The sequence below is a fragment of the Triticum urartu genome, chromosome 2 (genome assembly GCF_003073215.2).
Source record: "Triticum urartu cultivar G1812 chromosome 2, Tu2.1, whole genome shotgun sequence".
NCBI lineage: Eukaryota > Viridiplantae > Streptophyta > Magnoliopsida > Poales > Poaceae > Triticum > Triticum urartu.
The window spans coordinates 45,533,738-45,605,602 of NC_053023.1; the positions used below are offsets into that span (position 1 = coordinate 45,533,738).

A 71,865-nucleotide genomic window follows, 5' to 3' on the forward strand; every position below is an offset into this window, starting at 1 on the left:
GACCTTAATTAAAATATATCAACCGCATGTGTTACCGTGATGGTCTCTTCTCGGCGGAGTCCGGGAAGTGAACACGGTGTTGGATTTATGTTTGACGTAGGTTGCTCTAGGATCACTTCTTGATCATAGTTTCTCGATCGTGCTTTGCCTTCTCTTCTCGCTCTCTTTTGCGTATATGTTAGCCACCACATATGCTAGTCGCTTGCTACAGCTCCACCTCATACCTTTACCTTACCCATAAGCTTAAATAGTTTTGATCGCGAGGGTGTGAGATTGCTGAGTCCCCGTGACTCACAGATACTTCCAAAACCAGCTTGCAGGTGCCGTTGAACCGTGCAGATGACGCAACCAAGCTCAAGGAGGAGCTCGATGAAGATCTTGCCCTTTGTGTTGTTTCGTTCTAGTTGATCAGTAGTGGAGCCCAGTCGGGACGATCGGGGATCTGTGTAGCATTTGGGGTAGTCTTCTTTTATTTTGGTTCCGTAGTCGGACCTTGATTGTATCTGGATGATGTAATGCTTTATTCATGTATTTGTGTGAAGTGGAGATGGTAAGCCAACTATGTATCTCTTTCCCTTATGTATTACATGGGTTGTGTGAAGATTACCTCACTTGCGACATTGCTTTCAATGCGGTTATGCCTCTAAGTCGTGCTTCGACACGTGGGAGATATAGCCGCATCGAGGGCGTTACATCATGGATCCATTGTGGTGTATTAATATGGTGAATTTGTGGACTCCGGTGCCACTTCAAAAGAGTTACTTGCAGTCGTAGTACAGGTTAGCCACTGAGTCAAAGCTGGCTTGCTGCAGTTAAACTCCACCACCCCCTTTGTTGATACCGATGCATATGTAGTTAGTTCTGATGTAAGTCTTGCTGGGTACATTTGTACTCAAGTTTTCTTAATTTATGTTTTTGCAGAGAGACTCCAGTCTCGCTAGTAGTTCCACATGGACTTCGACGTTTAGCTTGATACCTCAGCTACGATCTTGTGCCCTCGGCAGGATCAGGTAGATGGTCGGGCTTCTCAGCCTTTTTCATTTGTAGAAGTCTGTACTCAGACATGTTAAGCTTCCGCATGTGCTTTGACTTGTATGCTCTAAATGTTGGGTCATGAGACCCATGTTTGTTTTATCTATCTCTTCGGAGCCTAATGAATAAATACTCTGAGTCGTAGAGTCTTGTTGTGATGCCATGTTGTGTTGCACATATTGAGCATATTGTGTGTATGATTGAAATGCTTGGTATGTGTGGGATCCGACAACCTAGTTGTTTATCCTTGGTAGCCTCTCTTATGGGGAAATGTAGTCTTGTGCTTCCATGAGCCATAGTAGTCCGCTACAGCCCGGTTCACCGGAGTCCTGCTAGCCCAGCACTACTGCTCCGGAACACTTGACCGGCCGGCATGTGATTCACTTCATTCCTGTGTCTGTCCCTTCGGGGAAATGTCACGCGGTGACATCCGGAGTCCTGCCTAGCCTGCTACAGCCCGGTTCACCGGAGTCCTGTTAGCCCAGTGCTACAGCCCGAATTCGCACGCTGCTGACCGACATGCTCGATGTTGATTCATGTATGCATGTCGCCGTAAGTTAGTGCAACTTTGGGTTCACGACTAGTCATGTCGGCCCGGGTTCTCTGTCATATGGATGCTAGCGACACTATCATATACGTGAGCCAAAAGGCGCAAACAGTCCCGGCGATGGTAAGGCGACATCCGTGAGAATACCGTGCGTGAGGCCGCAAAGTGATATGAGGTGTTACAGGCTAGATCGGTGTGACTTAGAATCGGGGTCCTGACACCGGGACGCCATCTCCGCCTTCATCGCCGACCTCTGATCGATGGTCGTCTGTCTGTCGCCGCCGCCCCCGCCGCCTCCTCCCGAGTCAGATTAGACGCCTAGCTTGCTCTCCGGCTTCAGCCTTTCTCTGTTTTGTTGTTTTTTTGGGCTTGTTGAGTTGTGCCCTCAGCAGAACCTTTGTGCCTCTTATTGTGTGACTTAGGCGTGTGTGTCCTGGACTAGTCCGTGTATGTGTGCTCTTGGCGGTTTACTTTATTTAAAAAGCAGGGCAAAAGCCTTTTTTGATAAAACAACTCCAGAGTATTGCAAGTATCCATCTGTCTCTGTTTTCGTCTTCTAAACAAAATGTTCAGTGGGGTTTCAGGGGCAGATGTGGCGGCATGAAGCAGCATGGCGCAGACTACGAAATATTACAGAAATTTATCAACCATTGATCTCTGAAATTTTACACCAGTAAATCATAATGAGACGTACAAAATTCATGCACCATTGTCACTGTTTATTTATGTTGACGCAACATTAACAATACCAAACAGGACGTGAACATGGACAATGGAAACATCCATCCATCTCACGGCACAGACATCGTTCATGGTGATGGCGCTGGAGCAGTATCACCTCCTCTCACGACAGCGACAATGGGGCTCCTCACCACATGCTTCTTCGATACTCAGCTCAAACTTCCCTCCACATGCACTTCTTCTTTGCCCAAGCCATGGTCGCTCACAGACATGCCCAAGGTTTTCTTCTCTTTGCCCAGGCCGTGGCCGCTCACCGACAGACTGAAGGTCTTCTTCTCTCCGGTTTTGGAGAACGACAATGTCTTCGGGACGACACACACCATCAGAGACCTCGGCACGTCCACTGTGGCCTTGAACGTCGAATCTGTTGGCCCGACGTTCGTCACGGTTCGATTCACTGTGAACTGTGTCGATGTCAATGGCACGGTTATCGTCGGGTAGTTAAGTTGCACGTCCTGGACCTTGGTGAGCTTCGGCGCAGGTTAAGCTTGACTTGTGCACCAGTGCACGATGGTTGCTAGGGCGCTGTCACCAAGGAGCCAGCAGATGTAGCCGGTGTAGTCAATGACATCGAGGTCATACACCATGCCATGGTCGGCGGCTCTCCGGGTTCACGTGGCTGGTGCCTGTGCCGTACACGTCGGCCTTTCTATGCTGCTCGTCCAAAATTGAGCCGCCGGTACTGTTAACGATGTCCGACATTGTCAGGATGGCAAACTTGATGGCAGCCGGCGACCAGTCGGGATGGATGCCTTTGATGTGCTTGATACGATGTTGAAAGGGCCCTATCCAGAGTCCGTGCTTGGTGGCCAAGCAGCGAGGATGTTGAGGCCCGGTGCCAGATATGTCCGGCTTTAGGATGCCGGGGGCAAGTGAGCTTGGACCCCGCGAAGAGAACCATGCTACGACGGGGGCTGGGCGGACGCCAAACTGTGTGCTGTTGTACGCAAGAAATGCCATGGAGTTTCTCTCCATCGACGCGGTGTAAGCTATGAGAGCCTCACTGTCAGCCGTAGTCACTTGTACAACACTGGAGTTGTAATCCTCAAACAATGGTGTTGTAGTCGCAGAGTCGGTTATTGAACAACACCACGCCTACCACACCAGCCCCCATTATGTTGCGGATTTTGGACTGTTGAGCCTTCGAACTCCTGTCCTGCAAACCAGGATCTTACCAGCGATGCTACTATCACCCTCGTAATTGCAGTACCATCGTTCCTCCAAGTAGAGGAGAGGGTGTAACTTTGAGCTTGGACTCAATTTCTGGGTAAGTGCTTCCCCGTGGATGCTCTTGCCGTTGACGAGATGGATGCTGACGCCGAAGCTCCGGTTCATGGAGCCGGCGGCGACCGTGAGCAACCACGACACTTCGTTGCTGATGAGGCCCTGAAATGGACCGTCGTTGCCGGCGGTGCACACCACAAGGATGCCCTTGGCCACGGCACTGAACGCGTCAATAGAGATCGGGTCCTGATCGACGCTGATGCTGGTGGTTCCGCCAAGTGAGAGCGAGAGCACGTCCACCCCATCCTTGATAGCTTCTTCTAGGCTAGCCAGTATGGCCGACTGCATGCAGCCATGACCATTGCATACCTTGTACATGGCGATGTGAGCTCCCAGAGCAATTCCGGCCGTGGTGCCCGCACCCATGCCATGGTATGACGCATCGGTTACGAAGTTCCTGACGACTGTGGATCGATGAGGTGTGCGTTCCATGCACCTCTCTATCACCAGAGTCATCGCCCGCAATGAGTGGCTTGGCACCGATGAGCTTGTTGTTGCACCGGGCCGCCTCGCACGATCCCTTCCACCTTGATGGAGGTGGGAGAACTCCATGGTCATTGAAGGAAGGATGCATCGCATAGATGCCGCTGTCGAGCAATCCAATGATGACTCCCTTTCCGTAGCCAGCCTGGCTCCAAAACCCGGTGACGTTCCTTAGCCCAAGGAACTCTGGCGTGTGGGTGGTCATTAGTTGCAGCGTCCGGCCGGGGAATGCATGCACGAACCTTGGCTTCTTGACCACCGTCTCGAGCTCGGCGTCGGTGAGCCTCACGGCAAAGGCACTGAACACCTGGGTGTAGGAATGGAGAAGGCGTGACTCCCTGGACTCACCAGTCAATGAACTCGGGAAGAAAGACTCGTGCCATTGGCGGTGGGTGTCTTCGCCGACATTCGAGCGTGGTGGCTCGACGAGCACGATGTAAGCACGATAAGCAGAGGGTTTTGTGACATTTTGGTGTACACTTGTGGCAGCGGGATTGATATAGCATAGTGCAAGCGTAGGAAAGAGGATGGCGAGCAAAGAAGTGGTAGTGAGATATTTGTAAACGATGCCATTTTTCAAGACACACAACTACACGATGAAGATGATGGCAATGCCGGAATAGGATCAATCACCGAGTAATATTTATACAACGCGAATGATTAATGTGTTGTGTCTTATTTTTGACATATGTTAATCGGTCGATAAATCCGACGCATCTGGTAACACATAAATGACTTTAATTTCTGCTAAATCTGGAAGATATGATAATGTTACGTGGGATGGTAGTAAAGTGGGTGATGTACCTACCCGGGTTTATGGTGCGGGATATCGGTGAAAACACATATAGGATCTCTTTCGATTTTCTGGATGATCTTGAATACATATACTGCATTTCAAAATAAGAATACCTATATTGCTTTGTAGGTAAAACTGGAGGATAATTAATGATTCAAAATTAACAGCTGTGGTACATATATGATGTGTTATCATCTCATGAAGGTGTAGTATCAAGTATCAACAGATTCTTGGACAAAAATATTGGGGTAAATGACAATATCGAACTCATTAAATCAGGTGAGGTTGAACATGTTATTTTCCTTTGTGCTCAAATCCGAGTTCTATCAATAGACTCCTGAACGAAAGTTAGCAGGATCTGCATTAAGAAATGGCAGGGACGTGGCTAATGTATCTAGCAGGTTTTAGAGCCTCTGTGATTCAAAGGAAAAATATAGGAGTAAGATTTTTTTATGGTAATACTATTCATATATTTGGTTCAAAAGAATGCGATAAAAGAAAAATGGACAAAACTATCATATGATTGTAGTTTCCAAGGAAAGCCAAATGAACTCTAACATCATGGACCTCCTTTTCAAATTTCTTGCACGGAGAACGAGACTGATATCCTTAGTGACATACTAACATTCTAACTAGGCAAATTTTAACATGGTCCCTCTTACCTCCTTTTTTTACATGTGAGGTAAGAAGGTAAGAGTCAATCAAGCCATTCATTGATGAGATCAACGGCTAAGATCTATTTTATACTCTTACCTCTCATGTGAAAAGAGGGGGTAAGAGAGACCATGTTAAAACTGCTCAACTAGCTATGGCAAATTTTCATGTGTTTTGGCTTTAATTTGACCACGTTTGTTAGGATTTCTATATTTATTTTTCAAATTCCAGTGAACCAAACAACCAAGTTGATAAAATTCATGTGTTTACCATTCATATGTTTTGCGCATGCATTCATATCCTAGTCTCGCATTTTAAGATCTTGCGAACCGAAGGAGCCATGGTGCAGGGTGTGAGGAGAAATATATAGGATTTTTTTCCTTTTTTGGACTATCTTGAATACATATACTAAAATATTAGTAAAATGGAGGATAATTAAAGATTCAAAATTAACAGTTGGTGGTACAAAAAATGATATATATATATATATATATATATATATATATATATATATTAGAAAAGGAGGAAGACCCCCGGCCTCTGCATCTGGGCGATGCATGCAACCACTTTATTAATTATTCTCAAAAAACCTTACAAAGAAATACAGTAGTAAGTCTGAAGCCACCGTCTAGCCAATATCTGTCGCTACTCCTATCCATTTGATGAAGAGATGCTGATAGTCCGGGCCTAATACCAAACATACCTCGCAGCCAAGCCTAACATCTAAGACCTGAGGCCCCAACCAAGCCACTTGCCGGGTATGGGGCACACACCGGTCCGACGCGCTCTCAGAGGCTGCCGCCGCCAACTGCCATATATGAAAGACTTGAATTAAACATGATATAGATCAGTGCCCATGTCATAAATGTCAATGTAGTAGTAGTGATAAAAATGAGATCAGGTGAGATCGAACTGATCACCAAATGAGCAGTTTTAACATGCTCCCTCTTACCCCCTATTTTCACATGAGAGGTAAGAGTATATAATAGATCTTAGCCGTTGATCTCACTAATTAGTGGTCTGATTAACTCTTACCTTCTTATCTCACGTGTAAAAAGAGGGGGTAAGAGGGAGCATGTTAAAATTTGCCTCACCAAATTGAAACGGCTATTTTCAGCGCCTCTTCTTGGTGTGACAGTGCTAAAGACTTAATCTGTTTACCTAATGATCGAGTGGCATTTTACTGGCCTATTAGAGTATTAGTTGTAAAGTGGTTGGATGTTCAATTTCTACTACTTGCTGTCTTCTTAACACAAATGTTATTTGTGCAGTCCTGTTGTGTGTGGTTCAGAAATGTAGATGTGTCATCTACGTCGAAGGCCCTTCAGTCAATCCATCAATCATCATAATGAAGTAACGCAATCTGTGTTTTTTTGGCATTCAACCCAGTTACTGTGAAATCTTTAAGATTCAATCAGCTCCTCTTTTTTTAGGGCTAATGGCAGGTGCTCTGCCTTTTCAATATAGATTAGGAATTTACAAGGGAGAGGTCTGAAGCCCTAAGGCAGCGAAAAAGAAAGAGAAACAACAGATTTACAAAGCTAAGGCCTCACATTGGCCAAGTATGCTAAGTTAGACCTGGCTAAGCAAGCCACCATATCAGCAGTTTTTTTTTTGAACCGGGCTAATCCACTTTCCATTATAGAAATAACGAAAATAACACCATATCAGCAGTTGAAGATAGGTTTTGGAAGATTTTTCGGTTTCACTCATTCCAAATATTCCAGGCACAGTATAGCGCAGCTGCTGCCCGTAGGCAAAACTTCTCCATCAGCTCCTCTTTCTTTGAATCTAATAACCACTACGCAGGACTTGTCCTGAACCCTATTTGTGTCCAAAATACAAGAGCAAAAACTTGTCCTGGCCAATAGCTTTAGTCCATTCTATCTGCACAAACATTCAAGCCGTCCGAATACTGGTTTTGCTGACATGGATCCAAATCAGAATGTCGTTTTGCCATGTGACAAGCCACTGAGCAGATTTTGCCACATTAGCCCATCTCTCTCCCCGTCAAATGTTTGGGCTGAAGCACAATTTCAGAAAATCAGTCGAAAGTTGACTTAAAATTTTAAATCAAATCCGAAAGTCGGAAAGGTGTCAAATCGGAAGTTTTTGTTTCAGTTTGAAAATTCAAGAACCTATAGGGTGATGGTTGTGCCTTAGTCCCCCTTCACATCTCTTTTCTTGAACAATTACAAGGAGCTCTGCATTCAAGAGGAAGTTGAGAGTTTAACAACAGATTGCCTGTGCTCTGACACAACTGAGTCTACATATCACTTGTTTGCACTGTTCCTTATTCTGACAAGAGGTCATAAGGATTAAACAACAACAAAATGTCACAAGTTTCTGCAGTTCTTAATAAAACTCTTATAAGAAAAACAAACTCAGACGACACAATCACACAAATCTTATTCCATTGCCATGTTTGATCTGACAAAAAAAAACACTAAGCCTGAAATCTCAGGGCATGGACATCGTTCATGGTGATGGAGCGGAAGCATGACCTCCCACTCCGTGGATGGCGACAATGGGACTACGCACAACATGCTTCTTCGACACCCAGCTCAAGCTTCCCTCCACAAAGATTTCCGATGCACCCACGCCTTGGCAGCTCACCGTCACGCTGAACGTCTTCTTTTCTCCAGCCTTGGAGAACACCAGTGTCTTTGGGGAGACATGCAATGTCATAGAGCTTGGCGAGTTTACCTTAGCAGCGTATGTAGAATCTGCCGGCCCAACGTTCGTCACCGTCCGGGTCACGGTGAACGGCGTTGATGCTAGCGGCACAGTTAGAGTAGGGTAGTTGAGCTGAACGTCCTTGACCTTGGGCAGCTTCGCGCAGGTCAGGCTCGAGTTGCGTACGATGGTCACCAAGCCTTCCTCGCCAAGGAGCCAGCAGATGTAACCTGCATAGTCGGTTACACCGAGGTCATACACCAAACCTGGGTCAGCAGCCCTCGCCGGGTTCACATGGCCGGCGCCTCTATCGTACGCACTGGCTTTATCATGCCTCTCGTTCAAGATCGAGCCGCCGATGTTGTTGGTGGTGTCCGACGTTGTCAGGATGGCCGACTTGATGGCAGCCGGTGACCATTCAGGATGCAAGCTTTTGATAAGCGCCGCAACACCACTGACATGTGGCGTTGCCATGGACGTGCCCGATATGATTTTGAAAGGGGGACTTGGCCACGCCGCAAGGATGTTGAGCCCGGGCGCAAGAATGTCTGGCTTGAGCACACCTGGAGCGACTGAGCTTGGACCCCGGGAAGAGAACGATGCCACGACCGGGTTCGGACGAACACCCAACACTGTGTTGTTGTATGTGAAAGTGGCAACGGCGTCGTTCGATGCTGACTTCGTGTAAGCTGCGAGGGCGATGCCGTCGGCGAAGGTCACCTGCACCACTCTCGCTTCGTCGAAATCCTGAAGAATAATGGTGTAGCCAGTGGCTTTGTCATTGAAAAGAACCACGCCAGCCGCACCATGACCCATTAACCTCGAAATGTCAGAATAGCGAGCCATGGGTGTTGTGGACTGACAAACAATTATTTTCCCGGCAACTGAACCGTAATACGCATTCTGGCAGAAACGATGTTCCTCGGAGTAGAAGAGAGGGTATGGCTTTGAGGTTGGCTTTATCGCTGGGGTAAATGCTTCTCCGTCCATGCGCTTGCCGTTGCCGAGATGCACGCCAGCGTCGAATCTCCGGTCCACTGAGCCAGCGGCAACCGTGAGCAACCACGGTGCACTGTTGGAGACCGACCGTGGAGTGGGACCTTTGTTGCCAGCCGCACACACCACAATGATGCCCTTGGATATAGCACTGAACGCACCGATGGCGATGGGGTCCTTATTGAAGCTGACACCGGCGAGACTACTGAGAGATAGCGAGAGCACGTCCACCCCATCCTTGATGGCCGCATCCAGGCCGGCCAGTACGGCGGATTCTTGGCAGCCCTCGGCGGTGCACACCTTGTACATGGCGATGTGGGCACCTGGAGCAATTCCGGAAGCAGTGCCCGTGCCCACGCCATGGTCTGACGCATCGGTGACGAAGTTGCCGGCGGCAGTGGACGAGGTGTGTGTTCCGTGCCCCACGTAATCGTACGAGTCGTCATCTCCAGTAAATGAGTTGGCACCGATGAGCTTGTTGTTGCACCTGACCGCCTTGCACGAGCTCCTCCACCTTGTCGGGGGTGATTGGACACCATGATCGTCGAACGAAGGATGTGTTGCATAGATCCCGGTGTCGAGCAGCCCGATGACCACTCCCTTCCCGTAGCCTGCGTCGCTCCAAAATCCGGTGCCGTTCCTCAGCCCGAGGAACTCCGGCGTGTGCGTGGTCATGAGCTGCAGCGTCCGGTCTGGGAACGCGCGCACGAACCCTGGCTTCTTGGTGACCGCGTCGAGCTCAGCCTCTGTGAGCCTCGCCGCGAAGCCGCTGAACACCTCGATGTAGGAGTGGAGGAGACGCGGCTCCCCAGATTCGCCGATGTGTGAGCTCGGCAAGAAAGTCTCGTACCACCGACGATGCCCCTCTTCGTTGGTACCTGAGGGAGGTGGCTTGACGAGCACAATGTAAGTGCGGTAGGCAGATGCTTGTGTAGCACCCTCATGTACCCTTGCAACAGATGGACCGACATAGCACAGGGATGGTGTAGGAGAGAAGGTGGCGAGCAAGAGAAGTGGTAGTAGTATGATGAGATTTGTCAAGGACGCCATTGCTGGAAGCTAGGCACACCTACACAACTGAGGAAGACGATGGCGATGGAGTGTCTGTCCGGCCAGCACCCGGTGTTCCTCATTTATACATCACGAATGATCAATGTGCTGCAACTTTCATGATGCAGATGTTAATCCCTTGAATATCTTGCAGTAGTAAAGCATACAGTAGCTTTAATATGTGCATGCTGATACACAAATATACGAAATCAATGCACTACTATCATTTTTCTATCTCCTGCATGAATTATATATATATTACAATATGAGCAGAAATTTCAGAAAATCAATGACTCAAATTTAATATCGTATAATAGATTACCACATGTTTATGATCAGTACTAGTAGTGTATCTACAGAGTTTATGTTGTGGGATATGTGGGGAGAAATGCATGATCTTTTTCGATTTTCGGCATGATCTTGAAGATTATTTCGTGTGGACGCATTTGGACTATTGGTTTAAATTGGAAGATAATTCAGGATTCGAAACCAACAGCTGGTGCTTTATCATGATGTGTTATATATCACCTCACAAATGACAATATCAAAGTGGTGAGAGATCGGGCGATATGTTATATATCGCCTCATAAATGATAATATCGCTACAGATTTAATCTGCTTAACTAGTATGATCAAGCGGCATTGTTCACTCGGTATTAAGGACCCTTCACTCAATCCATCATAATAACGATCCATAATCTTTTTATGTTTTGGGATTCAAATTGTTTACCCTCTAATGAGATGACTGTGTTACTACTCAGGGTGGACGACACGGTCCGGTCCAGCGGTCCGGCTCATGGCCCGCTCGGCTCGGGCCGGCTCGGTCCTGGCCCGCTGAAAAAATCGGCCGGTCCAAGCTCAGCAAACCAGCCCGACAAAGCTTCGGTCCGGTCCGGGCTTTAACCGAGCCAACCGAGCGGACCGATGAACACGAGCTGTGGCATGGCGAGAGCATGACGGGGGCATGTCAGGACGAGGCAGGGGCGTGGCGGGGGCGTGCCCAGGGCGTTGCAGGGGCGTGGCGGGGGCGTGTCGAGGTCGTGGCGAGCGTGTGGCCAGAGCTGCGTGGCGGGCGCATGGTGGGCGCGTCGGCCGTGCGCTGGTCTGCGCCGCCGTCGTTCATCCGCGCGGCCACCGGCCTCTCTGGCGCTAGAAAGCATGTCTAGTGGATGCACCATGCTCGGATCTATCATCTGGAAGGTAGAACTTGAAGCGGGAGGCCCTACACCGTCATTGTACACCGGCCGTCGTGCACCGGCCGTCGTGTCAGATTCGTCGTCGCTGTCGCTGCCCGAGCTCTGCCTGGCCGCCGTGCCGTCCACCGTGAGTCACAGAAGACGCTGGACATCTCCATGACGAGCCCCGCTACCTCCAGCGCCCTCCCTGCGTCGCCATGCTCCGGTGCGTGCTCTGTGGTGAACTCCGGCCGGTCCAAACGAGCCGCTCGGTCCGGCTCGGGCTTCGTCCCTGCCGGTCCGGTCCCTGAAAACAGGACCATGACCCTGCTCGGTCCGGTCTGGTCCGGACCGCCGACGGCCGGTCCAAAGGACGGCTCGGTCAGGGACCGGACCGGCCCGGACCGTGTCCACCCTGAGTTACTACTGTGAATTGTTTAAGATTCAATCAGCTCCTCTTCTTTCGAGGAGCATAGCTGATCCTGAACTCTTTATTCATGTCGAAAATGCAGAAACATAAACTTGTCCTTGCTAATGGCCTTGGGCATGAGGCCAGGAAGATCAGCTTAACAATTACCATAACGTGGTTCCTGACAAAAACAGCCACTACCAGACATTCAACATCTCCGTCTGATCGAAGTAAGCCGTCACCGAAAGATGCTTGTGGAGATTCATAGTACACATTCAGAGTTGGAGCCGTCACCATAAGATACGGCACCGGCTGGTTGGGCACTGAACTCTTGATGGGGTTAGCCCACTATATATAAGCTCTTCTTCTTTACAGATTACTTAACAATGGCGTCAGTATATGGCGTCGTGGTGGCGTCGGTATCTGCTCTGAAGGTGGATCGGTGGAAGACGGCGGCGGTGTCCTCTGAGAGTGAGCCGGACTAGTGTGTGCCCCAGACCAGGTATATGGCTTGGCTGGGCCTCCGGTTTTAGATGTTAGTCTTAGGTGCGAGGTCTATTTGGTATTAGGCTCGGACTATCTGCACCCCTTCATCAAGTGGATAGAAGTAGCAACAGATGTTGCCAAGATGGTGGCTTCAGACTTACTGATGTACTACTTTGTAAGGTCTTTGTGAATAATTAATAAAGTGGTTATATACATCGTCCAGATGCAGAGGTTGGTGGTCTTCCTCCTTTTCAAAAAAAAAGAGATTGATACTGCAGCAGGAGTATATAGCAAATTAACGTCCCAATCAGCCAGTTTTGTTTGCATTGTTCCTTATTCGACAAAAGGTCACACGAAGGGGCCAACTACTATAGAATCTGAGCTTGCTGTGAAAACATAGAAAAAGAAATCTGGACCATCGGATGCAGCATGATTGGTACAGATGGAGGCAGAGGGTTCTCAATGCACATTTTAAGAAAACCCCCTACTATTAGGTACATATACAGGATGACTTTTGCAATAACCACCCTCAGATATCAATAATTATGCCTGTCATAAATAAGACATTGTACAAAACTATACAAGTATCCGTCTCTTAGGTTTTAAAAAAATTGCACATATGTACGGCATGAAACTTCTTGTAGATTTGATTTAATTGGTAGCTTCTGCTACATCAGTAAATATGCAAGAAATCCAGACATATTGGTGACTAGAAAGTACATGACAAATTTAACCACCCACTTCAAGCATACCTAAGCATACATTTCAAACCTGACGATCTCATATAAGACACAAACAGAAGAGATACATACATATCAAATGCTACATAGCATGAGAGGATTACTTTTGTTACAACACGGGCAAGACTAAGTAGACTAAAATAATCACAACCCAACAAGCATGGCCATTAAAAGCTGCATTACTATCTTGGTGGTACATCACATAAAAGCTACAGCCTTTGCATCTTGTGCTTCATGCTCACCGAGTGCTTCTTGCTCATTGAGCTTCTTGTGCTGCTAATCCCAATTTGTATCTGCTAATGAACTGCATTGCTATCTTCATGGTACACAACACAAACACAGCATGACAAATCAGAGGGAGGAAATGAACTAATCTCAGTGTATCTGCTAAGAAAATAAGCAATGCGCCTAAAGCCTTCATGGCAACATTATCGATTAGAGAATAAACTTACATCGTCCGATAGTATGGCATGAATGAAATCAGAAATTAGGGTACCTTCCGCATTAGAAACAAGGGCACGAACCATATTACTTTCCCTAGGAGAAAGAACAAACGAAATAGAAGTAAAGCTACAAGATATATGCGCCTTTTCTTTTTAATTGCACTTCAGTACAGAGAAAATCTATCTTGGCATCCAGCACTGTCATTATTTAAATTGGTTAAAAACTGATGGTATGACTTGCATTTATCACCTAAAGAAATTGCAATTACAGATGCTTACTAGCAAGTCCTGAAATGGTGCGCATTGCAGTATTCCAGCATTGAAATTTCTTTATTGTCTTACTAAAGTCTTGATTTTAATTTCTGCAGAGGAACTGGAACACTTTCTAGCTAGAATTGTTCAACGTATATGGAAGGTTGTTCTTCTGGTACGTCCAGCAAGTTATACAACAAGCTTTGCATCAATGATTACTGCCAGCAAATTTCACCCATCAGTGCCTGGTGTTCATGAACTCCAGAAGAATGGACAATATGTAGGGTTCCACCAAGGTTTCTATGAAAAGGGTCTACTGCTGGAGATTGGTTTTGCACTTTTGATACATAAAAAATCAGGGCCTATGCTACATCTGCCGATTTCTATAGTACTTTTTCTAATGGAAGCATTGTTGTGATTGTACATGATGTTCCATACATCTAACTTTTTCTCGCAAAGTACAACAAAGGTTACAGTGGTGTCGCTGTCGCCTATTTACAGGAGCGCATACTTTGCATTTGTGAGTTTAAGTACACTGACTATTCTCTTGAAAAGTTTGCTACCGAAGCATGCAAATGTTAAGCTTATGTGTTCCTCTTGATTCTAGCCATATCACCACAAGATTGCATTTATAAAAAATCAAATTTAGAGACGGAAGGGTGTGCCTAGAACTGGAAAATTTTAATACAATCCATCTATTATATGAACTGGTAAAATCTATCTTCATCTTCAAAATAAAAATGAGCTTACTGTCCCATCAAGTTTTCAACCAATGGCTGCATATTGCGACAACAAACTTAGCAACCGCAGGTAGTAATTATGTTTTTTATTGAGTTGTCCTAAAATCGAGGATTTATCTACCCATCTGCAACCTTCCAACTTGGTTATCTAAGTAATTACCGGTGAAACAGAACTTTCAAAATAGACTACCAAACCACTAAGAACAGTAGCAATACATCATCAAATTGAAGTTATAAAATGGCATCTTCCCATATGAGCAGTGGCATGGAAAAGTACAGGAAAACAGAACTGGAGATGGCATCACCTGCTTGCAGCCGACGAGGTGAAGGAGGAAGCGACGAACCCACCGCTCCTGGAACCTCGGATGGGGAGGCAGTGACCAGTGACGAGCACAAAGTAGGGCGGAGCTTAGTAGCCGGCGAGCTCGGATCTGCTCTGCATAACCGGGTGGGCGGCGACACAACAGCCAGGAGTCATCCGATCTGCTCCTCTCCGATCTGATCAGCTCTGAGGTGCTTCCTCACTGGAACACGCCTCCATTGGTCGTACTCGCCCAGCTCTTGGTTGAGGGATCTGGGCCGCCGCCGCCGCCGCAGGAGGAGGAATTTTAGATCGTGCGTGTGTCGGTGCATCGGGGAATCGGGTTTGGGTCTGAATGATTAGGACGATGGGAGCAAATTAACTCTCAGGCAGGGACCTATTTGCAAACTTGTAGTCAGAGATTGCTCCACCCGAATCTGAGCGATCAATATGCCATCCAATGGTCCAAACTCATTTTTTCTATTCTTTCACAGTAGGCTCAGATTCTATAGTAGTTGCCCCCCGACAATGAGACTGCGCACAACACGCTTCTTCAACGCCCAGCTCAAGCTTCCCTCCACAAAGATTCCTGGTGCACCCACGCCTTGGCAGTTCGCTGACACCTTGAACGTCTTCTTTTCTCCAGCCTTGGCGAGGCAGACCGGCGGTGGCGTCAATGAAGGCAGGGGAACCCTAATCGCCTGTGCGCGGGAGTCGTGCAAGAGGCGCTTAAGATTGTCCTCTCTGCTAATACTCATGTGGGAGACCAGACATGTGCATGCTGATACACAATGATCTCGCTTGGAACGATAAGGAAATACCAATCCACTGAGATCGCTTTTCTATGAAAGACTCAAATTTAACATGATATAGATCAATGCCCGTGATATATAGTATAGGTATTGTCGGATGAATGGCAACTGACTTTACTGAGGGCCAAAGGCCAATACATATACATGTGTGGTAAAGTGCAGTAAACCCCTTATACAATGGGGATATACCGAAAAGAGACTATACACATCTAACACCCCCCCCCCCTCAAACTCATGGTGGATCAACAACACTGAGTTTGGGGAGGAAAAAGGTATGCTGCGCTCGAGTCTGTGCCTTCGTGAAGAAGTCAGCCAACTGTAACTCAGAGGGCACGTAGTGAAGAGCGAGAGTCTGATCCTGGACAGCAGCACGCACAAAGTGGGCATCCACACCGATGTGCTTGGTGAGCTCGTGCTTCACCGGGTCACGCGCAATACTGATAGCACCAGTACTGTCTGACAGTAAGGGAGTCGAGGTAGTAGCAGACACACCAAAATCCTCAAGTAACCATCATAACCAGATCACCTCAGCTGTCAACATAGCCATGGCACGCAGCTCAGCCTCTGTACTCGAGCGGAAAACTGCAGTCTGTTTCTTGGTCTTCCAGGCAATAAGAGAGCCATCAAGAAAGACACAGTAAGCAGACAGTGAGCGTCGATCAGAGGGATCACTAGCCCAGGTAGCATCAGAGTAAGCCTGGAACTCAAGAGAACTGGAGCAGGGAAAGAAAAGACGTTGAGAGATCGTGCCACGAAGATATCGTAGAACACGGAGAAGGTGACTATAATGGACAGAGGTGGGGGCTGAAACAAACTGACTCAGGATGTGAACGAGATAGGAGATGTCAGGACGTGTAATAGCAAGATAGACAAGGCTACCAACAAGGTGACGATAGCGAGTGGGATTAGGAAGAGGGTCACCATCAGAGGCACGAAGCTGAACGTTGAGCTCCATAGGAGTCACAACAGTGCGGTCATCACTGAGAGCAGCTCGAGCAAGAAGATCCTGAATATATTTCTCTTGAGAGATGTAGAAGCCATTAGAGGTCGAGGAGATCTCAATCCCAAGAAAAAAGCAAAGAGGACCAAGATCAGTCATGAGGAACTGGTCATGAAGGCGAGCCTTAACAAAGGCAATGTAGTCAGAGTCGTCACCAGTGATGATCATGTCATCAACATAAAGAAGAAGAAGGGTACGACCACGAGGAGACGTGTGAACAAACAACGCGGGATCATGATCACTTGGCAAGAAACCAGCGACAGTCACCACAGAGGAAAAACGCTCAAACCAAGCACGAGGGTCCTGTTTAAGACCATAGAGGGAGCGCCGAAGTCGACAGACCATACCGTCAGGAGCATAATACCCCGGTGGGGGCTGCATGTAAACCTCCTCACGCAGCTCGCCATTGAGAAAAGCGTTCTGGACATCAAGTTGAGAGATAGACCACTGACGAACAGAAGCCACAGCAGGGAGAGTGCGGACAGTGGTCATGTGAGCCACAGGAGTGAATGTCTCATCATAGTCGCGTCCCTATTCCTGCTGAAAACCACGAGCCACAAGACGAGCTTTGTAGCGCTCAAGAGAACCATCGGAGCGAGTCTTAACCTTGTAGACCCACTTGCAGGTGATGGGACGAACACCAGAAGGGAGGGAAACCTGCTCCCATGTGCCAGAGCGCTCAAGGGCAGCAAGTTCTTCGGCCATCGCAAGCTGCCATTCAGGTTGAGTCATGGCAGTCCGATAGGAAGTGGGCTCAGCAATGACAGAGAGACCATACCGATCAGGAGAGTAGCGATCAGGCGGGGGGCGAGGCCGAGCCCGGAGATTGTGAACCGGGGGAGGCGTGAGAAGAGGTGCACCAGAGGTGGAAGACACGTCAGAGGAGGCATCTTCAGGACGAGGGCGACGAGTATAGTGGAGAGGGGACGATGAGAGAGGGCGACAAACTGGGGATGATGGCGAGAAGGTGGATGAGAAGGATGGAGAAGGTGGGGTCGGTGGTGAAGGAGAAGGAATGAGGAATGGTGGAGGAAGAGATGACACAGAAGGCACATAGCAAGGTGTATCGGGAAGGAGAAGGAAAGAGAGATCATCCACAGAGAAACTCGAGGAAGAAGGACGTGGGTAGTAGGAACAAGACTCGTCAAAAGTCACATCACGCGAGATGCGCAGGCGACGACCCACAGGATCCCAACATCGATAGCCCTTGTACTCATCACTGTAACCAAGAAAAATACACTCAACCGACTGAGCAGACAGTTTGGTGCGTTCTCGGGGGGCAAGAAGAACATAGCATACGCAGCCAAACATACGGAGAGCGGAGTAGTCAGGAAAGCAACCAGTGAGGCATTCCAGAGGAATACCACCCTGCAAGGCAGTCGATGGCTGAATGTTGATGAGATAGGTGGATGCAGAAACAGTCTCAGCCCAAAAATGGGGTGGAAGAGAAGCAGCAATCATCATCGCACAAGCGGTCTCAAGCAAATGACGATGCTTACGTTCAGCAACACCATTCTGAGCATGAGCACCAGGACAAGAGAACTGGGCAAGAGTACCCTGTTCCGCGAGAAAACCATGCAACAGCTGGGAGATAAACTCTCCAGCGGAGTCAGCACGAAAAGTACGAATGGGCATGAAAAACTGGGTGTGAATCATGGCAGCAAATCGTTTGTATATAGAGAGAACCTCACCACGAGATTTCATGAAGTAGAGCCAAGTGTAGCGAGAGAAATCATCAATAAACAGGACATAGTAGCGATGACCACCTTTCGAATCAAAGGGAGCAGGACCCCAAACATCAAAATGAACTAAGTCAAAATGACGCCGAGATACCGACTCACTGGTGGGATAAGGTAACTGCGTCTGTTTGCCCAGTTTGCAACCATTACAATGTAAAGAAACATCTCCAGATACAGACCCTAAGAGGCCCTGACGGACTAAAGAAGACAAGCGAGAGCCACAGAGGTGACCAAGGCGATGATGCCACTGTTGGAAGGATGCAGACGAAGAGGCAGCAAGAGCATGGGAGCTGGCAGAAGTGGTGGCAACGGAAGGAGCACAAAGCCAGTCGGCCTCCCAAAGACCCTCTGACTCACGGCGCCGAGGGCCAGCACCAACCAAAGCCTTGGTGCGACGATCCTGAATAGAGCAAGAGTCGGTATCAAGAATGACACGACAACCAGAATCAGTAAGTTGGGCAGCAAAAAAAAATTCATGATAAGACGAGGAACATGTGAAACACTCGGAACCGAAAAGGAAGGAGTGGAAAGAATACCACGACTAGCAACAGGGAGAGGTGTGTCATCGGCGGTAAGAACATTAACAGGCTCATCAAGAGGTCGAAGAGAAGACAGCGCGGAAGAATCAGGAGACATATGAAAAGAAGCTCCAGAATCAAGAACCCACGAGGATGTACATGACTGTATAGGTGGCCGCGATGGTGATGAAGGGGATGCAGTCACTGCAGCAACAGAACCAGTCGACGAGGAGCTGGATGAACCAAGTAGACGCTTGAGGCGTACAATGTCCTGATCAGTGAGGGACGGAGTCGAGGAAGACACAAGAGTCCCACTAGAAGGGGAGCGCCTCTGGTCTCGCTTCTTCTGGCGACAATCAGACTCTGGGTGACCTGACCGGGAGCAGTAACCACAGAAGGTGTCACGGCACGACGTGCCCTTCTCAGCATAAGGAGGACGGTTGACCCCCCCCCTGGAGGAGTAGGCAGGAGCGGCGGAGCAGTGAGGCGAGCAGACGTCACAGGAGCTCGGGCGGCCAGCACTGACGGAATCAGAAGCAACCCAGCAGAGCGAAGGCGAGTCTCCTCAGCACGAAGCTCGGCAAGTACCTCCGAGATAGGAACACGACCACGAGCAAGCAAGTGAGCACGTCGAGGCTCAAACTTAGACCGGAGACGAGATAAGAACTCATGAACCCGCTGAAACTCCAGATCAGACTGAGTAGTCTGACAGCAATGACAGGTTCCACAAACAACTGTCCGAAGAGAGTCAAGCTGGCGCCAGATGGCAGAGCACTGTGAATAGAACTCATCAACAGAAGAATCACCTTGCTGAAGTGCATGCTCCTGACGCACCACAGATAGGTAGAGAGCATCACCAGAGGGCTGATAGCGCTGACACAGATAAGACCACATCGCTGCAACTGTGCCAAGTCCCATGAACTCCGAAGCAAACTGAGGGAGAACACTCGCAGTGAGAACAGCAGCTGCTCGAGCATCATCATTGCACCACTAAGTGTAAGCAGACAGATCATCCCGGTAGACAGAAAGAGCATCAGAATAGGCAGATACCTGCTGATCATAAGTATCAACTGCAACATCATCAAGAGTCTTGGCTGCATCCCGATCAGCCTGAGAAGCACCAGCAGCAATCACCGGCGGTACTGGCGGAACAGGCGCCACCGGAGCAACAGGGCACGGCGGACAGGGTACCTCGTCAGAGAGAACACCCCACAACAGAAGACCGCGCATATGAATACGCATGAAACCGGCGAACTCATCATAGTTGGTGCCATCAAAGATCACCGAGCAGCGAGGAACAGCCACATAGCCCGAAGATGACATACTGAGGTATCCCTTTATGCTGTTTCTGCCTTCTCTCTCTCTCTTTTGAAGTCAACGTGTACAGGAAAACCCAATCGGGATCGGGATCGAGAGAAACACGAGCGCTCGGCGCTCACTCACGCCCTCGCTCGGGCAATCGAGGCGAGCGGGGTCAGCGGCTCGAGCTCGAGCAGAGCGGGCAGGTTGGGGACCCCCGCGCGAAGCAGAGCAGGCGGGTTGGGGACCCCCCGCTCGAAGCAGAGCAGCAGCCCCGCTCGAAGCAGAACTCGAGCTGAGCAGGCCCGATGGAACAGCCCCCGCGCGGAGAACTCGAGCGGCGGCCAGCCTCGAGCGAAGCCGAAACGGAGCAGGGGAGCAACAGCGGCCCGGCGGCAGGAGTTCCGGGGCGGACGGATTCGTCGAGAGGAGGGCCAGAACGGCCGGAGCCGCAGCGAGAAGGTCTGGGACGGACGGATTCGCGGAGAGGAGAGCCGAGACGGCCGGATCCGCGGCAAGAAGAGCCGGACCTGGCAGTGGGCGAATCGGGGGAGGAGCCAGCACGGAGTTGCAGCGTGCAGGAGAGAAGGGAACCTAACATCTGATACCATGTTGGATGAATGGCATCTGACTTTACTGAGGGCCAAAGGCCAATACATATACATGTGTGGTAAAGTGCAGTAAACCCCTTATACAATGGGGATATACCGAAAAGAGACTATACACATCTAACAGGTATCATGTCATAAATGTCAATATAGTAGTAGTGACAGAAATGAGATCAGGTGAGGTCGAACTGATCACCAAATTGAAACGGCTATTTTCAGCACCTTTTCTTGGTGTGACTGTGCTAAAGACTTAATGATCTATTAGTGTATTAGTACTGATGATCGAGTGGCATTTTACTGGCCTTATTAGTGGATGGATGTTCAGTTTCTACTACTTGCTGTCTTCTTAACACATATATTTATGCAGTCCTGTTGTGTGTGGTTCAGCAATGTAGAGGTGTCATCTACATTGAAGGCCCTTTAGTCAATTCAAACCAGCTACTGTGAAATCTTTAGGATTCAATCAGCTCCTCTTTCTTTGATGAGTGGTATCTAACCACTATGCAGGAGTTGTCCTGAACCCTATTTGTGTCCAACATACAAGACCAGAACGGCTAATAGCTTTAGTCCATTCTATCCGCTCAAACATTCAAGCAGTCCGAATACTGGTTTTGCTGACATGGATCCAAATCAGCGTGTCATTTTGGGATGTGACAAGCCACTTGAGAAAAATTTGCCGCATTAGCCCATCTTTCTCCCTGTTAAATGTTTGGGTTGAAGCACAAGTTCAGTAAATCGGTAGAAACTTGACTTTAATCAAAGCTGAAAGTCGGAAAGGTGTCAAATAGGAAGTTTTCGGTTCGGTTTGAAAATTCAAGAGCCTACAGGGTGATTGTTGTGCCTCAGCAGTCTTGAGAGTTTAACTACAGATTGTCCGTGCTCTACACACACAACTGAGCCTATATTTCACTTGTTTGTACTGTTCCTTATCCGACAAGAGGTTATAAGGGTTAAACAACAACAGAATGTCACAAGATTCTGAAGTTCTTAGTAAAACTTTTATTAGAAAAACAAACTGAGACGACACAATCACACAAATCTTATTCCATTGCCATGTTTGATCTGACACAAAAAAACACTAAGCCTGAAATCTCAGGGCATGGACATCGTTCATGGTGATGGAGCGGGAGCATGATCTCCTGCTCCACGGACGGCGACAATGGGACTACGCACAACATGCTTCTTCGACACCCAGCTCAAGCTTCCCTCCACAAAGGTTTCCGATGCACCCACGCCTTGGCAGATCACTGTCACGCTGAACGTCTTCTTTTCTCCAGCCTTGGAGAACACTAGTGTCTTTGGGGAGACACACACTTTCATAGAGCTTGGTGAGTCTACCTTGACGGCGTAAGTAGAATGTGCCGGCCCGACGTTCGTCACTGCCCGGGTCACGGTGAAAGGCGTTGATGCTAACGGCACAGTTAGAGTAGGGTAGTTGAGCTGAACGTCCTTGACCTTGGGCAGCTTCACGCATGTCAAGCTCGAGTTGCGTACAATGGTCCGCAAGCCTTCGTCGCCGAAGAGCCAGCAGATGTAGCCTGCATAGTCAGTCGCGCCGAGGTCGTACACCAGACCAGGGTCGGCGGCTCTCGCGGGGTTCACATGGCCGGCACCTCTATCGTAGGCACTGGCTTTACCATGCCTCTCGTTCAAGATCGAGTCGCCGATGTTGTTGACAACGTCCGAGGTTGTCAAGATGGCCGACTTGATGGCAGCCGGTGACCAGTCAGGATGCAAGCTTTTGATAAGAGCCGCAACACCGCTGACATGTGGCGTTGCCATGGACGTACCTGATATGATTTTGAAAGAAGGTCCTGGCCATGCCGCAAGGATGTTGAGCCCGGGCGCAAGAATGTCTGGCTTGAGCACGCCGGGGGCGATATAGCTTGGACCCCTGGAAGAGAATGACGCAACGACCGGGCTCGGACGAACACCCAACACTGTGTTGTTGTATGTGAAAGTTGCCACGGCACCGTTCGTTGCTGACTTCGCGTAAGCTGCAATGGTGATGCCATCGGCAGAGGTCACCTGCACCACCCCCGCCTTGTAGTCATGAAGAGCAATGGTGTAGCCGGCGGCTTGATTATTGAAAAGCACCACGCCAGCCGCACCGGCAGCCATTAGCCTCGCAATGTCAGAATACTGATTCGCTGGTGTCGTGGCCTGGCAAACAATTACTTTCCCAGCAACGAAACCGTGATCCTCATTCTGGCAGAAACGATGTTCCTCGGAGTAGAGGAGAGGGTACGGGTTTGAGGTTGGCTTTGTCACCTTGGTAAGTGCTTCCCCGTCGATGCGCTTGCCGTTGCCGAGATGCACGCCAGCGTCGAATCTCCGGTCCACCGAGCCGGCAGCAACCGTGAGCAACCACGGCGCATCGTTTGTGATCGATCGTGGAGTGGGACCTCTGTTGCCAGCCGCACACACCACAATGATGCCCTTGGATATTGCGCTGAATGCACCGATGGCGATGGGGTCATTTATGAAGCTGACAGTGGTTCGGCTACCGAGAGACAGCGAGAGCACGTCCACCCCATCCTTGATGGCCGCGTCCATGCCGGCCATTATGATGGATACTTTGCAGCCCCTATTGGTGCACACCTTGTACATGGCGATGTGGGCACCTGGAGCAATTCCAGAAGCAGTGCCCGTGCCCACTCCATGGTCTGACGCACCGGTGACGAAGTTCCCGGTGGCAATGGATGAGGTGTGTGTTCCATGCCCGTCGTAATCGTACGAGCCATCATCTCCAACAACTGATTTGGCACCGATGAGCTTGTTGTTGCACCTGACCGCCTTGCATGAGCCCTTCCACTTCATCGGGGGTGGTGGGACACCATGATCGTCGAACGAAGGGTGTGATGCATAGATCCCGGTGTCGAGTAGACCGACAATCACTCCCTTCCCGTAGCCTGCATCGCTCCAAAATCCGGTGCCATTCTTCAGTCCGAGAAACTCCGGTGTGTGTGTGGTCATGAGTTGCAGCGTTTGGTCTGGGAACGCGCGCACAAACCTGGGATTCTTGGCGACCACATCGAGCTCAGCCTCCGTGAGCTTCGCCGTGAAGCCACTAAACACCTCGGTGTAGGAGTGGAGGAGACGTGGCTCCCCAGATTCACCGATGTGTGAGCTCGGCAAGAAAGTTTCGTACCACCGACGATGCCCCTCTTCGTCGACACCTGGGGGAGGTGGCTCAACGAGCACAATGTAAGTGTGGTAAGCAGATGTTTGTGTAGCACTCTGATGTACCCTTGCAGCATATGGACTAACATAGCACAGTGAAGGTGTAGGAGAGAAGTTGGCGAGCAAGAGAAGTGGCAGTAGTATGAGATTTGTCAAGAATGCCATTGCTGAAGCTAGGCACACCTACACGACCGAGGAAGAAGATGGCGATGGAGGTTCTGTCCAGCCAGTACCCGATGGTCTTCATTTATATAGTATGAATGATCAATGTGATGCAACTTTAATGCTGCAAAAGTTAATCCCATGGATATCTAGCGCATGCAAGAGCATACAACAGCTTTACTTTGTGTGATAAAAGCAGTACTATTAAAGCATACAACATCTTTAATACGCATGCAGTGGGACGCAAATATGCGATAACAATGAGAAAAAAATCAATGCAGCACGATCCTTTTTCTATCTCCTGCATGAATCATATACTACAATATGAGCGGAAATGAAAGGAAATCAATGAATCAAATATATGACTCCTTTTCTGTACTCTTGGTAGTATGTACTCCCATCCTCAATATACCTCATATACGCATTAATTGTATCTCTTTATTATTCTCAATATACTTCATTAAATATTCTAAAATACCCCAATATGATTTTAGTTGAAAAAATATCATCTGCAACGTATTTTTTGAAATATACCTTTTCACGTACAAACACATCAGTATATACGTAAATATTTAAAAATACATAGACTCACATGAATTTTTTCATGAAACTCATTTTGGGGTATCTAATAATTACTAATGAATATATTAAAAATAATAAAAAAATATAAAAGATTCATCTATGTGGTATATGAGGAGCGGGAGTACGTACTCCCAGGAGTACACAATCATTTATATAGACGGTCTATTCTGCTAATATTAGCAGAATAACTATTCTGCACACCACTTCGGCACTGCACGCTCAACAGAAGCGCACTGCATCATTTTAAAGACGAGCACTGCAATAGAGATTAGTGAACTTCTCGTCGGAAAAAACTGCACGCGTTATTTTTTCGGTACTGTTTTTGCTCTAATTTTTAACCGTTTATCGCAATGAGGCGTGTAATATACCATTGAAAAGCTATGGATTAGGCGCAACTTCGACATGTTGAACACTTTTCGAGATTCCACACGGTTTAAGAGCAGTTTTGAAAATAATGCGGCGGATGACGAGTGGCAGCGAGCGTTTTTTTTGTGTTTTTTTTCTAAACCGCTTGTTGGAATGAAGCAAATGATACGCCGTTGGATAGATATCGTCGAGGCGCATCTTTTTCATATATAAATCTTTCTCTAATTCATTACGGTTTAAGAGCAGTTTCAAATTTACTAAATCGCGGAACTCTGTTTTTCAAATTTTTTGAAATTTTCGGTACTGTTTTTGCTCCAGTTTTCTAACCGTTTGTCGAAACAAGATATATGATACGCCGTTGGAAAGTTACGGACAAGGCGCAACTTTCATATGTTGAAATGGTTTTGAGATTCCTTACGGATTTTAGTTAATTTTGAAAATTGTGCGACTGACTTCGAGAGGCAGCGGCTGTTTTTTCGCGAAATTTTTACGAACGGCTGGTCAGAATAATTCAAATCATACGCTGTTGGAAAGATATCGACGAGACGCAACTTTTTCATGTAGAACACTCTCTGTAATTCTTTACGGTTTAAGAGGAATTTCAAATTTACCGAAATGCGGACACTCTGTTTTTCGCGACACCTAAATCATCATATTTACTGCATCCGACTGAAAACCGCACTGCATCAGACTGGTAAGAGAACTGAATTGTTTCTTTTATTCAAACGTAATTTTTTCAAGGACGAGAATGTAGAGTGCACTTCACATCGGGTGTAAATGAACCACAACACTATCAAGAAGTGAACCGCATTACTTTTTGTTGTTATTTCCGTAATATTTTTCTGTATTTACGTGATGATCAACATTAGACGGCCGACAGTACTGCTTCAGATGAAAAACTGCACTGCATTAGACGGGCAAGTGAACTTCATCATTCCTTTCGGCATTTTTCTAACTTTTTATGAAACATGAAACACCTTGCGGGATGAGTGCAGTGCACATCAAAGATAAAGTAAAGCACAACAGAAATCGGAGTGGGCTGCGTGGCTTTTTTTTGTCATTTTCAAACTACTATTTTTATAAATATGTCCGAACTGAATTACCGAAGCTAGTGTACGGACATTTTTTCCAAAACGCCTTTTGAAGTTTGCATGGTTTAGATTAGTGAGCTGCAATATATTTTTTCGTTTTTTATTCTAATTTTTTTATGAATGCGTCCTGACTGCTGAGACAAGTCAAATGTACTGCACCAACATTTTTCTAGAGTGAACGACAAAGCACTTCCACCGAGCACGCACTGCACTTCAAGCGCACCACCACAAAACCGCATGAACGCAATGCTCGAACTGCAACAAAATCATGCATACAGACATGTACACACCCGTCGCACAACAAAATGAGCGCTGGAGCTCTCCCAGAAGCGAACTGCACTTTAGGACTACAAACAAAAAACAAAATTGAAACCACTGAATTGAAGACAGAGGCGCTCCGCACTGCGCAAACACAGTCGGGGATACCACTTTTTATCAACAATTTTGCACGGGCGCTCGGGGTGGAGGCTCTCCTCTGCTCGCCATGGTGTCGTCGCCGTCTTCATTTCTGCAGGGCGTTGCTACCAGCTGCACTTGTTGACAGAAGGTAGCTGGCGTCTCCCTGCTACTCGATAGTGAACTGCATAGCTAGAGCGCCGTCAGCTGCACGCGCCGCTCAGGGGGACTGCTTGCTACCGTGGAGAGGAGTGGAGGGAGAGCAGCATGGAGCCGCTTACTGCCGCAGGAATGGGCGCCGACGCTGGTGTAGACGCCTCCCTACACAGCGCAACACTTCGCGTGCGAGGAGGCATGCAGGAGGGTCGACAACGCGTGATCCAGCGCGCATGGATCTCACTGAACTTCAAAATAATACTTAGCGAGCAGCAAAAAAGAATCAAAGGAGCTGCAAACAGGGGGATTCAGATCCTGTGACCAACGCCCTGCAGGTGTAGCAGGGAAGGAGGGGAAGTAGGCAGGACCACGGCGGGGGGTGGCACACCTCGAACTCGCTCGATCTATGGGAGAAGAGGACGATGCATGAGGAAAGAACCCGGATCCAGTGCGAGATCCATGGATTTGGGGAGGAGAGAGCTGCAGGGGGTTGGTGCGACGAACTGCATCAGAAGGTTCACGGGATCTGAAGCAGAGGATGGGGCCGGTGGACTGCACACACACACACACTCACAGCAGTAGAAAAAACTGCCGTGGCTGGAGTGGGGCGGGGCCGGGGCCATCGCCAGGGCGGCGCTATGGGACGGAGGCACGCCGGCCAAGAGGAGCAGGTGGGGGCGCCAGGTGGAAGGAGGACCGCGCTAGGCGGGAGGAGGATGAGGCGGGGCCGTGTCGGGCGGGAGAGGAGGCGGGGCGACGCCAGGTGGGAGTAGGGCCGCGCCGGGCAGCAGGAGGAGGAGGCGGGGCGGCAGTGGCCGGGATTTTGGGGTGTGCGGGACAGGAGGTGGAGGCGGAGGTGGTGGTGTGGTGGGGAGCCGTGGTGGTCGGGATCGATCCCGTGATTGCCGGCCAGATCCCGGTAGGTGGTGGTGGGCGGCGGCAGGTAATGGTGGTGTGGTGTCCTGTGGAGGCAGGGTCACGGCAGCGCGGCGACGCGCAAGGAAGGAGGTCGGGGGAAGGAGGCTGATACCCCAGGTGCGGGGAGCGCGGAAGAAGGTGGAGGTGGAGTGGGGCTGTGTTCATGCGGGAGGTGGGTGGTGGGTGGTTTTGTTCGATCGGTGATGGGGGTGGGATGTTAGGTGTTACCAGAATAAGGTCTTAATGGGTGTTATTAGAATAGACCCACCATATATATATATATATAGTGTTACTATTCATCATCCAGGGTGTAGAATAAGTTATTCTTCACCTAAGGTAATCTTACGATCATTTCATAATTAAATTATGTTTGGAATTCAAATAGTTACATTTCTATTGATTCACTACGTAAAATTTGACATAAAAAAATAAAAATATAGGTCATAAGACAAGAAAATTTACAGTTTATGTGTATTTTAGACTATGTTTTTACGTTTGTAATTTTACATAACATAAAATATTTTTTACGGCGATTATATATTTTTTTACGGTCTCTTTTTGCGTCGGAAATAAGACAAAACTTACGAAACGTAAAATTACGATGCATTGATGGTAAAATAGAGGGGGTGAAGAATAACTATTCCTCATCCAGGGTGACGAATAGCGCGCTCTAATTCATTACGGTTTAAGAGCAGTTTCAAATTTACTAAATCGCGGAACTCTATTTTTTCAAATTTTTTGAAATTTTCGGTACTGTTTTTGCTCCAGTTTTCTAACCGTTTGTCGAAACGAGACATATGATACGCCGTTGGAAAGATACGGACAAGGCGCAACTTTCATATGTTGAAATGGTTTTGAGATTCCTTACGGATTTTTGTTAATTTTGAAAATCGTGCGGCTGACTTCGAGAGGCAGCGGCTATTTTTTCGCGAATTTTTTACGAACGGCTGGTCAGAATAATTCAAATCATACGCTGTTGGAAAGATATCGACGAGACGCAACTTTTTCATGTAGAACACTCTCTCTAATACCTTACGGTTTAAGAGCAGTTTTGATTTTACCGAAAAGCGGACACTCTGTTCTTCGCGAGACCAAAATCGTCATATTTACTGCATCGGACAGAAGAACGCACTGCTTCAGACGAAATACCGCACTTCATTAGATGGTCAAGGGCACTGCATGGTTTCTTTTTGTTTAGACGTATTTTTTTTGGACGGGGAAAGAAGAACGCAGTGCTTCAGACGGAATACCGCACGTCATTAGATGGGCAAGTGCACTGCATGGTTTTTTTTGTGGGACGTAAATTTTCTTTTTTTGTGGCACATAAATTTTCGCAAATGAGGCGGAGTGCACTTCATGTCGAGCATTCGTAAACCGCAATACTACGAAAAGTGAACCTCGAGACTACCGTAAACGGGCCGCGACACTACCGAAAGTGAACCACGTGAGTTTTTTCCAAACTCAATTTTTTTATGTGCGTAGACCGCGCGAGTGGACCACGGGGACTGAGCGAGTGAACTACATATAATGAAAAGCGAACTTCATTGAGATATATTTACCAAGCGAACTGTGGAGGAGTATTATAGCAAACTGCATGAGACAACAAAGTGAGCTTCAAAGTTTACTTATAAAAAGACGGGCAACCACACTGCAATGGCGACACAGGGAACTTCACACGATGACGAAGTGCATTGCCGCGCCACTACTCGCGTCGAGCGCATGGACTACAACAAAAATAGTAACCTGCTCAACACACACACACACATACTCCACAGGTAGAGAATTACATCCCTGGACGTCGTCCACCTTTGTATGTTCTCCATCCTAAGAAAACAACAAAAAATGAACCGAAGAGAAATAGTGAGTGGACTGCATGTGTGAATAACAAAGTATAATGAGGTACCATTTTTACAGACAGCTAGTGTACTGCATGATGAACTTTGACTTACTAAAAAAGGATGCCGCCAACCACCCTATGGCGAACAAGAAGGAGTGGAGGAGAGAGCTGCATCCTGCAGGTGAGCGTCATGGCTCGCATGCCCGGGCGAGCTGCACGCCGCACTCCTTCACACTGCAATACCCGCCGTCCCAACAGTGGACTGCACGCACGAGCACGAGATTCACCCAGTACTGCGATGCCCCGTGGGACATACTTCTCATCCTCATGGGCCGAACTGCACGTGACGCACGCAGCGGCCGTCACTGATAGGCGCGCCTGAACACAGACAAGGACGAGAACAAGGGGAGGAGCAGGACTCCGGCCGTCCGGCGGCGGCGCTGCCGTTGCCCTCCTTGGGCGCCTCCCAGGAGGCCACGGTTGTGCTTCGGAGTCGTCATTGAGGAGCCCTGGAGCTCGAGCTCGAGAATGGCGAGCCTCACGGGAAGAGAACTGCATGGAGTGGAGGGGCGCACCACAGCCGAATCTAGCACGCACGGGATTCACTTGCCACGGATCTAGTGGCCCCGGCGGCCGAATCCGGCGCGAGACAGGCCACGGAGATCACTGGAATCTAGCCAAAGGAGAGGGGAGGCTCGTCGGTGATGGAGACGGACTCCACAGCCGCACCCATGGCCGTCGCGGTCGATTCTGGTGGTTTCAAGGCGCGTCGGGGGCTGGTGGCGGCCGGATCCGGCGGTTGAGGCCGCGCCGAGGGGCCGTGGTGGCCGGATCCGGTGGTTGAGGCCGCGCCGGGGCCTGGTGGCGGCGAATCTCGCCATTGTTTGGGGTGGCACGGGAGAAAGAGGGGGAGGGTGGCGTCCGGCGTGGAAGGTGGGGCGTGGGGTTGGGGGAAGGTGCAACACAGGGGGCAGTGGTCGGGAAAGGTAGAGGGGTGGGGGCACGGCGGCGGCCGGTGGGAGGGGGTTGTGGGCACGCCGGCCGTGGGAGGTAGTGAGCTAGGTTGGGGCGTGTCAGGCGAAGGTGGAGGTGATAGAGGCTGGGAATCATGCGTGTGTAGGTGGTGGTCGGTGGATTCGTTTGCCTCTGTCTGTGGTGCGATTCGGGAGGTGTTATCAGAATAAGAAGTTTTGGTGTGCAGAATAAGACTCTTAAGGTTGTTATTAGAATAGACCCACCCTATATATATATATAGGACAGGGCTATTTTGTTACTAGTAACAGAATATTATTCTGTTACCCTTCAGCCCTATAAGGAGCGAGCGGAGAAATTCCCACCTAAGCTACCTTGTCCCCCGACCTGATCCGCAACACCAGCCCGCCACCGCGACCTCTCCTCCCACAGCGCACCGCCGGTGCCTCCTCCTCCCCCAGGGCGCCGCCGCGGCCCCTCCTCCCCCAGCGCGCCGCCGGGGCCTCCCCCTCCCTGCAGCGCCCCGCCGTGGCCTTCCCTCTTCCCAGCGCGCCGCCCTGCCCCCACCTTCTCCCTCGGCTACGGTCGTCGCTCCGCACCTTCTCCACACCGCCGACCCCGGCTACGCGCCACCACGCCGCCCCCCGCTAAACGCCACCACGCCGCCCCCGCTACGCGCCACCGCGCCGCCCCCCTTCACGCGCCCCCGCGCCGCCCCCCGCGACGCACCGCTGTGCTGCCAGCCGCCCCAAAGTACAGACAGCCGCGGCCGCCTCCTGAGCTCCGCCTTCCATGTGGCCAACCTGTCTGCCTCCCAACCTCAGCCGCAGTACACGGCCTCTTCCACCTGCAGGTCGTTGTCTCCTCCTACTGCAGGTCGCTACCTCCTCCTTCTGCGCATCGATGGCTATCTACTAGGTGCGTGAGCGTGATGCTGAACTGAACGATGAGCATCATCTGAACTTTATGGGGGGTTAATCATGTACAACCACAGCGATAGTGGATGAGAGTACGTTGCTGAGCACCACTCGATGGTTAGTACTACTAGTTACTTTTCTGAACTCAAGCACAAAATTCTGAATTTTGCCCCGTGTATCAACACCCGAGCCACTCACATTTGTCAAAGCTGGACTTCTGTCGCATAAACTGCAATATCAGGCATTCAGGATGTGGTCCATCTTCATTGAATGATTAAATCACACAGACACATATGCTAGCAGGTAGTGCTCTTAAAATGTGAGTTTATTCCTTACATGGATGTACTAGTGACACTACTCTTGCATAAAATTTCTCCTTTTGCAAAAAGTAATTTGTGCAAAAAGAAGCAAACGTCATGTTTACCTGGTTTGCACAAATGATGCTTGCTGGGTGTTTGTTCTAATGCCTATGTGAACAGAACACTTATTTCTTGTTTTCTTTATACTGAGAAGAAACCTGGTGAAGGTTCAGGGAAATAGAAAGGGCTCACCAACAAAAAGCCACTAAAAAAGTTTTGAATAATATTGGGGAGGATCAAGTACAAGAATACAAAAAAGTTCAGAGTTGAGAAAAAGCAGAAAAGTTCATAGGCCTCTCCCGTTCACAAACGCACTCCACTGGCCACTTGAGATGTGCCGCCGCCGTCGCCCATCCAAAATCACACTGCCTATCGAGTTTCTTTGTCAAAAGCTTGCATCGATAGCTAACCCTGTACTATTATTGTTACCTACTATTATGCTAATATTGTACTATTGCTCTTGCTTATTAAGGCATGCATCAATAGTTAATCTTGAACTGCATGTGCTATTCTATGTTAGGTGACTGGAGCCTTTCTTTAATGGATGTGTTCTTTGGCTGAGGACGACGACGTTATGTTGTTTTCGTACTTTCAACAAAAAATGTCTATAAGTTCAAAATGTATAACCCTTTAAGTTCATTGAAAAACAGAAACAAAAAAATATTGCATGAGCAAGTAGTCACCCCGCACTGGATCGATGCGCCGTTGTTGCCCCCCGGTGCGTACAAGCAGTTCAACGCCGCAATCCCCGGCCGTTCAGTCTCGCCGCCGTGGGCGTGCCCCACTCCAACTCCATCGCCTGTGCTTCAGTGGCGAAACAGTGCAACCTAAGGAACCGCTAAGGGTCGAGGACGTCCAGCTCGGCTTCCAACTTGGCGTTATTCACGTCTTTGCTAGCCTCATGTTTGCTGGCAAGACCACCGCGCTTCTCCGCCGGCATCGGTAGGTACTCACCCCCGTCCCGTCTCTTGTTTACTACTTCATTTCGCATTGCTAAAGAACAAAAAAACAAGCAAGTTCAAATTGAAAAAACAAAAGCTAGATGTTTAAAAAAAATTAGAAGCCATTTTAGTGAATCGGTATTGAAAATTAGCTCACATTTGAGTCCTACCAGTACCAATGAATATAGACTTGAGTGGAAAATTTAGTTGATTCCTGAGACCCTGACTAGTCCTTCTATAGATACAAGTTCAGTGTTTAGGATGTTGTACAACAATTATATACTTCTAGTTGCTACTTGCTGCCACCAACGAAATGCACAAGTTCAAAGAGTACCGCGTGACAAATTCAAAAGGCGTTGTATGGCAAGTTCAGAATTTTGGTTTCGTGAAAAGTGTGATTTTTGGACAGTATTTTGTATGATTCATTTGTTCAACTTCAGAACTTGGAGATATTAAGTCTACTTGTTTCTATGATGAACATAGTTGTTATTAAACGCCCAACTAGTGCATGGAATTGAGGCAATTGATGCACTGGTTTGTGCTTTGCTCATTCCATTGCTGCATTGTTTTGTGCTTGGGAATAGATTAGGTATAGCAGTCTAACATGTATTCTATCATCGATTCATAACAAAGAAAATGTACATGATAGTTTAATGAAAAATTGATTTGAATTTGAAGCAATGATCAGTTTGAATTAAAAACAATGATCAGTTCGAATTAAAGAAAATGGTCGGTTTGAATTAAAAACAAAATATTATGTATCTAGAATCAGAATAATATTTTGTTGCTATCGGTGATGACAGGGTGGTGTACACAGAGCTGGAGGTCGGCAAGTCGGGCAAGGCCACGGGAGTTGAACTACAGAAAAAATTATATTAGCCCAATGACAGAAAAACATCAGTTCAAAAATATATATGCAGGAGGCTGGGAGCAAAAAAACTGGCCACGGCGTGCCTCCACCTCCCTGCCATGGCGTGCCTCCACATCCCGGCCGCAGGCATGTGCAGTTACTGATTGCTTCTTGCTTCCACTTTTTATCATGATTTAGTGTGTGCACTATAGGAGTGCTTTTTGTCTCGGTAGATCAGCTGCTCAACAACATAATCATGTACCGCTCAGTACATGTATTACTGTTGGGCGGTTCAAAAAACAGAACTCAAAAAGTTCAACCTTGGTGGTATTGTGCACATGCAAAATTAGATAAATACTTGTTAAAATTGCTCCCAGTATTTGATGTATTCCATGCAATGCTTACTAGATTGTTCTAAAAAAGTGTCATGTATTTGTGAATTTACTATTAGTATAGCAGTTAAATATGTATTATATAACCGATACATAATGAAATGCAGAAACAGTTCGATGTGTGTGTTAAAAAAGCTGGCTATATATAAAAAAATTAGTAGCTAAGCAAAAAGAAGTTTGTATCAGTTCAGACTTGCCTGCGCAGAAGGATAGAGGCCCTTGTCCCGTAAGTTCAGGTTTGCATCAATGCTCCAGCCAACTCCATTATCTACTCATGTAATGCATTTAGGACAAGTTCAAGTATAGGTAAAGAAGATTCTCACCATAGAAATATTGATCTAGAGCTCTTCAGTTTGACCATTTTTCAATTCGTGTGGAGCTTTTCAGTTCGACAATTTTTCATTCCGTGTGGAGCTAGTCATTGTTTTAGGTACGCCTGGTTGTACCAAATGCTTGCACTTCTCTGAAGTGAGAGTACGCTTGAGTTTCCTATTCCTTCTAATCTTAATAAAGTGAATTGTTTTGGAGCTGGACTGAACCAGGTTATCTTGATAGGAGTCTAGTGTTAGTTACTAAATTCTAGTCAGAGTAGTGTAATCAAAGGAATGTAGATAACTTGTGTCCTGGTATCACTTGTACAATTGCGTTGTTGTGCTGCACACTTGTACTCACATATTATTATGCTGCGATACTAGTTCTGAACATTTTGTTATGTATGTCACATGCAGGTTTCTCCCCATTCTTCTCGTCTTCATACTATGCCTTTCATACCTTTATATATAAAAAAAGCTCAGTCTGAAACTACAGATTTTCCCAGATCCTTGACCTAGGAAATTCTGTATAAAACTTCAAAGAAGTATGAAATGCACTGTAGTATATAAAGCCTTGTTCATCATTGGATTCTGATACTAGAATCTAGAGTAAGAAATCAAGATTTTAATATGTAGGCGCAAGAACATGACTCCCAACTTGAAATGAGTACTCTTTTGTTTCAGCTAATACTTCTTACTCTGAATTCCAAAAGTGGATGCACGTAAGTACAACTTAGTAGACTACTAGTAGTACATTAGTATGTAAAGGACGATGTAATTACCACAGCCTCAATGATTATAGTATTTGGGATGCTCATCATTTTTCACATCCATCTCTACTGAATTATGTTAGTCTTTTTCAGTTCATCTTTGAAATTTCGGTCCATTTTCTTTTTGCAGGATGCGTCAAAAAATAAAATAAAAGGCAGTAGCTCAAAAAGATGAATATAGGAAGTCCATTGCTATCTTGAGGTATGTTACCCTTCAACTTAGACATATATGCTCAGTTATTGTTGTGTACACATAGAGTTATTCTGTATGTTCATGCTCCTTCACTTGTGTATATTCAGTTCAACATTTGGTGATTCTTCAGGTCCCCTTAGCCGGCATTTTCAGTTCATCCTGCAGGTGACGGCGCTCCCCTTCAGTTCATCTTGCAGGTGTTTTGGGCAGTACAAAATACATCACCATAGTTAGTACAACAAGGATGGCTTGGTAGTCGCTGGGATTCCCTGCAGTGGCCAAATCCCGGTGCCGCTCGTGATCTCCGCCTCCATCAGCTCCACCTCGCCGTAGCAATCAGTCTAGAGGAGGAGTTGTAGCTGGTCCACCCGGTCCACCCGGTTTTTCTTTCAACATTTTCTTTGTGATGCATGCTCACTGATGGATCAGCAACTATTTATTGATATGGAGATGCGCCCCTGCTTTTTTTCTAGAAAAACAAGATGCCTTTGCATACTTCAAAGTTGATGCTTGCTCCCACCAGTCAATTGCGCAAGTTCAGTGGGTGTCATCGAGCATGTTCAAAAGTATGCCCTTTGTGCAAAAGTGTGAATTTTTGTCAGTATTTTGTATATTTCATTTGGCAGAGGCTTCATGTGATCTTGTGGAGCTTTATAAAATGTACTCTCATCACACTTTTAAGGCCCTATAGTTCATTATATCATACATGTGTGGCCATTCAGTATGTATGACAGGATCAGTTCTTGAAAAAGAAGAACACATACATAGTTGGGTCAAAAAGAATGATTAGTTCGATAGTGCTCTCTCCTGCCTATTTTGGCTGATGTCCACAAATGGACAAACAATTGTGTCAAAAATTGTTCTATTATTACTGGCATACAAGTACAAAAAAAAAGTTGAACATGAGGTCCTACATAGGCTTTGGAAAAATGCTAAAAAACACGAAAATTCAAAAAAGTCAAGTTCAAGTGGTAAAATAAGAGAAGTCCAGAACATCATCGCAAAACAAAGTTGAGTTCAAAAAAAATGAAACACGCAAAATTTTCTTTTTGTTAAAATTATTATTCAGTTCAACGATATAAACCATGCAAGTTCAGAGACGCAAATACCGTAAATTATTGAAAAGCTATGAGGAAAATCATACCAAAAAAACAGAGTAAAGTCTAGTATGTTAAAACACGCTCAGTACAAAACCATATGGACATCAGTTCAAGTACTCTTTTTTCGGAACCTTTCAAAATTACTCTCTAAAGAATACATCAATACAAACGCACACGTAGATCAGTACAATTACTCTGTTTTTTCGATGGAAAAACAGCACGATGGGTCTCACCATAATCCAAATTACTCTTCAACAGTTGCGAATTTGAGAAAACGTTCAACATGATTAATTTTCGTATTTTCGATATCTTTCTAACAGTATATTATTTGCCTCATTTCGACAAACTTTTTTTAAAAAATCGCGTTCGAAATCAAATTTGACCGTATTCGAATTCATTTTTAAATCGAAGGAATTAGAAAAAAAATTCTATACGAAAAAGTTGCGCATTTTACATAGCTTTCCAACGCCGTATCATTTGCGTCAATCCGACAAACCGTTTGCAAAAAATCGCGAAAATACGTTTCGCTCAGAATTTCACCATTTTTAAAATTACTTTTAAATCATATAAATTAGAAAAAACAATACATATATGGAAGATGCGGATTTTCACCAGCTTTCCAACGCCATCTTATTTGCTCAATTCCGACAAACCGTTTGAAAATTGAGTCCAAAATACGATTCACGTTTTCGGTTTTGAAAAAAATGGTTTTTTCAAAACTGCTCTTAAACCATAATGATTTTGCAAAAAAGTTAAATATATTTGAACTATGGTTGTCAAGAGCTTTCCAATGATATATTACACGCCACGTTCCGACAAAAAAATTACAAAAAGTTTTTGAACTAAAGAAGACGATCTGTTAAACACAACTGAAAGCATCAGTTCAACTGCTTCGAAAACATCAGTACAACCACCTGAAACCGCCAGTTCAAAAAGGGTAACAGAATAATATTCTGTTACTAGTAACAGAATAACCCAGATGTATATATATATGGTCACGTTATTCGTCACCCTGGGTGAGGAAGAGTTATTCTTCACCCCCCTCTATTTTACCATCAATGTCCCGTATTTTTACGTTCCGTAAGTTTTATCTTATTTCCGACGTAAAAAGAGACCGTAAGAAAATATATAATCATTGTAAAAAATATTTTATGTTATGTAAAATTACAAACGTAAAAACATAGTGTAAAATACACATAAAGTGCAAATTTTCTTGTCTTATGACCTATATTTTTATTTTCTTATGCCAAATTTTACATAATGAATCTATAGGGATGTAACTATTTAAATTGCAAACGTAATTTAATTACGAAATAATCGTAAGATTACCTCGGGTGAAGAATAACTTATTCTGCATCCTGGGTGATGAATAGTAACACCTTGGGTGAGGAATAGTTATTCTTCACTCCCTCCCTATTTTGACATCAATACACCGTATTTTTACATTTCATAAATTTTGTCGTATTTCATACATAAAAAGAGAACGTAAGAAAGTATGTACTCACCATAAAAATTATTTTATGTTACATAAAATTACGAATGTGAAAACATAGTGTAAAACAAACATAAAATGTGATTTTTATGGTCTTATAACCTATATTTTCGTTTTTATACCAAATTTTACATATTGAATCAATATGCATGTAACTATTTATATTATAAACGTAATTTATTTGAGAAGCGATCGTAAGATTACCTTCAGGTGAATAATAACTTATTATGCACCCTGGGTGATGAATAATAACACTATATATATAGTAGCACTATTCTAATGCCACGATCAGAATAGTTATTTGGATCACAGCGCCCTATATAGGAGGCGCGGAGGTCCTCCCGAACTCCCGAATCCGTGCGGTGGCGCTAAACTAAGCGAGCGCGCAGAGTAGCTAATCCTACGCGCTGGTTGCTCCTAATTAGGCGGGCAGGGCGCTCCGAATAGTCCTCTCCCTCGCTAATTTATTGAGGGTAAAACCGTTTGAGAAAAATAGTAATGGATTTAATTTGGTTACCATCCTACGACGCGGTCTATGTACGTCGCACTTCAAAGTCACTAATTATTGTCAGTAAAGGATATAGACTTGATGGTAATGGAGGAAAATAGTTTACGAAGCAATGAACTACAGGTGGTTTCGATCCATCATTTCTTATACCTAGTAAAACCATGAATCATATCTAGTAATGAGTTACTATATGTGCCTTGCTCACTAATTGTTGGTAGTAAAAAGGATATAGTAGATGGTAATGAAAGAAAATGCGTTAATCTCTTGTCTGGTAATCCTAAACATGCTTAAATCTAGTAGTAAAAACATGCTTAAATCTAGTAACAGATTACTACATGTGCGAACTATAAACATGCTCAATCCTATTTTTTCCATTTACTATTTCATACCAAAATCGATCGTCGTAATAGATATGCGTCCATTACTAGATTTGTTCGCAATGTACGGCAGATTTGAAACAATGGAGTATACAGTAATGGAACCTCCTACCCTTGGTCATATCAGTAAGTATGGTAAAAATTGTGTAAAACATAGTAACAAAATCATATAGACACACACATACACATACACTAGTACCTACATTTATTATGATCAGTATAGTGTATCTCCAGAGTTATGATGTGGGGTATGTGGGGAAATACTCAATCTTTTCTAGCGTGATCAAGCGATATTGTACTCTCAGTATCAAGGACCCTTCGCTCAAATCCATCACAATAAAGATCCAATAATCTGTTTATGTTTTAGGCTGTTTACGTACGCTATAATAAACTGTGTTCCTACTGTGTAAATCCATTCTTTGAGATTTGTGGTATCTAACTACAGTACTATGCATGACCATAGCTGGCCCTGAACTCTTTATTCATGTCGAAAATGTAAGAACAGAAATTTGCCCTGGCCATGGGCCTTAGGCATGACCCAGGAAGATGAACTTACCATATCGTGGTTCCTGGCAATCAAGCGAACAACCACTACCAGACATCCACCATCTCCGTCTGATTAAAGTAAGCAGTCACAATAAGATACTCGTGCAGATTCAGAGTACACATTCAGAGTTGGCGGCCAAGCTCTGGATGGATTTAGTTACTGGCAGCACTCCAACTATACATAAGCTGCTCTTCTTTACAGGTTACTTGACAGTAGCAAAAGTTGTGTCTCAATTAGTTGCTCAACAGTAAATCTGGATAAAAGCTGGATATGCTCCACAGTAACATCAGCCGGTTTCTCTGCCCAGAGAGATTATTGAAAGTTAGATTGCTGCTGCGAAAACGAGGTACAAAAGAGCAGCAAACTAAGTCCCAATACATCGAAATAAAGAATGACACTCTTTGATGATTTTGCCGGCATCCAAGAATCCAAACATCCCAATGCGATAAAAGAATGGAATCCTAGAATTCTTATTCGAGAAATTTTGGGCCCTTACGCGCATATAACAAATGAAGTCCCAATATACATACGTCTCTTACAATGGATATATGGGTAAACAGAAAAAAATGATAAATCATCTAGACATGGCCTGAGAGCAGACTATTAGACCATCTCTAGCCCTTTCCCTGAAATTAAACTCCTCAAACCACCCATCAAAACTTAACTCCTCAAATTTGATATGCGCACAACAACAACTTTCTGGCCAGTAGATAATATGCATAAGTAATTTGAAAAAGGACTCATCAAGCGTGAAGAACGCATGCTAGAAAGGATTCAAGGAAGTCGGCAAAATTCGTCCTCCACGGGCCACTGTTTGGATCGAATTATCTCGCCACCAGGAAGCTGGAGGTGCTCTCAATATAATTAGTAGCTGGTCGACTGCAACCAAAAGGTATCATCCGCCCCAGGCTCATGGAACTGATCTCTTTAGGGCCGCGAGGGGCCACATAGGGTTGTGGTGGATGGCAGAGAGGGCATGGTGCCACCGGCATGGAGATGGGAAGTGACGGACAGCGGCTGTTAGGTGACTGCCGAAGGAAAAAATAGTGTCGGGAAGGAAAAAGCATTCAGGAGAATAGCTTTTTTACCCCACAAATTTGAGCATGAAGAGGCAAGTTTGAGGGAAGGGCCGGAAGGGGTTTAACCCCCAAAATTTAGGGAGTTAGAAGAGATTTGATGGGAGAGCCAACTAGAGATGCTCTTATATATGCCTCAAAATATGTGAATCAGAGCACCGACATGATCATGTTGGTGCCGTGACTCCCACAAAATCTGGATTTATGCTTAATCATACGGACACCAGGTGACACGTTGTCGTTCCCATTGGCATTGCCTTTGCAATCGCCATTGCCATTATTGTCGTTCCCATTGTTGTTGCCTTCGAAATCACCCTCATCATTGTCATTCCCATTGCCATCGGTAGGTAACACTACCTCCATGCCCGTGAAGACAGCCAATATGTCATTAACCAACCAGTGGCCGCAGCTCTCATCATATGCCATAAAGGGTGTTTGGATCACTAGTGACTAGAGACTAGAAACTCGTAGTAGTCACTTTTAGTCAGTAAACCTTCAAACACCCCTGACTAATGGGTGACTAAAACTAGTGTAGTCCCTAGTCACCCCACCCCCAACTAAAAGTGACTAAAGTCTCTCCTCTAATTAATTGGCGGGCCCATCCTGTTGCGGGCACAAGGAAGAAAAGAGAGATAAATGGAAGGGAGAGAGAAGAATTTAATACTGAGACATTTAATGCTGACTAGTAGTAGTCACCTTTCAAACAGGGCCTGACTAAAAATTTTTAGTCTGACTAATACTAGTCACATGACTAGAGAGTATCCAAACATCCTCATAGTTTCGAAGAAGTTGGTGACGCAAAACCTGCCGGAACCCAGGTTGACGAGTTTGGTGGGGCAGCCACCGTAACGGGGTGGGTAACATCCCTCTGGCACGTCAGTGTCCGCCCAGATTCGTGTGTGCTCCGGCAGCGGCCCCTCCCCTCTCAGGACGCCGGAGATGTCTGCGGCGCAGGGGAGGTGGGAGTTGCTGTGAGAGGCGCCAAACCAGAGGCCGAGCTCCGGGTCGTGCTCCGCCCTGCCGTGGAACGGCATGAGCCAGTCGCCGGCCTTGCTCGACTCGCGAGTCACCGTGTCGAAGCAATAGGTGCCGACTCCCGTGACAGAGATGCAGATGGTGTGTCCGCCAACCAAGGCGTACGAGCAGACGGAGGCCGGTTTGTTACCAACCTGCAGGTCATGGACGAAAGGCGGCGGCGGGAGGGCGTCGCAGTGCCACGCCTTGCTGGGGGTGGGGTGGTAGCGCCTGCGGTACACGATAGCCTCGAACTGGACCTGGCCCTCGCTGTGCGGCCTGAGGATGCTATCCATGATGTAGAGGGCTCCACCTTGGCCTTCCTTCGAGATGGCCGGATCCTGAGGGATGGAGAGGGCCAAGGGGGGGCGCTTGGGCGTGTGGAGGCTGGGCATGGTGTCGATGCAGTGGGTCTCGGCGTCGAAGCGGAAGATGCGCGTGGAGCTGTCGCCAAAGAAGAGCTTGGTTTCGGTGAGAGGGAAGCAGTACATCCTGCCCCATCGATCGTACGGGGTCATCGCGCATATCGACGGTTTCATGGTGACCGTGGCCGCCGGCAGCCGAATGTAAACCGGCTTCTTCATCATCATCATCATCTTCTTCTTCTTCTTTCCCTTGGCCCCCGCCCCCGCCCCCGCCACCGCCGAGGGGTTGTTTATTAGGTCTGGCCTGTCGGGCAGGGCCGTCAATGGAGGCACCACCTTGGCATGTTCCGCCGCTTCTTCCGGTGTCGGGTAGAAGAGCTGGTTGCGGGACAGGTCGAAGCGCCGCAGCGTGTAGGTGAATTTCTGGCAATCCGACACCAGCAGGTTCACAAACCGCCGGGCGCTCATCTCCGATCAAAGATCCAACACCTCAAAGCAAGATCGTCCTTCCTTCCTTACCTCCTGTAGTAGTAGCAGTACATTCAAAAGAAATGAGAACAAAAATCAGGTCATGCCGACCCAAGGAATAAGAAGCCGACGACGGACCTGGTGCAGAACGGCGGCGCCGCCGGGGGAGCGGAGATTGGGTTTGGATAGGGAGGTACGTCTACGGCACACTTTTTTTTTAGGGATCACACATTTTTTTCTTCGTGGCCGGTGGTGTTGTTGGGTCGGACCATGGCCCAATCCTTTTCTTCCCTTTATCCAAAGACCAAAGCAGTTGGGCCTGGTTAACCAAACCCATCTTTCTTTCATTTTTTTCAGATATCAGCCATATCGTAGATAGTGTGCAAGATTGCACATCCATGGCGCTTCTACAGGCATAATATGTGCTTGCAAACTCTTCAGCCAGTCATGATTAAACCTCTTAACCGAAACCTCCTACATTGGATAAGAGCCAGACGAATTCTTGCTTTACTTGTGGATTGCCACTGCTGGCATTTGCATAAGACGGCAGCTTTCTGTCGACAAACCAACAACCTGTTCAAATATCGCAAATGCTATCGGCCGAACACCACAACAGACACTGATCGCTGACGATCAAGTCTCTTCATCAGAGCAAAGTTTCTTTCTCGTTACTGTTTCATGGTCGTGTTTGATGTTGCAGAATCTGGAGCAGGTGACGCGGATCATCTCCGGCCTCCCCCTCCACCTGCACCGCCATGTTCATAGGGCGTTAGGAACCTATACTTGGGAGGAAATGCTGAGTGAGATGTGAGAAGAAGAAAACATCAGCTAATCAAAACCAACTCTTCAGTTAGTCTCTCTAGGTTGCAAGTTCCTTTCTGGGTGGGCGTTGTTTCTGCAGCAGAGCATCTCTTTGGGTTGCAAGTTCGATTCTCCACTCTATCATACAGCTTAGAGTCATGCTTTTGGGCAAGAAATGGGAGAACCCAAATTTTAAGTAGCCTTTTAATTTGCATATTTCAAAAACACGGGAATAGGAAAAAGGCGGATTATGAAATGCTAGGGCCATTGGAATCTATTAAAATTTAAAACACAGGAATTGGATGTCATGACATGCCATTTTCTACATATATGGGGACAACATGAATAAGCAATACGAATAGTTTGCTGTGGCATAGAAAATATTATGCCATAATTAACATTAAAACAAAGGAAAACTTCCCAAGCACGAATCATAGGAGAACTTCGCAAGTACAAATCAAAATTCTAAAGATTCTACTCCCATAATATTTCTGACTTCGCATCAAAGATCAAGAATTAGGTGTGTGCCACAACAGCCAAAGAAAACATGTCCATGAGACAGGAGCCGATGGAAGCTCGGTAACAGAATGCAGTGCATGATATCCTGCAGTTAAAAAACCAAAACAATGTTCAAGATCTCACAGACTAACGGAAAGATTGAACGTCTCAGGGAAACAGTTTTTGGAATGAGATTTAGTTAGTCCTTCCGCTGTAAAACAAGAATGCATTGTACTACTACGGCCTGGATGTTGGTGCTTGATGGAAAGTGGCAACAACAATGTTTGATAGCACTAGCATTACTCAAAAACTTGCGATGTGCATTCTAACTTTTTTTTTTAGCATATCCAGTGATCAGAATTTTGGATCTAGCATATATACGCTCATACTGAAGTATTCATATGTGAAGGCAAACACAAACTAGACTTAAACTCACGCATGTCTCCAGGAAACCCACAAACTTGCACATCCATAAAACCCTACTGACGAGATTAACACCAACAATTTTCACATTTCTTTTGTTGAGCATTTAGAGGGAGATCTGCATCAAAGAGAAAATAATTTCAATTGCAGATTGCCTGTGATGGACACGGCCATATCATTTATTTACTCTGTTTCCTATATCCAACAGAAGTTTACAGGGACGGATACAACTTCAGAGTTTCAGAAGTTTCCGTCCACCTTTGTTTTCTTGCTCTGAACAAAAAGGTAATGGAGTTTCAGAATTCAGACAGGCAGAGATGCCGCGGCATTAAGCAGCAGGACCAAGTATCAACCGCTCATCTCTGGTTCGAATCGCATAACTTAAAACTTTGCACCAGTAAGTAAATCATAATGCAAGTTTTTGTTCCATTGGTACTGTTTATTTATTATTATGTTGACGCAAAAGAAATACTGAAAGATGACTTAAACATGAAGAAATAAAACATCTAGTGATCTTGCGGCACGTACATCATTCATGGTGATGAGGCCGGAAGAGCGACGATGGGGCTCCGCACGACATGCCTCTCCGATACCCAGCTCAAGCTTCCCTCCACATACAGTACTTCCTTGCCCAGGTCGCCGCTCACAGACATGCTGAAGGTCTTCTTCTCTCCGGCTTTGGAGAATGACAGCGTCTCCGGGGAGACACGCACGGTCAGAGGCTTCGGCACGTCCACCTTGGCCTTGAATGTCGAATCCGCTGGCCCAACGTTCGTCACAGTTCGGTTCACTGTGAACGGAGTCGATGAAACCAACACGGTTATCGTCGGGTAGTTGAGCTGCGCGTGCTGGACCTTGGGCAGCTTCCCGCAGGTCAAGCTTGAGTTGCGCATGATGGTTGCTAGGCCGCTGTCACCGAGGAACCAGCAGATGTAGCCGGCATACTCAGTGACGCTGAGGTCGTACACCAAGCCAGGGTCGGCGGCTCTCGCCGGGTTCACATGGCCGGCGCCTGTGTCGAACACCCCGGCCTTTCGATGCTGCTCGTCCAAGATTGAGCCGCCAGTGCTATTAACGATGTCCGACGTCGTTAGGATAGCAGACTTGATGGCGGCTGGCGACCAGTCGGGATGGATGCTTTTAATAAGCGCCGCAACACCACTCACGTGGGGCGTCGCCATGGATGTGCCTGATATGATGTTGAAAGGGCCCTGTCCGGAGGCCGTGCTTGGCGGCCATGCAGCGAGGATGTTGAGCCCCGGTGCCAATATGTCCGGCTTTAGGATGTTGAGGTTGGTGAAACTTGGACCCCGGGAAGAGAAAAAAGGCACGACAGGGGCCGGGCGGACACCAAACAATGTGTTGTTGTACGTGAGAGAGGCCACAGAGCTGCTCTTCGACGATGCGGCGTAAGCTATGAGGATGCCACCGTCGGACGCGGTCACCTGTACAACACTGGAGTTGTAATCCTGAACAATGGTGGTGTAGCCACTGATTTTGTCGTTGAACAACACCACACCGGACGCACCAGCACCCACTATTCTGCGGACGTTGGACTTTTGAGTCTCCGACTTCGTGTTCTCGCAGACCAGGATCTTACCAGCGATGCCACTGTCATCACTGTAATTGCAGTACCGCCGTTCCTCGGAGTAGACGAGAGGGTGCGACTTTGAGCTCGGACTCGCTTTCTGGGTAAGCGCTTCTCCATCGATGATCTTGCCATTGCCAAGATTCACACTGGCACCGAAGCTCCGATCTACGGAGCCGGCGGCGACTGTGAGCAACCACGGGGCGACGTTGGTGACCGAGAACAGATTCGGACCATCGTTACCTGCGGCACACACCATGAGGATGCCCTTGGACATAGCACTAAACGCGCCAATAGCGATGGGGTCTTGATCATAGATGGGACTCATGGTGCCACCAACGGAGAACGAGAGCACGTCCACCCCATCCTTGATGGCCTCTTCTAGGCCGGCCAGTACGGCGGATTCCTCGCAGCCTCTACTGTCGCATACCTTGTACATGGCGATGTGTGCGCTAGGAGCAATTCCGGCTGCAGTGCCCTTTCCCACACCCACACCATGGTATGACGCGCCGGTGACGAAGTTCCCGGCTGCCGTGGACGAGGTGTGCGTTCCGTGTCCCTCTTCGTCACCAGAGTCAACACCCTCGATGAATGACTTGGCACCAATGAGCTTGTTGTTGCACCGGGCCGCCTTGCATGAGCCCTTCCACCTTGCTGGGGGTGGTGGAACTCCATGGTCATTGAAAGAAGGGTGTGTCGCATAGATGCCGGTGTCGAGCAGTCCAATGATGACTCCCTTCCCGTAGCCAGCCTGGCTCCAGAACCCGGTGTCGTTCCTTAGCCCAAGGAACTCTGGCGTGTGGGTGGTCATTAGCTGCAGGGTCCGGTCGGGGAATGCACGCACAAACCCTGGCTTCTTGGCCACCGTATCGAGCTCGGCGTCGGTGAGCCTCACGGCGAAGCCACTGAACACCTCGGTGTAGGAATGGAGAAGGCGCGACTCGTTGGACTCATCCATCAACGAACTCGGCAAGAAAGACTTATGCCACTGGCGATGGGCGTCTTCGCCGGCATTCGAGCGTGGTGGCTCGACGAGCACGATGTAAGCACGATAAGCAGAGGGTTTTGTGGCATTTTGGTGTACGCTTGTGGCAGCTGGATTGATATAGCATAGTGCGAGCGCAGGAAAGAGGATGGCGAGCAAGAGAAGTGGTACTGAGAGATTTGTGAACGACGCCATTCCTCGAGGCTCAAACCACACAACTACACGATGAAGATGATGGCAATGCCAGAATAGGATCAATCACCGGGCAATCTTTATACAACACGAATAATTAATGTGTTGTGTGTTACTTTTGGCATATATTAATCAGTTGACAAATCCAGAGCATATGGTAACACATTAATGAGTTTAACTTCTGTTAAATCTGGAAGATATGATAAGATTATGTGGGATGGCAGGAATGAGTGTGGGTAATGTATCTACCCGGGTTTATGGTGCGGGGTGTAGGGAAAAAGATACATGGTATTTTTCGATTTTCTGGATGGTCTTTAACACATATATTAAATATCTGTAAATTGGGAGGATAACTAATTTTTCAAAATTAACAGCTTCTGGTTTTGTATCCCCACCTATGATGTGTTATCATCTCATAAAATGAGTACTATCAACAGATTCCTGAAGAAAAAATATTGGAGTAAATGGCAATATCGAAGTCATGAAATTAGGTGAGGTTGAATGGGTCATTTTCTTTTACGCTCAAAACCTGATCGAGTTCTATCAAAAAACTCTTGAACAAATATTAGTAGGAGCTGCATGAAGAAATGGAAGAAAATGACAGAATGGGTGTGCATGGAAGGAACGGCTGGACTTGGCGTTCCAGTGGACCAATCTGCTGGTGCTTAGCGAATCAGATTTCTCTAAACCAGGCAGAAACACTGAATACCTACTACTACCCAGCGAATGAACCCAACGGCAGCATAAAACAAAACTAAAGAGGGAAACGCCCACTGACCCGCATCGGTCTTGATCTGTTTCTTTATCTCCAAATGCTTCACAAGATATCAATAACTGGGCTCTGGTTCTATTTTCTTATCGCAGCAACTCCTTTATTTCTCAAGCAAGCATTCTCCTTAGAGACGATGCATTTGAACTGATTAAACAGGGCCAGATGAAAACATCCACTAATCTAACAGCACAAAAGTCATTCATGGTGATCGCAGGGGAGTAGGACCACCGACTCGAAGGGAGACGACGATCGGGCTCCTCACCACGTGTTTCTCGGACACCCAGCTCAGGCTTCCCTCCATGGATTCTTGTTCATCCACGTGGTGGCTGCTCACCGAGACGCTAAATGTCTTCTTCTCCCGGGCCTTGGAGAACACCAGTGTATCCGGAGAAACACGCACCGTCATCGACTTGGGTGCGTCCACCTTCGCCCTGTATATCGATGTTGCTGGCCCAACGTTCGTCACTGTTCGGTTCACGATGAATGGCGTTGATGTGAATGGCACAGTTATACTTGGATAGTTGAGCTGGACGTCCTTGACCTTGGGCAGCTTCTCGCAGGTCAAGCTCGGGTTGTGCACGATCGTCACCAAGCCTTTGTTGCCAAGGAGCCAGCAGATGTAGCCCGTGTAATCAGTTACGCCGAGATCATACACCAGACCAGGATCGGCAGCTCTCGCCGGGTTCACATGGCCGGCGCCTCTATCGTACGCACTGGCTTTACCATGCCTCTCATTCAATATCGGGCCACCGATGTTGTTGAAGGTGTCCGACGTTGTCAGGATGGCCGACTTGATGGCAGCCGGTGACCAGTCGGGATGCAAGCTTTTAATGAGCGCCGCAACACCGCTGACATGTGGTGTTGCCATGGATGTACCTGATATGATGTTGAAAGGCCTCGATGCAGATTTTGTTTCTTGCAGCCATGCGGCGAGGATGTTGAGCCCGGGAGCCAGAATGTCTGGCTTGAGCACGCCCAGAATGTCTGGCATGGACCCCGTGAAGAGAACGACGCCACGGTCGGGTTTGGACGAACACCGAGCACTGTGTTGTTGTATGTGAAAGTGGCCACGGCTTTGCTCGCTGCCGACTTCGCATAACCTGTGATAGCAATGCCGTCAGCTGCGGCCACCTGCACCACTCTCGAGTAGTAATCCTGAAGAAGAATGGAGTAGCCATCGGCTTCATCATTGAACAGTACCACACCGGCCGCTCCAGCATCCATTATGCTGCGAATGGTTGAGTACTGAGGCATCGGGGTGTCATGGCTTGGCATACCACGATTTTCCCGGTGATGGAAATGCGATCCTCGTTCTCGCAGAAACGATTTTCCTCGGAGTAGAGGAGAGGATACGACTTTGAGGTTGGCATTTTCACCTGGGTAAGCGCTTCTCCATTTAAGCGCAACCCATTGCCGAGATGAACACCAGCGTCGAATCTCCGATCCACCGAGCCAGCAGCGACCGTGAGCAACCACGGTGCGTCGTTGATGACCGACCGTGGATTGGGACCATGGTTGCCAGCCGCGCACACCACAATGATACCCTTGGATATCGCGCTGAACGCGCCGATGGCGATGGGATCCTTGTCGAAGCTCACACTGGTGGGACTGCCGAGGGAAAGCGAGAGCACGTCCAGGCCAGCCACTATGGCAGATTCTTCACAGCCAATCCCAGTGCACACTTTGTACATGGCGATGTGGGCACCTGGAGCAATTCCGGAAGCAGTGCCCATGCCTACGCCATGGTATGACGCATTGGTAACAAAGTTCCCAGCGGCAGTGGATGAGGTGTGTGTTCCGTGCCCCGCAAAATCAAATGGGCGGTCATCACCGGCAATGAATGATTTGGCACCGATGAGCTTGTTGTTGCACCTGACCTTTCCACTTTGTCATGATCGTCGAACGAAGGGTGTGCTGCATAGATTCCGCTGTCAAGCATCCCGACAATCACTCCCTTCCCGTAGCGTGTGTCGCTCCAAAACCCGGTGCCACTCCTCAGCCCGAGGAACTCTGGCGTGTGCGTGGTCATGAGCTGCAGCATCCGGTTTGGCTTCTTGGCCATCGCGTCGAGCTCGGCATCAGTGAGCCTCACCGTGAAGCCGCTGAACACCTCGGTGTAGGTGTGGAGGAGACGTCGCTCTCCAGATTCGCCGATGTGAGAGCTCGGCAAGAAAGTCTCATACCACCGACGATGCCCGACTTCGCCGGCACTTGAGGGAGGTGGGTCGACGAGTACGATGTAAGTGCGGTAAGCAGAGGTTCCTGTAGAACCCTGCTGTACCCTTGCAGCAGCTGGACTGATATAGCACAGTGAGGGTGTAGGAGAGAGGGTGGCGAGGAAGAGAAATGGTAGTAGTATGATGAGATTGGTCAAGGACGCCATGGCTGAAGCTAGACAAACCTACACAACTGAGGAAGGCGATGGCGATGGCGATTGAGTGTCTATCCGGCCATCACCCGCTGTTCTTCATTTATACAGCACGCGACAAGTGATCAATGTGCTGCAACCTTTATGGTGCACAAGATAAATCACTTGGAGATCTAGCGCATGCATGCAGCAGCATACAATACAAGAGATTTATTTTGTGCCAACTAAATGTTGTACGACCGGGGAGGCCAGATACATACTTGCTGATACGCAATGATCAATGCACTGCGATTGTTTTTCTATATCCTGCATGAACCATATCTCGCAATATATGAGGGAAATGAATGACTCAAATTTAACATCATATAGATACTATTGATATTGTCATATCGTGTCATAAATGTAGTCATAGAAATGAGATCAGGTGAGGTCGAACTTGATCACCAATTGGAACTTCTATTCTGGGCGCCTCTTCCGGGTGTGATAGTTACTCCCTCCGTCCCATAATGTAAGACGTTTTTTGACACTAGTGTAGCGTAATTAGTTAGTAGTGCTAAAGATTAAATCTGTTTAACTAGTGATTGAGTGGCATCGTTCTCTCAGTTTTACTGGGCTATTTGTTGTAAAGCGGTTTAGATGTTCAGTTTCTACTACTTGCTATCTTAACACAAATGTGCAGTCCTGCTGTGCCCTTCATTCAACCCATCATAATAAAGGAACACAAACCGTTTGTGTTTTGGGATTCAAACTGGTTACCTTCTAATACACTGTGTTACTGCGAATTGTTCAAGATTCAATCAGCTCCTCTGTTTTTGAGTAGCGGTACCTAACTACTATGCAGGTATAAATGTGGTGATAGAAATGAGATCAGGTGAGGTCTAACTGGTCACCAATTGAAATTGTATTCTCAGCGCATTTTCTTGGTGTGACGGTGCTAAACATTTGATCTGTTTAATTAACTAGTAGTGACTAGTGATTGAGTGGCATTGTACTCTCACGTTTACTGCACTATTAGTGGCAAAGTGGTTTTGATGTGCAGCTTCTACTACTTGCTATCTTAACACAAAATATTTGTGCAGTCCTGCTGTGTCTGGCTCAGCAACGTAGTAGTGATATCATAATAAAAGAAAACACTCTGTTTCTGTTTTGGGATTCAAACTGGTTACCTTCTACTCCCTCCGTTTCTAAATATAAGCCCTTTTAGATATTTCAATACGGACAACATACGGATGTATATAGGCGTATTTTAGAGTGCAGATTCACTCATTTGGCTCCGTATGTAGTCCATATTGGAATCTCTAAAAGGGGTTATATTTAGGAACGGAGGAAGTAATGGACTGTGTTACTGTGAATTGTTTCAGATCCAATCAGCCCTTCCTTTTTGAGGAGTGGTATCTGACTACTACGCAGGACCATAGCTGGTCTTGAACTATTTATTCATATCGAAAATGCAAGAAGAGAAAACTGTCCTGGCCAATGGCCTCAGGCATGACACAGAAAGATGAACTTACCATAACGTAGCTGCAGACAATCCAGTGAACAGACACTACCAGACATTCACCATCTCCGTCTGATCGAAGTAGCACCCGGTCGGTCCGTCCTGAGGGAGCAGGGCCAGCATGACCGGGCCCCTCGCGCCCTGCTCCGGCGTCAGGGTCCCCAGGTTCCAGTTGATGTCGGTCCTGACAAAGCCGGGGCGCACGCAGTTGACGCGCATCTCTGGGTACCGCCTCGCCAGGATCCTCGTGTAGAGGTTGATCACCATCTTCGACACGCTGTACGCCGGCAGCATCGCTGGCCACCCTGCCTCTTCGAGCCGTCCATTCTTCAGGTCATCCATGAAGGTGTTGAGCACCGCCTCGATCCGCGCCTCGTCCCAGATGTCGATGTTGCTCAGGTCCTTCCGTAGCTCCTCGTTCGGCATTCTCTGGCAGGCACCAAAGTTGAACACATAACACTGACTATGGATCGGGAAGAATGCATCTCTTTCTTGGTTCTCAGAGGTTTTGGAGAAAGAATTTCAACTGATAGCGTACCTTCAGCTCTGACGCAAGGGAGGAGGCGTTAACGATCTTCGCTCCCGACTTGGATAGTTTCAGTAGAGGAAGAAGGGCTTCTGTAACCCGTTTGCATCCGTAGTAATTGGTGTCGAGACAGTCCCGTGCCACCTCATAGGTATTCTGGAACACGTCTTTGAGCACAGTGGCAGCTCTGCCAGATGTCTGAATCATAAACACGAATTTAAAACTGAACACTGAACATTGGTCGCGGTACTAAGTATCCAAGTTACAGATGAAATTGCTAAGTTGCAAAAGGTTCAGATCAAAAGAAAATTATCGTGTGGCAAGCGTGATAAACTATTTTCAAAAAAAGATTCAGAGGAAATCAGTACCCATGTCTCTGCATCAAGGTTCAGAGCTTTGAGGCCTTCCTCATCTGCTGCAACTCCTACAACTGCTGCATTGTTAACCTGTATATGATGTTACCCAACTCATCCTCATTCACATAACATGTTCCCGGAAAAGATGCATAAGTGACGATCTAACAAAAGCGACTTCATTTTACCAAGATGTCAAGCTCTCCATATCTGCTCTCGATGTGTCGCGCTAGAGCGGCGACACTGCTGTCATCCCGGACGTCGAGCTGGTGGAAGACAACGTTGGAGAGGTTGGATTCACGGCAAATCGACTCGACGGCATCCTTCCCTCTCTTCTCGTCCCTCGCTGTGAGAATGACAGTCACACCTTGGGCGGCAAGCTGCCGGCACACCTCCAGGCCGACTCCCTTGTTTCCACCAGTGACCACCGCAATCCTGATGAAAAGCAGGCAGAATATCAGCATCCCTGCCCATTTTTACTTTTATTCTTGGATTGGATGATCCGGCAAACACTAGTAGTAGTAGAAACTGACTACTAGGAGGAATGGGTAGAACCTGATTTATGAACAACAAAAATGCATTATACCTATTTTTTGAATGAATATATATTGATGATCATTTCAGGCTTTTCCGGGCTTTCAGGCCGGGCTTCGGGTGGAAAAGTTGAGCCCGAGCTTGGCCCGGATGCCGGGGTTTCGGGCCAGGCTGCCCAAGAACAGGTCCAGCACTAAGCATACTAGAATGAGCAACCTAGAGTGCAGAAGAGTGCCACCCAATCTGAGAAGACGCTAGATATATATTCTAAGTACTACTCAGTATTCAAAGGTCAACTCAGGATGCAATCAGAAACCAGTAAGATTCACCAGCGAAGGTACCTGTGCGATGCCTGCTTCCCGTCGGCGGTGGCTACGTGCGACGGCTTCTCCATGGCTTGCGGAGTTGCAGCGGGTGGCTACGACGGCTGGGTGGGGGTCGTCGACGGCGAGGCGAGGAGAGAAGATGCTGGGGTGGGAGTGGGGGTTGGTGGCCGGGTGATTAGGCTCCAGATTAACCCTAGATCGTGGTGGTGTGGTTGCTGGTTAGTAAAAGACCATGGATTATTTTACGAATTGCCTGGGAGGGCTCGTCTCGCCGGCGCCACTCCGGCGCCGACGATTTGGCTGTGTGGCCGGACCTACACGGCGCGGGACAGGGGAGGAGGAGGGAGACTGCTTTGCTTGGACATTTTTTTGGCGGGAAGAGGTGAGTGGTCATCCAGAGGCGTTGACTCCGTTGCTTTTGCGACGAAGCTGCACCAATCCGTCCCAACTGTAATTTCTACTGCAGAAACGAACCAAACGCCAAAATCCTCCCTTAATGCAATTTTTTTTAAAGTCTTTCAATCTATTCATTTTCAATCATGGCAGTACATCGAATACTAAAAATAATAAAAATTACATCAATATCTGTAGACTATCTAGCGACAACTACAAGCACTGAAGCAAGCAGAAGGCGCACCGTCGCCATTGCCCCTCCATCGCCGGAGTCAGGCACAACTTGTTGCAATAGACCGTCGAAAAGTCGTCGTGCTAAGGCCCCGTAGGACCAATGCACCAGAACAGCAACCGCCACAGATGAAGAATAACATAGATCAAAAGGATACAACCCGAAGACACACGAACGTAGACATAACAATGAGATCCGAGCAAATCCACCAATGACACACCCACCAACAATGCTAGAGACACCACCAGAACGGGGCCTAGGCGGGAAGACCTTTGTTCCATCTTCAGGGAGTCGCCGTCATCTCGTCTTCCTGAGCATGACACAAACCCTAGCAAAACTGAAAGAAACGACTAAAAACGGAGCCCTCCTGCCGGCCCTTGCCGAGATCCATCATGCCCCCATGGCTCTAAGGCCACCGGAGAAGAGGCGGATCTACGGCAACACCGACGGGAAGCAAAAACCCTAGCTTTTTTTTAAGGAGGTGGCGGCAGCTAGAGATGAGCCCGTGCCGCGGTCATCCCCTTAATGCAATTGTGGTGGTGTTAAGAAACCAATTTCATTTCTATAGGGTGTATATACGCTCCTCATGATCATTGCCACATAGTGTTGGGCTGGAGAGTAAATATGCATGGCATAAATTTGCCGACATGGTAAATACACACACTAAATAGCCTCATTCACTTGTGATGAACTTTGGGAACAATTTCAACTTGTTTATCTTAATATTGACCAAGTTTATAAAAAAATACTTACAAGTATTCACAACCGTGAATATTAGTGATCTAAAACGCCTTATATTTGTTTACAGAGGGAGTACAAAAATACGTACTTTATTATGAATCTAATGAAACTAATTTGGTGTTTTAAATGTCTGGTCAGACCTAAAAAAAGTTTGACTTAGGATTTTCCTGGCGACTTTTTTGCAGTTACAGTGGTAGTAGCATGGATGTAGCGATGGATCCGATTCCCCTGTTGATTTTCTTTCCGCTAGCCTGGGCGTTTGATTCCGCTGGCCTTTTTTGCTGTTTTTTTTAGGGAAAACCTGTTGGCATTTTATTCCAAAGATGAAAGAGTTACATCATTGAGTACATGTGGTAATAAAAAATCTGGAGGTTCATCATCCCGTAAGTAAGACAATTGGGAATCCGGAGGGAGTAAGAAACACCTAAACCGAAGCATGCTCAAAACACATGTTGCACAGAGTGGAAAAAAAGAAGCAAACCTAGACAAGTGGCACCTGTCACTCAACTCCCCCTAAAAAAGTTTCTTCAGTAAATTTCCTATGGCGGGGAGGGGGGGGGGGGGGCACCGCCCCCTCAGGTTTGCATGTAGCTCCGCTGGTGTTGCTGTGCTCTTATTCAACAAACAAAATCCGTCAACGTTTTGAAACAATTGACGCAAAGCCACCACCAGGCCCATACACCAGGCGGCGCGGCCGCCTGATGACGTCCCATGGCTTCGGCCGCCAGAGCAAGCATCTCAAAGATGCCAGCCATGACGAACATCATCACGATGGCCACATCAACGAGAAGCGCGACGATCTCCAGAATGTCCTTCACGACAAGCTCAATTGCCTTCTTCCTTGATCTGTTCTGCTTTGTTGCGTGGGCGTCGACCGCCGGGGTCGATGTCTGGGACGACGAGGAGGGAGGCAGCGTAGTGGACCGAGCCGAGTCGAGGGAGACGAGGCAGCTGTAGGATGTGCTGGCGGAGCCCAGGACGACGACGGTGGTGCCAGAGCTGGCACCTTGCCATGCCCCGCCTTCTTGCGAAGGCTGGTGCCGGCGCCGGTGAAGAGGAGGCGCAGTTGCCGGCGGAGGCACCGCCGCCGCTCAAGAGGTCCATGCCCTCAACCACTGGGCTCGTCGGCGTGGCCTGAGGTGGCTGGATGAATTTCGTTTGTTTTTTTAACCATACTTTGAAATGTATGCGGGTAGGGTCGGATGGCCAGCTCTCACGGCAGCGTTCATAGACTAGTCCTCTTCGCTCTTGTGGAGAGATACGATGTCCGGTTTAGGGTTGAAAATGCACGAAGTGTATCTTTTCAACTTGGCACCAATTATCGTCCAGTGCTGTCTCATCGTTATCCTAGGTTCCTACAGTTCCCATGACGTCTCTGCACAGAGCGGAAACAGTGGCGGAGGCAAGGGGGGGGGGGGGGGGGGGGGGGGGGGGGGGGGGGGGGGGGGGGGGGGGGGGGGGGGGCGAGCAGGGGCCTGGCCCCCCCTAACAATCGAGCGATGCGTGAAAGATGCATAGGCAATCAGCGATACGATCGCACGTACAAGCATACTTGGCCCCCCTATCTCAGGTTCTGTACGTGTATTTAGGTAAAGGAGGAAAAAGCCCATAGTAAAAGAGCCCACTAGCGGCCATATGGGCAATGTAGCCTCCGATCTAATCTCCTGAGATACTGCTTAAGAAAACTAATCTCCTGAGATGCCTCTTTCATGCGTGATTGGTGTGTAGTTGATGGGATTAGACGCGGCCGCGGCTGCAGCCCCCGTGTGCCCTTGCCACCGTCTGCCTCTGATCTCCTTGCCCTACTACTCACTATCTGATTCATACGACGAATTAGCAGGTTAACATATCACACTACTAATCTCTCTCAACTCTCATCTCGTATCAGTGTTGAAATTTGAAACTATACATAGATTTTAGTTTCTTTTTAGATTTGAGATGCTATCAAGAATTCATATTGTGTAAGTATCCCACAAATTATCATGATCCAAATTACCTTGTATCGGTTCCTATTTGTGATGCGAAAAATTTCTATGTCAACCGTAATACAGTATAGCTAATTATGAAACTGAAATTGCTCAATTATGAAGAGAAAAAGCCCTGCCAAACACCATTAAAATTAATTTGGTTTCCAAGCTGGTTCCTTCTAAAATTGAAATTCCTCAACTCTGAAGAGAAAATAACCTGCTGCCAAACACCTTTAAGATCAATTATTTTCTAAGCTGGCTGCTTCGAATTCTCAACTTACTAAAATTGTTAAGGAGGCTGTTGTGCAAGTTATCAACCTTGCTCTCTGTAATTATCTTTTGCACTGGACTTTTTTTTCTACTTTGCTTAGCCCCTCTTATACCCAAATCCTGGCTCCGCCCCTGCATGTCCAGACAGTCACTGAAGTTTTCTCATTATGCAATGCGCCCGCAAGCTGCAACCATCGTTCCACGCATGCTCGTGTGTCCGCTGCAACGTGCGCAGAGGCTCAGCTGGTTCTCAACCTATCAGGCAGAAGCCTCCCAGCAAGATGACGTGTGGGCTGACGCATCTCATTGCATTCAGCATCCACAGGCCACGGCACGCCGCCGCCTCGACAGTAACCATGGCACATGTTGAGATAGGAACAGGTCACAAGAATCATTCAATCGGTCAGCCAGTCCCAGAACAGCTCAGTGCACTGTGGAGCGATGCTTGTGGAGTGATTCAGTGGAGCCGACGGACCACCGCGCTGCAGTACCACGGCGACCAGCAAAACTCCATGCCTGCCGCGTCGATCAGGCGCCGTTGCTCTCATTCGGCCGGCAGCCCCTCGCCGCCGTCGTCCTTGCCCACGACGTGGCGTATTTATTCTGTCTGTCGTGTTCCAGACGGATGCACGGAGCTTTCAGTATCAGCAGTAGTCCTCCACAGTACTGTATCATTTTCCAGATCGGCACCGTGCCCAGAAAGAAGCACAAATTCTCTCTCTCTCTCTCTCTCTCTCTCTCTCTCTCTCTCGGAGAAACAGAGCTTTGCCTATTCTGAACATTTGCTGATGAACAGTTGCTGTGGAAATGACCTGAAAATTCTGCATATCACGGTCAAAGGTTTCAGACAGGCAACCAAAGCATATATATACATTTAATGATTAACAATGGCGAGCAAGAGAATACCGTGGATGCGCGAAAACAGAATATCTTGACCAATTGAATTGTTCTTCAGAGAAATTCAACGCTACCAGTTAGTTAGAGTTAGGTTAGCTAGTCCTCCGGCGCCGCCGCCGTGAGTTCCCCCAGTCCTCCGGCGCCGCAGCCGTGAGTTCCCCCGGTCCTCCGGCGCCGCAGCCGTGAGTTCCTCCAGTCCTCCGGCGCCGCTGTCGTGAGTTCCCCCGGTGTGCTCTCCGCTGTTGCGCAGATCCCCTCTTGACCTGCTGCAGAGCGGGCTCTCCCCAGTCTTCCGGCGGCGCCGCCGTGAGTTCCCCGGTGTCGAGCGCTCTCCACTGCTGCGCCGACCCCCTCTCGGCCTGCTGCAGAGTGAGCTTCCCCCCAGTCCTCTAGCGCTGCCGCTGTGAGTTCCCCGTCGTCGATTGCTCTCCCCTGCTGTGGCGATCCCCTCTCTGTCTGCTACCGCTGGGACTGCCCGGACTTGGTTGGTGAGGCAAAAGGCGTTGGCGGTAGGGGGAAAGATCGCGAGCCATGGCATCCCCCTCGGAGTCGAGCGGATCACGCGAGAAAGGAGCAGAGGACCCTAGTGTTCTTCTGGAAAGACTGCATCTTGAGGAAGACGAATTGGATAATCTGATTTGGGAAGAGGAAGTGGATGAATCAGAGGAGAAACCCAAGTGGCTGGCGCTTGCAAAGGTACTGACGACGAAGACCTTCGGGCAGGGTGCGTTGATCGCAGACATGAAGGCGGCTTGGAATCCGGCACATGATGTGGTTTGGCGTAGAATCAACTCCAATCTGTTCTCGATACAGTTCAATTGTTTAGCGGATTGGAACAAGTCAATCCATCAAGGGCCGTGGGATTTCAAGAGCATGGCATTGATCATCGAGGAATACGATGGTTTCACTAATTCAGAAAGCGTTAAGCTAGACAAGATTGAAACTTGGTGCCAAATTCACAAGTTGCCTGATGGTGTTTTGAAGAATGAGCAGTTTGTGGAAAACATGGCTAAGCGTATCGGAGAGGTGCTAGAGCTTCAGATAGTTCTACCGAGCGGTTTTGTAGGTGAGTTTATACGGGTCAGGGTCAAACTGAATGTAAACAAAAAACTGACCAGATTCGTAAGCTTCACCAAGTCTGGCAAGACTGAATTTTACCAAGTAAAGTTTGAAAAACTTCCAGTTTTCTGCTACATGTGTGGGATCCTAGGCCATTGGCATGAGGAGTGTGGTACAGGAGAGCATGCTGAGAAGGATTTGGAGTGGGGGCCTTTTATTATGGCGCCTAGGAGAGGACGTGGGGGCAGAGGAAGAGGCTCTGGACGCGGTTCCGGCAGAGGTGGACATGGCACTGACGAAGTTAACGGAACAAATAATCCTTTCGGTAGAGGAAGAGGTGCTGGCTTTGCTGGTCACGGACAAAGGCGCGGCCGTGGCAGAGATGGAATGGCACCAGCAGGAAATTGGGGATTTAATCAAGCTTATCAGGGGGATATGAAGGAGGGAGAGAATGATATAAATAATGGTCAAGCTTTGATAAGCCAAGATGCAAGGGTGACAGATGTGCGAAGCTGGCGCTTTAATGCCCAGGACTTAGCTGCTGCAGTTATGGAGACCGGTGGAGTGTCTGAGCTTGGTGCAGAGAAAGAACAGCGAAAGGACGATCTTAATGCCCTTCGTAAAAGAGTTGTAGAGGACTCGGGCTCCCTTCCTGCAGGTTCTGCTGTAGCGGATATCATTGAAAAGAATAGCGATGCAATTGTTCCTTTGGGAAATACTTCTGATATTATTGATCAGTTTGAGGCATCAGAAGAGGAGCTACCGAATAATAACATAACTGGAACACCACAGAAAAATGTGAATAAAAAGAAGTTGAAAGGAGGAGATGGCATGGCAGTTGACAGTACAACAGCTTGTAGATCGGCGGCCTCCGTGGCGGAGGACCGCCGGGGGCAATGACTATCCTAAGTTGGAACTGCCGGGGGGTTGGGAACTCCCAGACAGTTCGAGACCTAGCGACTATGATCCAGTCGCATTCCCCTAGCTTGGTTTTCCTTTGTGAAACTAGGCAAAGTAAGGATAAGATGAAAAGCTACCGAAATAGGTTTGGTCTGCGAGGTTTTGAAGGTGTTAGCAGTGATGGTAATAGCGGGGGGCTTGCTCTCTATTGGCATGAAAATTGGACAGTGGATATTAGGCTTGCAAATTCAAGATGCATTGATGCACACATCCAAGCTCCCGGAGAGACTAAATGGCACCTGACATGCGTGTATGGAGAGCCTCGTGTTGAGAATAGACACTTAATGTGGTCCTTGATGGAAGATATAGCTACCCAGAACGTTCTTCCTTGGTTGGCTGTTGGAGATTTTAATGAAGCCTTGTGGGATTTTGAACATTTTTCCAACACGCCGCGTGCGCCGGCCCAAATGCTTGCTTTTCGGGATTCACTTGAAGTGTGCGAGCTGACTGATTTGGGTTTTGTTGGAAGGCCATATACTTTTGATAATAAGAGGAGTGGTGCAGCAAATGTTAAAGTACGGTTAGACCGTGGAGTTGCAAATCTGGATTGGAGGTACATGGTCCCTGCTGCCTCAATCCATCATCTTGTTTCACCCCGGTCGGATCATTGTCCATTGCTTGTCAAGTGCGAAGCTGATTCGGGCCCAAAACCTAAGAAAGTTAAGCGCTATGAGATCATGTGGGAGAGGGATTCTGCCCTCACAGAAGTTATTGCAAACATGTGGAAAGATGCGGGCCAAAAACGTACACTTGGGGAGATAGGTCAAGCTTTGGGGAAGGTAATGACCTCGTTGCATCAATGGAGCAGAGCCAAAATTGGCAATGTAACTAGGGAGATTGAGAAGTCTCGTACGAGGCTAGAGGAGCTAATGAATATGAATGCGGACCGAGCCGAACTAAGAAAGGAGGAGGATAAAATGAATGAATTACTATACCGAGAAGAGATGATGTGGTTGCAAAGGTCTCGTATTGCTTGGTTAAAAGAAGGGGGCCGAAATACAAAATTTTTCCATGCCAAAGCGATCTGGCGGGCGAGGAAAAACAGTATTAAAAAACTTGAAGATACAAATGGGGTTGTTCATTCTGGAGATGCAATGGGCCAGGCTGCTACTTCTTACTTTCAAAACATCTTCACTGCCGACCCCTTGCTTGATCCATCTCCTATTGTACAGCTCATGCAAACACATGTTAATGATGAAATTAATGAGTCTTTATGTGCTGAGTTTACTGAACAGGAGATAGCGGATGCTGTTTTCCAAATTGGACCGCTAAAGGCCCCGGGATTGGATGGATTTCCTGCTCGATTCTTCCAAAGAAACTGGTCCACAGTGCGTGCAGATGTTATAGCAGCAGTTAAGGAATTCTTTAACTCAGGTATCATACCAGATTCTGTTAATGATACAATCATTGTTCTGATTCCGAAAATTCCGAACCCGGTTAAATTAACTGATTTTCGCCCTATTAGCCTTTGTAATGTTATCTATAAAGTTGTTGCTAAGTGCCTGGTGAATAGACTAAGACCTCTACTCGATGATATTATTTCTCCTACTCAGAGTGCATTTATTCCGGGTAGAATGATCACGGATAATGCCTTAATTGCATTTGAGTGCATCCATTATATCAAGCAAGAGAAGGACCCAGAAAAAAGTTTCTGTGCTTACAAGCTTGACCTTTCCAAGGCTTATGATAGGGTTGATTGGAATTACCTTAGGCAAACGATGGAAAAGATTGGTTTCACTCACAAATGGGTTGACTAGATAATGACATGTGTCACCACTGTGAGATATTCTGTAAAATTAAATGGAACAATCTTGGATTCATTTGCACCGTCGCGTGGGCTACGGCAAGGTGATCCTCTATCTCTGAACCTATTCCTGTTTGTTGCAGACGGTCTGTCTGCTCTTTTTGACAGTGCAACCAGACTAGGGAATGTTTCTCCTGTGAAGATATGTCGTAGCGCCCCGGGAATCTCTCATTTATTGTTTGCTGATGATACACTCCTATTCTTTGAAGCAAAACAATCTCAGGCAATGCATGTTAAGAGTATTTTGAATGCTTATACTGCTGCTACTGGACAATTACTCAACCCTGCAAAATGCTCCATCCTTTTTGGGGAATATTGTCCCATTATTCAGCAGCATGAAGTCAGAGCCATGCTCCAAGCTGATACCATAAATTTTGAAGAGAGTTACCTTGGTTTACCGACTCCTGATGGTCGCATGACAAAAGGTAAATTCCAAAATCTACAAGTTAAGCTGACAAAGAGAATGTTGCTTTGGGGATGCCCCTCACAAGGTGGTAAAGAAGTTCTTATAAAGTCCATTGTTCAGTCCATTCCAACTTATATCATGAGTATCTTTAAATTGCCTCTAGGACTTTGCGCTGAACTAAATCAGATGATCCGCAACTATTGGTGGGGCTCAGAAAAAGGGAAAAGGAAAACCCATTGGAAATCTTGGGAGGAGATTACTAAACCGAAGTGTATGGGTGGTATTGGTTTTCGGGATTTCAGGTTGTTTAACCAAGCCTTACTTGCGCGGCAAGCTTGGCGTCTCCTGACAATCCCGGACAGTCTTTGTGCACGTGTCCTACGTGCCAAATACTACCCTAATGGTAGGCTTGAGGACACTGTTTTTGCTGGTAACCCGTCATCATCATGGCAAGGAGTAGCTCATGGTCTTGAGCTTTTGAAAAAAGGGCTAATATGGAGGATTGGAAATGGCACCCAAGTGCGAATATGGAGAGATAGATGGATCCCTCGAAAACCCTCCTTCCAAATAATCTCTGCCAAGGGGCGCTGCAGGTTGAAATGGGTGTCTGAACTCTTGGATATCAATGGCAACTGGGACGTTGCTGCAGTTCGTCAATGGTTTCCGCTTGATGCTGATGTAATCTTGAAGATCAAGAATTCCGTGCGCAACGAGGACGATTTTATTGCTTGGGCTGGAGAGAAGACGGGCATCTTCTCGGTTCGTAGCGCATATAGGATTGCCTTTGAAGAAATGAACCAGCCGAATCAATCTTCTTCCAGTAACTCTCCTGATGGAGAACGAAGAGCTTGGTCAGCTATTTGGTCTTGTAATGCTCCAGCAAAGACCCGCATTTTTGCTTGGCGTGCTGCAAACAACTCACTTCCGACTTGGGATCTGAAGCATGCTAGGAAGCTGGAGGTTGTGGATTTATGTCCAGTTTGTGGCACTGAAAAAGAAGACACGTTTCATGCTTTGTGTCGATGTCCCAATGCCAGGAATCTTTGGCTTGCAATGGCTGATATTTGGCCTATCCCCGATCTTAAAGACATGATGAACACAGGCCCGGAATGGCTTCTCCATGCCCTGTGCAAATTGCCTGATGAGCAGCGCCTGCACCTGGTTATACTCTTATGGAGAATTTGGTACGTTCGAAATGAGGTAGTACATGATAAACCAGCACCGCCAGTTCAGGTTTCTGTACGCTTTCTTAGAAGCTATGTTCAATCCATTTTGACAATCGCCAAAGAGCCAGAGATAGACCCCTTGAAGGGGAAATCTGCTATGCTAGATTGTTCTTTTTCTGTTGCACCTGCGGCTATGTTTGAACTGGTAATTCCACCAGCTGTGTGGCTGAGACCTGAAAAAGGACGATTGAAACTCAATACAGATGGCTCCTTTGTTTCAGCGGACGGTATTGCTGGCAGCAGCATGATCTTGCGTGATCACAACGGTAATATAGTCCTCAGTGCTTGTCGTCATCTGTATCATTGCCTCAATGCTTTAGAGTCTGAACTTGCAGCCATCAGAGAGGGTCTGTCACTTGCTTTACAATGGAGCGAGCTACCTATAGACATTGAGTCTGATTGCTTGGAGGCTATCAATCTGTTGAAGAAGGGAGAAATGGATAGATCTGCGAACAGTTTCATGGTTCATGAAATCAAAATACTCATGGATCAACGAAATTCTTGTATTACTCACATTTATCATAGTCAAAACACTGTAAGCCATTTATTGGCATCTTTTGGTAGAACTACGGGTCGTACCATGGTGTGGCTCGGATCTGGATCTGATGAGGTCGTCAAACTGTGTAATTCTGCTAGTAGCTCGGCTACGTGAGTAATACAAGTAATTTCCCGCAAAAAAAAGAGTTAGAGTTCCTCCTTTTCGCACGTCACTAGAATCTCAAACAAGCGTGTCTGCCAATTGCCAATCTCTTTTTATTTATCTACTGTCTATCTAATACTCCCATGTTATACAGCCATGTTATACGTTCCATCAGAAGCCAACTGATAAGAAAAGTAGTACTAATAATCTAGGTTGCTTCATTATTTTAAGAGGAAGATTAGGTAGATCTCGAGAAGGATTTGGAGCTGACATGGCCCAGATTTGGTGACCCAAGTGTGCTTAGCCATTAGCTTAGAGACGACTCAAATGTCTAGGAGGCATCTCCGACTACATGATGGTCCCTGATCTGACCGTGTTCGTTTATGTTTGTCTGTACAAAGTCAGTGCCTACATACACAATCAATGAACAGAGGAGCAGAAACGGAGAGGAACCCCATGGCGGCCATGAAAGGGCAAGCTTTGCTCTTCTAGATTAGCAAAAGACACCTTTCACAAGGGAGAGGAAGAAGAGAAAAAGTCCATCAATGTTTTAGTTTGGCATGATTGCTGAAGATGTTACAGCTGACTCACAAGAAATTTTGAAGAACACTTAAATTTTGTGATTTGTAAAAATTCCAGTGTTGTGAACAAGGCCTAAATTTTACCGATCCTTGCAGGTTACAAGACACCATGGACTGATCAAGGATGAAAATCTTGTGTGTTCTAATGGCCAGAGCAACTCCCTCCATCCCAAAATACTTTGAAGTTCTAGGTTTGTCCCAAGTAAAACTTTTTTAAGTTTGACCAAATTTATGGAAAAATACACCAATATTTCAACACCAAATTAGCTTCATTACCTCAGCCATCTGTAGTGCCATCGGAGCCAGAGACCGGTCGCCGCAGATCTTTGAGCTCAAAGATGGATCTTAGACTGAACCAAACAGGTACCACAGTGGCACACGCGACGGTCGAGTTTACACGTCAACTGGGCCACCGGATGATGATTGGAGTGCACCAGGGGAATATTTTCCTCTGCATCATGAGGTGATCTTCGGTACAACACCCACCCCCCCCCCCCCCCCCCCCCTAAAAACGTATAAAGGGTAGGGGCGGTCATTTTTACACGCCGTATAAAAATACCCGCCCGCCGTAGGCGCACCCGCGTCGCCGTACGGCCGCCCGTACGCGCCCACGTCCGCATGCACGGGTGCCTGTAGGCGCCCACGTCCCGCATGCACGCCCCGCCCGCGTCCGCTGCGTACGCCCGAGTGATTAAAAAAAAACGATCGGCGAACCCTATCCTCAAGACGCCTCACCCGCCTCCTCTCGCGCCGCAGCCGCCATCTCCGGCAGTACCTGGCCAACGAAAAAAAACGCACGCGCTGTGCGCTACGCCGACAACCGCCTCGGTCGGGCAGACGCCTCCGCCGCCGGCAGCTCGTATCCGGGGACAACCGCCTCATGTCTGACGAAGGCAACGAGGTACGCGAGGCGCTGGCATAGTAATTTAAGAACGGATTTGAATTGAAAAGATGTTACGTGATGTTTGAATGGATATTTGATTATATATGAACGTGTATAGATTGAGGCTGAAATAGGATATGACGGTGATGATGGCGGTAGCGAGGACGGATCATTGTCATTGGATGAAGACAAACATGACGGCGAAAATTATATGAGTTTGGATGAGTCTTACAGTGGCAATATAAGTGGTCTGCATGTTCTCAACCATATTAAATACAAGCATCTGCGATGACAATAACATGTTCGACTGTGAACAGATAGGAGGGGATGATGACAATGAGGATATGGATGTAGATGATTCATATGCTGAAAGCGGAAGCCATGTAGGTTTAGAATTATGTAGGTTATTTTAAAGTGAAATTAAATACGCATCAAGTCTTACATATCATATTTACAATTTGCGCAGATGGAAGTGGAAGGGTACTATCAGTGGATTTTTTCCGATGATGCCAATGACGAAAACGATATCGATGCATCTTATAATAACAGCTCGAGCAAAGTAAGTAGTGGAAAGTGAATACATATGATAGTCCTTATACAACTACTTACTGACATATACCATTCATTGTATTTTTTTCAGGATGAGGATGGTGACGCGTGCGAAAACGACGATGATGCCGATGGTGATGAGTGCAATTTTGATACTGGGTACGATGAATACCAGCAAGAATCACTGGACAGGCATTGGACGGTGATGTCCACGACGTTCAGGACAGACGAGGAGGCATATGATTTCTATAACAACTATGCGAAAAAGCGAGGCTTCAGCATTAGGAGGGACAACTTGAAATATAGTAAGGGTATCGACGCACATAGGCGGTTGAGGAGGTTTCTCTGTTCAAGGTCTGGGAAACGACAGGCCAAGTTTTGTATCATGGAAGGGAAGAAGCGCAGGCTGAGAGCGCAGACTCGGTGCTATTGTGAGGCCCATCTAACTGTGAAGGTTGACAGAGAGCACTCCATTTGGTATGTCAGCAGTTTCAGCGATGATCATAGTCACACTCTTGCTAGACCAGATGAAGTTATATATCTTCGATCTCATAATCAGATAAAGGAATACCAGAAGCTCGAGATCTTAGCAATGGCAGGTGCTGGGCTAAAAAAACATTGGATTTATGACAACTTCGTTAGTAGGTATGGATCATATGCACTGGCTGGTTTCGGGAGGAGGAAGCTTTATAACATGTGTTATAGGGAGAAAATGGAGTTGCTAGCAAAGGGTGATGCGAACACTGCAATTGGTATCATGATGACGAGAAAGACAAGGGATCCAGACTTTTTCTTTGAGCACACTGTCGATGCAGAAGGAAAGCTGAAGAACATGTTCTGGTGTGATTCTCAGTCATGTCGGGATTACCTTGACTTTGCTGATGTAATCGTCTTCGACAGCACTTACAAGATGAATAGGTACGGAATGCCATTCATACCTTTTGTTGGTCTAAACAATCATCGTTGCACCACTGTGTTCGGTTGTGCAGTTGTGTCAGATGAGACGGAGGATACATACGTTTGGGTGTTGCATACCTTCTTAAGAGCTCATTGTCAAAAGAAGCCGAGGTCTGTAATTACTGACGGAGATGCAGCCATGATAAGGGCCGTCAGGAAGGTCCTTACTGACGTGTGGCATCGACTATGTTCGTGGCATATTGAGAAAAACATGCAGAAACACCTCCACCACAAGTCCCTTAAGGAGTTCAGGGCTCTTATTTATTATGCCACTACACATGATGAGTTTGAGGCGAGATGGGCAGCTTTTAGAGCTAAATGGGAGTCGGAGAAAACTGAAACATGGTTGCGTAGGATGTACCGGAAGAAAAGGCTATGGGCTGCGTCATATCTGACCGGTGGGTTCTTCCTTGGTATGCGGAGTAACCAGAGGAGCGAGAGTCTGAACTCTTACCTTCATATGTATCTTGACTCTGGCATGACAATTGTTGATATGGTTGTGCATTATGAGAACTGCATTGTTCGGCTCCGTGAGAACGAGTCACACGACGACTGCCTGTCCACACGGACACTCCCTGTAGCAGTACTCGACGACTTCAAATGCATTGAAAAAGCCGCTGCCCGTGACTTCACTGCGGTGAACTTTTACCTCTTGCAGAAAGAAATGAAGAAGGCAGCGGATCTTGAGATCATAGATAGACTGAGTGGAGCCGTCAGTAGGAGATTCATAGTGGCATGGAAAAATAACAGGCAACTGAGATTCAAAGTGGACTATACACCTAGTAATTCAGAAGAAACAGTGAAGTGCAGTTGTGATAGTATGAAACGTAAAGGTCTTCCATGCAAGCATGTTCTTTATGTTTTAGCTAGGTTGAACGTGCAGGACTTACCTAGGTGCTTAGTGCTGCGAAGATTCAGCAAGAATGCTAGAGGTGGACTGCCCGTGAAACACACTAGCGATCTCTTCGCATGGGGATGGGCAAGTACTGAGGAGAGAACTAAGTACAGTGAGTTGACTATTTTGTCTGCGGAAGCAAATCATGCGGCATGTCATAAACCATTTCTATTTGATAAACTGAAGGCTGCTCTGGATGATGTGATAGCAAATAAGGATGTTCAGGAGGAAGATTACGTGAGACAGCATACAGTTGCACATGATGATGCTTTTGTGCCGAATCAAAATCATGTTTTTGTTGGTGATCCAGAAAAAATCAATACAAAAGGAGCACCGAAAGGGCAGAATAACAAAGGCCGTGGTAAGGAACCTGGCGTGACTACAAACGGTAGACCCAAAGGTTTTGATAAGAAACCTATACGTCTATGCGGTTTATGCAGAGGAAATGGTCATTTCAAAAACAATTGTCCTCAGAATCCAAAGTATGTGCACACCATTTCATTAATGTTCTTTTCTTGTTTAGTTAATACTTTACAAATTTTTGACGTATATTACAATCTTTCTATGCAGGAACATGGCATGATAATCATAGCAAAGAAATGTTTGAATAAAAAGAACAACTTTTGATTACAGTTAACGATTTATTTGGTTGTCTTAAAGAATAGTAATTACATATTTGTTTCGTTATATTGATACGGAAGATTTGTAATCACTGTTTACTTATGTCATATTTGTTGGCACTATAGTCGTTGTTCTTAATATGATATGCGACATACAAATTTTACATTATAATATGATATGCGTTATATAAATTTAACATGATATGTATTATATATATTTTTTCGTATCAATATATAATTTTGTATATAAATCATGCATGTTGGGCGATCAAAGGCGCTGCACAGCCGCCGGTTGCTTTAACCTAAAAAAAATTACGTTAACAGGTGCCCCGTGGACGGCGATCCCGAGGCGCTGCATAGCCGCCGGTAGGCGCCGCGGGGGCGATCCCGAGGCTGACGCCACCCTCGGGCGCAGAGGGGTGCACACGGGATGAGGTAGAATCAGCCTCGGTGCCGGCAACGGCCAACCCTGGGGTGACGCGCGGTGCGCGCCCGCTGGCAGATGACACGGCCCACGTGCGCCATGTAGCGCCAAACGTGCGGCGCGGGCGGCGCTCGCCTGTGAGATATCGTCGTATTATATCGTCGGAGTATTTTAAAACCACAAATTGTATATTCGCGAGAACACTCATTGAACATAAATTATAAATAAAATAGTAAAATAAGAAATGATAAAATATATTTTTAATAAATTTGCCAGGTAATATAAACTTGACATGCTAAAAATATTTGAAACTCACATAAAGAAATAAAGCATCCACACGCAATTCTCAGTCATGAATAAATAATATTTCGACAATCACGTCGAATTGTCGTATGATATTTTTATTTTTGTTTCTTCTTCGCAAGTCGAATTACTTTATTCTTCACTTCTATAAGCTTATTTTCGGGGGACATAATAATTCCAGCTATCATTTTTTCTCTCGAACTATCAATAGATTCCTTAAAAGTAATAAAAATAATATTATTTTCATCACTTATATATGATATAATGTACTATTTTTTCTTACTTAAAATGTACCCACCTGAGAAATAGGAGTAATAAATTTTTCTCCATCCCAGTATTGAAAACAGCGAAGAACGAACAGTCCACATGAGTTCCTGTGTTAAAAAAACATAAGTGCAATTTTGAAAGCACGTTAAGTAAGATAGCACTTGACCAATTAATATATTTCAAAAGCACATGATACATGTAACTCACCCATCTTCTTGTTGAGGCATGTCTTAGGGGACTATAGGCCATGCGGACACATCCAGGAATGACATAATAGCACTGTCATTTGCATCTTCAATATCTCCTGCAAGTTGCTCTCTCTGACAAAAAAATATGAACACGTTGACTACATACGGTAAATAAATTATATGGTTAATTGTACACACATGAATACGCAACTTACAAATTTTCAAAGAATATCCTGGTAGCTTCAGAGATATTATTTCCCCCCTCAAAGAATCAAGAATTTGGAACTCTTTCTTTCTAGTGTGCAAAACACATGTAATCCAATGGTTTTTATCCTTATTTAACGCAAAATAAGCCTATTTCATAACTTAAATATTGTTAGTAAGCTCGGCTTTCACATAAGATAGTAATGAAAATACAATTCTGCAATACAAACGGTACCTTCGGTTTTACAAAATATTCTGTCATGCATCTGTTGAGAGGTTCATTTGCATGTGCTAAACCTTCTGGATCGTATACTGATTTCCCTCGTCTTACTGACTTTGACCGAGTGTTCAATAACCAGTAAGATCTATATGTGGGTACAATATACTTGTCTTTGACGAGACTTGAATCCGATATATACGTCACATAAGCGTCAATTACCTGAAATAAATGAGTAAATTTAAGATGGATGCAACATACTTAACGCATGACATAAGCATGATAATAAAAATACATACATCACCGGATATCCATGCATGGTTAAGTATCTGGCAAACTCGGTCCGCAGAAGGTCCTTCATCTTTACCGTTGTTGAATATTTTATGATTCTTATGTTTTGGTGAGTGCTCGTACGCTTTCACGTACTGCATAGCGGCACGCACCATATCATCCACAGAATGATCAAATTGAGGGGTTGTTTCATTAAACAGTTCTACAACACAAGTTAATAAAGTTAAAGTACAAATTTATACTACACAATTTCTAATAATATATTCATAGCATGTTTAACTTACTCGTTTTCACGGAATGTTTCGCACGTTTTCTCGGAGTCTTTTTAACATAAGGAGATTTCGTGTACTTTGACCCACACCGCTTTCGCTTCGCTGGAATCATCACCTTCTTCTCTTCTACCTCGCTATTATCATCTGACAAGGCCTGTGACAATTCTTGCTCATTTTGAGGGACTTGCCATCTTGTAGCTTTTATTTCATCGGTTTTTAGAGATGATGCTTTTTTTCCTGACTGCTCCGGGACCTCTATAGGATCCTCCTTCTCATCTTTAAAGCTTCTCAAGTGACCAGTACTGAATTTGAACGAATCCCCTTCTTCAGAATTCAAATCATAATGCCCACTGCCATTTCGGCCATTAGGTGTGTGTTTGTCATCATACTGAAATTCTTTTTGGGGATACTTGTTTTCATACCTGGACTCACTATTCTGTCCATACAGATTTTCTTCCTGCTCTGCCATTGTTTCCGGTTTGTACCGTACACCTGTTTTATTCATTTTCTCTAACACTCCCTGCAAAAGTAAGCTCATTCACATGTTATATCTTTTTATTAATTTATCAAGTTTAATAAAGTGCATAGCAGAGTTGTTACATTTTTACTTGTGCGCATAACTCCGGCATACGAAACAATTCCTTACGAATTTCCTTCATATCATTCATAACCCGGTCCATAAAAGGCATTAGATTAGCAGGGACCTCGGACACGTTGTCCACTTTTTTCTTTCCCGTAATGGATGACTTTCGGCTACTATGTTTCTTACTGCTTTCAGCTTGTTCATCTGCAAGTTTTTTCATTCTATACTCCTTCGTAATGCAGTCATCAATCTGCAAAGTGAGTATGCAATGACAACATGAGTACATAACATTCTCAATGCATAATCAATGTACAAGTAAATAAGCATTATAATATTACCAATCCATGGCCACGACCATTTTCCAGGTCGTACTTGTCTCCTTTCTCCGCTTTAGATTCAGTCCAATTTTTCATTAGGGGAACTTGCAACGACAACGGGTCATTTTTCGGGCCGGTGGTTGGCTGCACCTTCTCCCAATATAAGTACTACAAAACAAAAGACAAAATAAGTTACGAACACATAAATTAAAGGAATATGAAATAACATTAATTAATAGCATACCTGGAGTAGGGCTAGGTTGCCACATGGCCATTGCCTCACACGGCCGTCCTGCTTGAGTTTACCAATCTCCGTCAAACAAGTTCGCAAAGTGAACACGTTAAATTCAACGTGCTTATCCGCTTCACGTCATGCACCAACGCGTAGTACTCCTTTGGTATGGAGACAGCCGATATGGGTGCAATAATGGTCCCCAGCAAAACAACAACAACCATCCGAAGAAATTCATCGTTGGCGGATTTATTCCTCACGATTTTTTGAATCAAGTCATCTATCATTATGTGACCATTTTTTTTGTGAACGTACTGAATAGGAATTTTCTTTATTAACTCTTTCCCTTCCGTCGCAAGAATGCCAAAAACATCCTCACCTTCATTCTTAAACCCAAATATTGAAAACAAATCGTCCGGTCTAAGTGAAATTAGGCCTTTACTGCCACTATTTTCTTGTATCATGAATTTTTTGCTGTTTGGGTTATAACCTAACAACA

At 46.8% G+C, this 71,865-nt stretch overlaps 4 protein-coding genes, 1 long non-coding RNA gene and 2 pseudogenes across 6 annotated transcripts; all 7 read right to left on the bottom strand.

Moving 5' to 3' along the window:
- Nucleotides 1-2,388: 2,388 nt before the first annotated feature.
- Nucleotides 2,389-4,660, bottom strand: LOC125540947 (annotated as a pseudogene).
- A 3,330-nt stretch (nt 4,661-7,990) lies between these two features.
- Nucleotides 7,991-10,297, bottom strand: LOC125540948 (subtilisin-like protease 4). The gene has a single exon (XM_048704466.1). It carries the CDS (start codon nt 10,257-10,259, stop codon nt 8,016-8,018), a length of 2,244 nt encoding a protein of 747 aa, XP_048560423.1. The 5' UTR covers nt 10,260-10,297; the 3' UTR covers nt 7,991-8,015.
- Nucleotides 10,298-13,050: 2,753 nt separating this feature from the next.
- On the bottom strand, nt 13,051-15,169 carry LOC125540949. Its single transcript, XR_007297415.1, has 2 exons — nt 14,810-15,169; nt 13,051-13,385 (listed from the first exon to the last, which is right to left on the bottom strand). It is a non-coding gene; the product is annotated as an uncharacterized LOC125540949 (long non-coding RNA).
- A 6,648-nt stretch (nt 15,170-21,817) lies between these two features.
- On the bottom strand, nt 21,818-24,165 carry LOC125535569 (subtilisin-like protease 4). The gene has a single exon (XM_048698636.1). It carries the CDS (start codon nt 24,127-24,129, stop codon nt 21,892-21,894), a length of 2,238 nt encoding a protein of 745 aa, XP_048554593.1. The 5' UTR covers nt 24,130-24,165; the 3' UTR covers nt 21,818-21,891.
- A 19,155-nt stretch (nt 24,166-43,320) lies between these two features.
- Nucleotides 43,321-53,370, bottom strand: LOC125535572 (short-chain dehydrogenase/reductase 2b-like). 2 transcript variants are annotated; one of them, XM_048698639.1, is made up of 6 exons: nt 53,004-53,370; nt 52,317-52,563; nt 52,144-52,221; nt 51,788-51,973; nt 51,263-51,678; nt 43,321-43,529 (listed from the first exon to the last, which is right to left on the bottom strand). In XM_048698639.1, exons 1-5 carry the CDS (start codon nt 53,054-53,056, stop codon nt 51,298-51,300), a joined length of 945 nt encoding a protein of 314 aa, XP_048554596.1. In that variant the 5' UTR covers nt 53,057-53,370; the 3' UTR covers nt 43,321-43,529; nt 51,263-51,297. The 2 variants fall into 2 exon arrangements, with proteins under 2 accessions (XP_048554596.1, XP_048554595.1); XM_048698638.1 differs by lacking the exon at nt 43,321-43,529 and having other exon boundaries at nt 51,063-51,678; nt 53,004-53,369.
- LOC125535570 (subtilisin-like protease) lies at nt 43,883-46,614 on the bottom strand. Its single transcript, XM_048698637.1, has one exon. The coding sequence runs from the start codon at nt 46,612-46,614 to the stop codon at nt 44,380-44,382; it is 2,235 nt and encodes a 744-aa protein (XP_048554594.1). The 3' UTR covers nt 43,883-44,379.
- LOC125535571 lies at nt 47,536-49,766 on the bottom strand (annotated as a pseudogene).
- Nucleotides 53,371-71,865: the final 18,495 nt, after the last annotated feature.

Coding starts and splice junctions, on each gene's coding strand:
- LOC125540948 (XM_048704466.1), bottom strand. CDS start 10,259: ATGGCGTCCTTGACAAATCTCATCATACTACTACCACTTCTCTTGCTC.
- LOC125535569 (XM_048698636.1), bottom strand. CDS start 24,129: ATGGCATTCTTGACAAATCTCATACTACTGCCACTTCTCTTGCTCGCC.
- LOC125535570 (XM_048698637.1), bottom strand. CDS start 46,614: ATGGCGTCGTTCACAAATCTCTCAGTACCACTTCTCTTGCTCGCCATC.
- LOC125535572 (XM_048698639.1), bottom strand. CDS start 53,056: ATGGAGAAGCCGTCGCACGTAGCCACCGCCGACGGGAAGCAGGCATCG. Junction 52,564..53,003: donor GGGAAGCAGGCATCGCACAG/GTACCTTCGCTG, acceptor GCTTTTCATCAG/GATTGCGGTGGTCACTGGTG. Junction 51,974..52,143: donor ACCTTGATGCAGAGACATGG/GTACTGATTTCC, acceptor TTTATGATTCAG/ACATCTGGCAGAGCTGCCAC.